At 47.4% G+C, this 72,089-nt stretch overlaps 1 non-coding gene and 1 pseudogene across 1 annotated transcript; one reads left to right on the top strand and one right to left on the bottom strand.

Moving 5' to 3' along the window:
* The first annotated feature begins 42,497 nt into the window (after positions 1-42,497).
* LOC144144727 (uncharacterized) lies at positions 42,498-62,107 on the top strand (annotated as a pseudogene).
* Positions 53,132-53,205, bottom strand: Trnat-agu (transfer RNA threonine (anticodon AGU)). The gene has a single exon. It is a non-coding gene; the product is annotated as a tRNA-Thr (tRNA).
* Positions 62,108-72,089: the final 9,982 nt, after the last annotated feature.

Genomic DNA, 72,089 nt, shown 5'->3' with positions numbered 1-72,089 from the left:
GTTCTAAAACGCAAACAAGACAAACCACGTGTTAAAAAAGTAGTGACACGAAATTTCCAATCTTAGATAACTATGTACAATGCTTCCCTTTTATCAAGAGATATCTCCCAGCAGGTTTCAACAGTGACCGTTCAGTTGAACATATTTTAAATCCGCCCGTTTTAATCTTGGCCCCCACGAGGAAAAGTAGAGCAGGCCGACATGACATCTGCTACTTGCCCCAAACTGCCGACGTCGGCGCTTCCGTGACGTAACCGATGCGCCGGCTGCGGTTGGCTCGCGCTGCTATGCCGTGTGTAACACGTCATGGTTTTGGGATTGAGGTCATGCTGCTCGAGCGCGTGGGGATGGTGAAGACCTCGGCCGGTCTGGGTGCGTGCGTGCGCTCGCTCGTGCGCGCGTCCAGACCCAAGACCGTCAGCGGTGCGATAAGAATGGTGACGTCCCGTGCACCCTTTTGTCATGGCGGCCGCTCGGCGTTCGTTGTGTTGAAACCGAAACTGACACGAAAAAATCACGCCATATCAACGAAGTGAATGATGATGAGAGGGGCGAAGCTAAAATGCTCATCGGTAAAACCGTGAAACATTCGCCCAGACATCATATAAAAACTCGACACGTCAAGCTTTCCACCGCTCCGTTGTCAAGCCCGTCGACGACGTCGATGTTTGTGGTGATTATGTAGGACTTGTTTGGGACGATGAGAATCTCCATGGGTAAGTTGGCGAATTCGGTGTGTGACATTTTAGCCACCTTGGCCGTCGCCTTCTGCAGAGCGTCTTGTGTCGCGTACCCCCGGTACGTGTCTTCAGCTCGCACACGACGAACGACAACCTCTTCTTCTTCCTCTCCTCCTTGTTGGGTAGCAACGAACGCGGTGAACGTTTTGACCTCTTCGGCCAATATTTGGTTGGCCAATCCCTAGGGGGATCCTGCCCCAATCATCATTAATGTGCCGTGTACAGCCGGGACAGGGCCCGAGCAAGAGGAGCTTCGCCCCTAATGAACGATGCCGTAACTGATTGTCTACGCTGCGATCGACCGTCTAATGTGCCATTCTATGATTAGTGGGCTAGTAGGCACCCATAGCACCGAAAAAAACGTGACACGAAAATTTCGTGTCAGCACTCCTTTAATAGAGGGAGTATGCCTTGTTTGCCGTGCGCCGCATCGGATTATTATTGCCGTGCACACTAAAAAATTTTCTCCGGTTTACGGAACAACCCGGACGTAATGTATTGCCGAGCACTTTCCATAATTTCTAAAACAGCCACTCTGTAACACGGACTCTTTGACACTACTACGGAACTTCCGTGCAAGCTGAAATGTAAAGTGTCCGTTTTCTGCTAACAGAAATTCTGTAACCTGGAATTTTACGGAAAGCAGCCGTTCTGTCCAAACAACGATTCCGTTACTCAAATGTAAGGTCTCCGTTCTCAGGTAACAATCCCGTAACAGGTTACGTTTCTGTCTTTTAATCACATGAGCAAGGTCACAATCCCGCTGGAACCGGGTTTTTCTTTTTGCTTGTTTTACTTTACTTGAAACACTTTTTATGTCGCGCCCGGTATCTATATATGGTAGATTTGTGCATTATAAACAGAAATTTGCGTGGTTTTGTTCCCCTTAATCCAGTTCTAGATCTTGTTTTGTACTTCTCAGTGGTTTGGTTCCTTTTATGTCGGTTCCGGTTACTTTTGTATATTTTTGTACATTAGTGTGATCGTATCCATGGTAAGGTCAGTTTGGGTTCAGAATATTCTTTAGCTTGGGTGATTTTGTCCTCTTTAGGTCGGTTTCAACTGTACCGTATCTAGCTAAGCAACGACCGCCTGCGGGCAGTGTATGTGTATGATTTTTTAAAAATTAAGCTGTTATTTATGTTTTGGGAGTGTTTTGCGTGTTATTATTTAGCTTAGGATGCATTTCACCTGCTTTAGGTAGGTTTCGGCTGTCAAACGTGCCTTAAGCAGGCGAAGTCCCCTACGGCTTATGGTTTGTGAATACGCCCCCCGGTCAGCACCCTCCGAGCTCGTTCCCCTCGCTAGTCATCGCCAGAATTATCCTGTCCCCCCGCCGTCGGTAGCTTCACCTCTCAAAGCGGCTCGTAATACAGTCAAACCCGGCTATAACGAACCCCGATAGAGCGAATTATGCTATCTATCGAACAAAAATAATTCAGTTACGGAAATACAAGGGAAACACATTCCTTATAACGAAGTTCAGATCCTATATATCGAACTCTAGGCGCCTAGAATGGCCGCCGAAATGCATGATCTCGGAGCGGCGATTGAGATATGGATTGGCCGCGACTACGGAGCAAGAGCCGCGACTGAGACATTGCGCCTCGCACGGAGCGACGTGACGCCCAATACTTTCCGACGCGCGGGACTCGCGACGGAACCCGCCCAGTCAGCGAGTTCGGACCAAGACAGAGTCATCGGTGAACTGTGGGAAGAGCTCGCCAACGTTCCCGATGATGTCGCGAGTGAAATCCGTCCGACGCGTATAATGAAGCGCCTTCGGCAGTCGATGTGCACTGCCAATGCTTCTTAGGTTTTTGAGGACGCGGACTCGAACTGGTGCAAACAATGTTTTGTGTAGAGAATGCAATGTTAGTTGAAGCCGCCAAAATAATAGTGAAAACAAAAATCACCGCTTTCTTTTGCAACGTGGGCAGTTAAGGAGGAAAGTAGCTTTACTACTTGCAATAAATGGATTATTTTGGTATGGTAATGGTTACTGTACTGTGTTCGTTTCTGCATACGCGGATGGCGGAGTTGGTGAGGGGGGGGAGGGGGGCGGGGGGACTCCCGCGGATTGTGAACTCGTAACAATAAGCTCGTTATAGGCGGGTTTGGCTATATCGAACTATTGGATATATCGAACAAATCTCGGTGCATATTGCAGTTCGCTATAAACGGGCTTGACTGTACATGTGCGGAAGCGGCCTCCCCTCCTTTGGCGCAGCTGTTTCCCTTCCCCTCGCGCGCTGCGTCGGCCTTTCCCAGAGCCCGCCCCCGATCCTCCTCCCGCAATGTTGTTTCCCTTCCTTGGTGCGCCATCCTTATCTCACGCTCACCGGCTGGCGCAACTGCACCCCTTTTAAGGAGAAAGCATAAAGTGCCCCATTATGCGAAGAAGCGCCGTTGTTGCTGTTGTGGCCGGGTAAAAAAATGGCTGCCGCTATATAAAATTAAACAAAAATGGCCGTGAATCTTTTCCCATAATACATAGGTACATAAATACATACATACATGCATACATGCGTGCATGCATGCATACGAACACCCTTTGTCAAAATTTTCTAGGCCAATACTAAGCCTTCTCGACCACAAAAAATTCAAAGAATAAGCTTTACCATTTTGCGTCGAAAAAATTTAAAATTTGAGAATATATTTTATGAAAGACGTTTCCTCTAGCGTTCCAGCATAAAGCTTTTAAGTGCGAATGCACTTCTTAAGCGAGCCTGAATCGTCCGCCGCCGTAGTCCGCATAGCAACAGCTGCGGGTGCGCGCGCTCCTCGTCTTCCCTAGCAACGGGGGGAGATGGGCGCGCGCTGCCTGGCCGCTGACATGGCACATACCCACGTGGGGGATCGGCCAGGAATCGGGAGTGAGAAGGGCTAATGCACCCGCTTAAAGGAGTCGAACTTTCAAAGCTGAGATCCGCTCTAGCAATCAAGTACAACGACAACACAAATAGGTGTCTGTGAATAAATGCATCTTTCTTTCTTTGTAGTTGTGTGTGTGTGTGTGTGTGTGTGTGTGTGTGTGATCTCTCTTTCGCGAACATTACCGAACCGCGCAAATTCAACTCGTGCATTCGCACTTTCACATTCTTCCCCTCGGGGAAATGCGGGGAATTTTTTCAGCCTCCATCGGGGCGTTAGCTTTAGGCCTGCGCGTTTCCGGCTTGGCCTAGAAAATTTTGACGACGACTGTACATACATACACACATACATACATACATACATACATACATACATACATACATACATACATACATACATACATACATACATACATACATACATACATACATACATACAGACACGTGCAGGTGCCCTCACAAGTAATTAGAACGAGGATAACAGAGATTACCGGTTTTGTATTAGGGAGGACTGCTTCAAACGCGCACCATGCAACCAGGCAGTTTCCCGAAGAAGATATTCCTGTAAATTTACGTAAAAACATTGTTGAGCAAAACGGTGTGGTGGTTGGAGTCGTTTTCCGTCTGGGTGGGGCCCCTTATACCGGGTACCCCTGTGACATGGCCGCTGTCCACGCTCGTGCGACAGAGTCGGGAGGTTCGCCAGTCGGGAGCTGCAGGTCAGTGTGCCCTTTCCCTGCGGAAATTCGAGGAGGAGAGGGGAGGAACGAGTTGTTTGTGTATTCCCATGTTATTGGTGCAAGGTGTTTGGTGTGAGGCAGTAGGCCAATTGTACGGTAGCATTATTTGGGTACGCAATATGGAGGTGCGCTTCGTAGATTTGTATAGGGTGTAAAGTGATCTCTTTCCTTGGTGAGATTAGAGTTTTTGATGGGAAATGTACGGTGTGAGAGGAGGCAACAGTGTAGGATGCAGTTTTAGCGTGGCAAGACGGGTTGTGGCGCCTGGTCTGTGTGAACGTGTTTCTCGGGGAAATCAGCTCCAGGGATGGGACAAAAAGTGACAACACACGCCCTTTTCAAAGAGTGCCGGAGTATCGCTGGGATGGTAGCGACGTCAGCTTCCTCATTCTGCTGTAATGACTCGTGTCCAGGAGTTCAGACGATGTGAAGCTCTGGGACTGAGTGAATACTGTTGAAGATGCGGCGTGCGGGTTAAGGTATGCGGCCTTAAAAGGAGATGACTGCAGGTGGTTTCTGAGTCGGTGATAGCTGGGCGGTATTTCGCAAGTGTAGCTCCTGAAGCTGTAGCTGTCTCGTGCTGTTGTGACATCCGAGGTGTCATAGAGTAGCGGAGGGGAGGGTTTCACACCGGAAATTGACGAGAGCAGAAGCGCACGGCTACATTACTCGGGACCACTGTAGGAGGCCAAGAAGGTCTCCCCCAGAAAGAGGGGAACTAGGTGGTAAGCAAAGACCGCAGCGCAATTAGCGCACTACGACGGCGGAATAGAGAGAGCGCGGAAAAAAAGGGCGAGATAATTGCAAACGAACTTTCTTGCATGCGTTTTTGGGGAGCAAAAGAGCGAACAGCCTTGACTAGGTCGTGTTCTACAACTGATGGGAATGTTGCGTCGTCTAGTATCTCAATGCTTTTCTTGAAAATTTCTTTGTAACTGTCCCCTACTCCATCCGTAACTGGCCCCTCTGCGCATGCGCAGTGGCATGGTTTACTACCGGGTACCGTATCGGGACCAGTTCTCGGATCTACTTGTCTTTTAGTGCAACAAAACGCGGCGCAGGGCACGCATATAACAGAAAATATCAACACGCGAACACATTCAAGTATTCTACGTAAAGAAACTAAACTTTACTCACCATCACGCGTTAAATCTTCAAGTCGCCAAACCATCACACACCGCGTAAATTCGCACCACGACTGTAGATAAAAGCAAAGTTGGCAAATGCCGACGTTCATAGTGCTCTAACTTCATTGCGGGGAGTTACGACTCCCGTATATTTTACTCTCTTTCACTCATGGAGGTGCAAATATCCAGTACATTCCCACTCTTCAAGCGCCCTTCTGACCACCTCCCCTCCCCCCTCCCGGGCTATCCCATTCTATTCCTTTATTCCACCTGGTGAAATATTTGTATCAAAAGTCCCTAAATTTCGAGGGAAAATCAAGTTGCGTAAGAAAAGGCCAAAAAATGAGTAGTATAAGTTCAGAAGATTGAGCTATTTTGCTTGGACGAATTCCCTGATTGCCTAGCTTTCCTTGCTCTGGCTATATGAGAAGCTATCAATGAATGAATGAACACACGTTTATTGAAAGAAAAAAAGAGAGGGAGAGAAGTCCTCTTGACATGACCGGAGGCCTCGGTCAAAAGAGAGAACAGGGATGGGAAGTAAGGAGTGGGGAGAACAGGCAAAGAAAGGCACCTAGAAGCAGTCCTCAATGCCGGATTAATCCCTTATAAAAATCAGCAGAGTATCACGCAGGTGCTTCCTGTGAGGTGGGGCTCCAAGTGGATCAACCCAAAGTTTGTAGTCTGCCGGACGTAGCGGGCCAAGTGTCTTTAGGCAGTGTTCTCTAGTAACACTGAGTGCTGAAAATTCCCACAGTAGGTGTCGCGCACTCAACAGAGCGCCGGTGCGACATTTCTGGCAGTTCGGAGAGCTGTACGGGTTTCCACGCTCGAAGAAATAGTGAGCCGTACTAGGCGCAAGGGCCGTGCCGGTTATTTTAGGCTTTAGCCGCTCTGTTGCCCGTCGGCTGAATCCGGGAGGCAACGGGTTGGGGTCTTCCGGAATTTCGGTTTGAAGAACGGCCTTCCGCTCGGCCTTCGCTAAAGCAGCACCGTCCTCTGTGTCGACATCGGCCTCCGCATCTGAATAAGCCGTTTCTAAACAGTCTTGCTTGGGGTGAATACGAAGTTGCTCCCGGCCAATTCTGTGTGCCTCTTCACTGCCTTCGATCCCTTCATGTCCAGGGACCCATCGGATTTGGTATTGCAGGCCACTCTGTAGGCATTCCGCAGTGAATTTCTTTATTCTGCTGACAGTGCGGTCAGTAGTTTTGCGTGAACCAAGGGCTCGAATTGCGTCCATTGAGTCTGTGTAAAATATTAAGCATTCAAAATTTCCCCGCTTTCCTGACAAAAAAAAACTTTACCATCCCTCCCTAAAGAAAGTCGAAGGAAGTACAAAAGCTTCCTGACATCAAAACTGTGCCAAAAGTGCATCAAAACCTTCGGTGAATTCGCGTCCAGCCTTCGCTGAAAACGCGTCTAATCGATCTTAAAACGGTCAGAGACCCGAATCGCAAACGAAGAATGAGCCCGTAGGACGATTCTTCGCGCACTAAGTAAACACATCAATGAACGTTCTAAATGTATGCCGATATGTGGTTCCTGATATCAAGGTGAACTATAGCACTCCGTCTACATGATCTATGCGCGTACTGCCGTATCAACAACCGTTCCTTTTCCGCAACTTTCAAGTAACCTTTTTGACACAATGCAGAAGCCCGGCTGCACGCACGCGCTGTGTGTCCAGATATCCTTTCAGAGCGATTCGGTCAACCAACCAGTCTGCGAATAAATACATTAGTTTTTGTAAGGACACCACCGGTATTACTAAGAAGTCTTTCGCTTCAAATTTTTATATTATTCTCCGTATTTTGCCCCTGTATTACTTACACCTTCCTCCGCACCGATGGCAGCACGACACGGATGGTGTGACGCCCCTGTAGAGGGTGCACCGCCACATGTAGAGTATCACTGAGGGGAAGCACTATGCCAATGCGCAGGGGCACAATGCGTAGAAAGGGCACAGCTGGCTGCCCTGGAAGGATCTTCCTGTTGTTATCACATTTAATGTTTTCGTGTCGCTGCTGTAGCCCTCCTTCAGCTTGAAAACCTGATGATAATTATGTGAAGCATAACTGGCGTGTCCTGCCTTTCCAGCCCCCTCAGTAGCTACCCTGCTGGGTTTTGTGGAACAAATTTAGATAACCACTTGTAAGTGGCATTCTATAGCAGCAAAACACTCCACCACGTTATATCTGTTTATAATGTGCGTAATTCGAGACAAGTTAAGTATCGTTTGTCCACAGGAACCTTCTATCACCGAAATACTTCTTTCTCCGTGCCTCCTACACTAGTGAAAAGTTTGCTCTTATTATTTTGTATCAAAGGGGATAAGCAATAGCTGTTTTAAAAGCAAATAGAAGTCGACTGCCTTTTTTGCAGCTTAACGGCCAGGGTTCAAAAAACGGCCCAAAACAAGTTGTAATTTAGATTTCTGATACAAATTGCACCACGCTTACCTACTCGGAGAAGACTATAATATAACCAAGTTTTATTGGGCTATACAACTCTGAACCATACTAAATGAAATTTGAAAGCACTGACAATTTCCTATTAGCCTCTGTCCAACGCTTACTGACTCCTGTCATCTTCGTACCCGTCAACAACAGGCCAAAATGGTTCCCACCACGTGCGTCTACTAGGGCAATTTTCGCTTTCCGCACACCCCGTTCAAACACTCTAATCACCCCGTTACTCACTGGAATCCACAAGGCGTTAGCGGACCTCAGACAACCAGAATACCACAGGAAAGCTAAATCTACTTCGTGCCTTCTGAGAATTACCCAGGTTGATGCTTTTTTTAAATACCTTAAGGGCTTCAACAAAACTTACAAACGTTCAAGGTCACATAACAAGTCAATGGAGATGCAGCGCGAAACCACGCCAGTAAAAAAGGGTTTTTTTTATTAGAATAATTGCCATATGGCACAAGTTAAGGTGTTTCTAGATCTACGGGTTCGCTCCCGTTTCTCGGGACATCAAGAAGGAAGTTGTGGTGGCGTCCCCAGATTTAACGCTGATGAAGCCCACACGAAGAAACCCTTAGAGGCGTAAATGGGGGGAGTGCGAACGCTTCAACTCAATTTCTCGTCTGTGCACCACGCGAAGAGTCTGCTCACTGTTTAATACGGCCTGCCGACCAGCTTCACAAATGCCGTACTGCACCGTCCAAAGGAGCTCTGCGCTATATGGGCATGGACTAAAAAAAAAAAAGGTCGAAACAAGTCTCCAAAAGAGCATGATGAAAAAAATGAGCGTGACGGAAGGTAGAAACGCCACAGTTTCAAGTTTCTTCTTGCCTCGACTGGAGGTTACACCAAAACTAAATGCGTCAAGAGTAGATTCCTCACGGCTTCTCGCGATTTTGAGTGTTCATTTCTTTTCGGCGCTGGCCCATAACGGAAAAGTTGAGAACACGGTCAGAGACATCGCACTGAGGTCCCAGGAGAAATTATGTCGGCGGAGGGATAATAGCAGGCGAGCTCTGGGAAAGCCTGGAAAAGAGTAAAGGGAACAGTGGGAACGAAACCGGAAGAAACGCAGAGTGCAGGGCCCTTACAGCTTTCAGTACAGCAAAGCAAACGCGGAGTACAACCCTAGAATGGCTTTCCCCAGCGAGTTATTCGAGATGCCAGGAAAGGAACTTTCATCTCCCGCAGATCTAACTCTTCTGTGGATTAAGAGAAATTGGATTTCTAGCAACGAAAACCATGCAGCCTCTTTACCCTTGGGTTCCTGCGACAGTTTTTCCTTCTTTACTTGCTCTTTTAAATTTACGGTCCATTGACGGGAAAAGTTGACACTCTAAAGACGACTGCTCGTAGAGCTGAAATCCCATGAAATGGGAATTTCAACCTGTTTGACAATCGTCTGCTGAAATTCCTATGAAATAGGAATTTGATTCCTGAAGTTTCAGCAAATGGCCATAAATTAAATACAGTCGAACCTTGTTGTAGTGAAGTAGTGTCGGGACAGAAAATTAGTTCGTTATATTTGATATTCGTTGTAACAGTACAGGTAAACATCAACTCTAACAAATCGAAAATCTGGCTCGCGCAAAAATACTTGTTGCAAAAATGTATTTTTTAAAGGAGCCATGAAGAGAAAACACAACTTCGTTTAATTTGAAAGAACTAGGATTCAGTATCTCACTCAGCACCATTAGAGCCACAAAAGATGTTTTTTAACGAAAAAAAAGCAAGAAGTATTTAAAAACTTTCAAATTTTGCGCCACAGTGACGTGTTATGAGCAAGAATGACGTCATACCGGCCAACAATAGAACACAATTTTCAATGCGTTAACTGCACGTTAGCATTCAAGTGATGCGGTCAAATGGAACTAGAGGCCCCATTACAGACGTCCAGTCATGTGTCGTCGCGACAGGTCAGTTAGGCGGCCGCCAATCGCACTAACAAGGTTCCGTGACGTCATAGAAAAGTTGCGGGAAATTGGCTAGGAGGTCTCGACTGCTTCACACCTTTTCTTTAATATCTCCGTTATTTGTTCGAAGATTGCGATGATATTTGTATTGTTGTTATCAGGACTAAGCAGTCTTTCTAATAAAGCCAACTTGTATTTTGCCTTCATGGCTCCTTTAACACCTCGAATCCTCTGTAAACAAGGTAACGTCTACCTTTCTCCTTGTTGCATATTAGCCTGAATGAACGGGAACATAAGTACGTGAAATTAGAACAGAACAAAGTTCACTTGACAAAACAGGCCTGCGTCCTTATTTATTTGCTGAAGGATGTGATCTCGCTCTGGTGGCTACTCACAGCACTGAGCAGGATGAAGTTTTTCCACAGTGTCTACGAACAAAAGACCTTAACACTTCCGCAGTTTCGGACGACAGGTTTTTTTTAAGTAGCTTCTGAGACTATTCGCCAATAATTTCTTCGTTATATACCATATCGCGCGCGGATCTTACGGTTTCAGTGTCGTTATAAAAAAATAAGTGTCATTGAAATAAAACGTGACCAACCAAAGTTTGTATTTAGTTCTCTATAGCCGATAATTTGCTATAGCACTGTTCGTTAAAACAAGGTTCAACTTTTATTACATCTGGGTCCAAGTCTCGATATTCATGCATTTTTGCACACCGGGTCCAGACAAGAAGTGACCACCGCTGCCGATAATCGAGCCTGTGACATCACGCTCCGCATCCCTGAGACACTGAGGTCGGTAGCAAAAACAAAAGGCTTAGCATCTTAGCCTGGGACCGTGACACCTACTTGCGGTATTAAATGAAAATCCCAATAGTAAGGCGTGTCATCACTTGTACAGTTGTGTCGTTTCCAGATATTTGTATGCTCCCTGGACGATGAAAAAAGAAAACAGAAAAAATAAAACACAAGGCATGCTTCTGAGGGAAGGAACTTTATTTAAGCCAAAACTGGTACAAGGAAGGGCGTGACAGGGAGGAAGTCACCTGGCCTTTCCCGTTAGATAGCGGCCATAAGCCCGTGGGCCCTAGGGGTATCTTCCGCCACTGGACGAACAAGACATCAATACACAAGTGGCATTCGGAGTGTTCTTATAATGAAATATAGATGACTTCTTGATATGTGCGATAGCAAATAAAAATTACTCGTTGAAATACAATATTTTGATCAAAAAATTAAAAAAAGAAAGCACGCGACGAGCCTGAGCCACGTGGCGATGTTCCAAGCTAAACAGTAACGACAGGCTGCAATAGAGGGCGCGTGAGCAGTGGAACGCGCGTAAATTGAATGGACTCTAGCAAATCTCCTCCGTGATTTTCGTGGAAGGAGCAAAAAGGCAGGGATCGGTGGGGGAGAGATGAGAGGCATTCACGTGGCAGGGGCGGCAATGGACTGCCGTCTTTCGGCAGCATTTGCTGCGAAGTGAACAGATACGCGGCCAAGTTTTAGGGGCGAAGCACCTTAGGGGCTCGGGTTCTCGGCGTCTCATGTCATCATCGTCTCATTCGTCGTATTCTCATGTAGTCACGGTACTAAAACAACAGTACACTCGTTTTTCAACGACTCGCGATAGAACTTTTCATATAGGAGGGAAAAAACGCGTACTAAAAGAACCCACCGGGACACCCGTTTTTCGTTCGCGCTTGCTTGCTTGCTTCGATTTCGCTCCGTACCAGCTTTAACTTTAAAATTTACAGTTCTCCGTTACGAATTTCACTTCTCCTCCGTCTTCGTAATTGGGATGTTGCGTATGTCTACGCACGCCGTGTGGCAAGAGAGGGACTTATAATACACTTATACACTGCGTGCTTACCCTCTCCTCATGTTTCACGCTAGTGGAGATGACCTGGTTTTTATAGAAATGGTGCTCTTAGATGCCAATTCGTGCATCGATAGAGGGTTCCCTTCGTTTTGTCCTTCGATAACATGAATACTCTCAACTGTACCATCCTTCAGTCAATTATTCGGCGCGTAGTACTCGGCTCAACCCTCCCATTTCGGGAGACACCTTCATCCTGCATGGGGCATAAATATGCTGCTCGCGACGATTTGATGATGATGATGTATTTCAGGCTACTCTGCCAGTGCAAACAAAAATTATTAATCCAGCTGCGGCCATGCGTATACTCGTGCCATTTTAACTTACTGGTCATGTTTCCTGCATCTGCATGTTACACTCGAATGCGATAAAGGAGTCTGTATTGCAGAACTAACACACGTCTCCGAGGGCACGGGGTGATATGACAGTATTTGTTCCAGAGGACCTGTTCTCAAATAATACCCGAATATGCAACAAGGTTTCTTTTTCGTAGTGATTGACCTTTTGCACACTGGGTGAATGGGAGCCAAAATGTGGCTGAAGTTATGTGCACAGGAAAAATGACTGGGAAAATGGAGGTTGTAGTTAAAAAAAAAACTCCACAGCTAAAAGAAAGGGAGCACAAGAATTGCTTGAAAGACAACTTACGTCTCTCACTGGCTTTTTCTCACCCTCACTGCTACACAGACGCACACGCACATGCACGCACACGTATAGACACGCTCACGAACACGTATTAACAGGTACAGGCGCACACACGCAGGCAGATATTCGAAAGCAGGCCCCCATACCTAAAATTAAGTGTACGCGTGACCCGGCGGAGAGAGAGAGAGAACAATCTTTAATGAAAACTGGCGATGTCAGCCCGGCTAAGATGCCTGGCTTGCTACGCCAGATGAATGCGATGACGATGATAATTATAATGATGAAGAGGAATACATATGATTTTAACTAATTACAAAGTCTGATCAAGACTTGTGTCTTTTAGGTATGCCAATAAGGCTTTCGTTACACGAGCGGCACGTTTGGAAGAATTCCAAGGACCTATAATACGTCCCTCAGTTCTAGTTTTGCGGACAGCGGCCGGCCCAGGGACACTGCGAGAGACACTCTTTGTGTAGTAAAGCGCACACAGTCACATATTAGGTGTTGGAGGTCTTCACGCACACCACACTGTGGGCACAGAGGCGAGGAAGACTGGTTGAGTTTGTAGCAGTAGTATCGCGTGTAGGCGGCGTTCAACCGCATGCGGTGCAGTACTGCTTCATCATGCTTGGATAGTCCAGGTGGCATCTTAAAATTACAATGCGGGTCGATAGAGTAGAGGAGTGCGTAATGGCGGGATGCGTCTGCCCAAAGCGATCGCTGCATGCTCCATGCCACACTGGATGCAAGGGCTGAGGCATCTTGCGAGAAAATGGCTCCGGTATTTTTGATCCGCGTTGGTCATGCGCTGTGGATGCTGCAACGTCCGCCTTCACATTTCCAGTTATCCCGCAATGGGCAGGAAGCCACTGAAGTGCTATTTGATGATGCGCTTGCAGAGCTTGAAGATGTAAAGCTTGTACATCAAGCACAAGCTGATCCTTGGGGAAAGACGCCAGACATTGCAGTGCAGCCCGAGAGTCCGTGAAGATGGCCCACGCGCGTGCCGGCTGCTCGATGATGTGAGCCAAGGCCATCCGCACAGCTGCAAGTTCGGCAGCCGTAGATGATGTTTTGTGGCTGAGCATGGCACTGAGGGTGGTGCGGGACGAAGGTATCCACACTGCGACAGTGGATTATGTGGATGACACCGATCCATCAGTGTACAGATGTGTATGACCTCCGTATGTGTTGTACATATATTCAAGAGCAAAAAACCGTAGAGCGGCAGGTGGAATATGCTCCTTGCGTGTAATTCCGGGCACCGTGGTCGCTATTTTCATGGGCGGGAACATCCAGGGCGGGTGGAGATGAAGTGATGGCGGCTGGTAATGCTGCGGCAGGAAGTCGCACACTTCAGGGACCGAACTTGGCGCTAAAGGGTGGTCACATTGCCTGGCCACAATACGCAGTCGCACGCGGAGAAGCTCCTGCGTGCCGAGAGCCATGGGTGACAGACGTCGGCATTCGGTCAATGTTCCAACAGTAGAGGTAGTTTTCGGAACACCAATGCAAGTCCTCAAGATCTGTGCTTGCATGGACTCTAGGGCCTTGATAGTTCCTTTAGAAAGGGGGCCCAAAATGGCGATGCTGTAGTGTATGAGGCCAACGCAGAGCGCTTCGTAGAGCCGAAGGAGAGAGTTAACGGAGCAACCACCGGAGTTCCTGGAGAGCATTCTGAATATACGGGCGATTGAGGTAAGCTTCTCCTTGAGATGGCGGACATGAGGTGACCGGGTGAGTGACCTGTCGAATGTCACCCCCAGAAACCTATAGCTGGGAAGGTATGGGATGTCAGTGCCGCCAACAGTGAGCCGGTAGTGCGTGAGGTCCCGCTTCGTAAAAGCCAACGCAGCACATTTGCTTGCCGAAATTTCCATTCCTCGTGCTGCCAAGAACGATGCAATGGAGTTGATTGCTCGCTGAAGTCTCGACCGTAGCACACGTCTGTTACGGCCAGAGCTCCATATGCAGATGTCGTCCGGGTACAAGGAGATTTCAACCGACTGCGGCAAGCATTTTTCCAGGCCTATAATGGAGATGTTGCGGAAAACCGAACGCTCCCAGCCTCGTGTGAAATCCTAATGGCATGAATTTTTGAAATACATTAAGGCTGCGGCCACCTGTAATTTTCCTCATCAAATACACTTCTTGCTTCACAGCCGCCTAGGCAGGGTTGCACCAAGTTTGCTCCAGTTCAGTTTTGACTCTGTTCAGAGTTCGCAGCGTCTGTGGGCTTTTCGTCCCTCTTTCCAGCCCGTCTCCCCACGTGCTCGGTAGCGTTGCCGAGAGATCTGCGAACTCTCAACGGTAGCACGCTCGTGTGCGGCCACCACAGATGATGGAAGAAAGGGACTCGCTGCCCGCGTATTTCTCCAAGCACGCTGCTGCCAGTGCTGCCAGGTATGAACCAACGAACACCATGGAAACTGTCTTCATGCATGTAGGTTATGAAATTGCCCTAGCACTCTCGTGGCTCTTAAGGGTTTTTAGACAAACAGTGCAATGTCACAATCGAAATCGGAAGGTTGGCCGTTCGTAGTGTAGAAACTTAACACTACACTATGTATCCCGGTCACGTGACCTGAGAACCTAGCAGCTACTGTTACTGCTGACACGTTTATTCACTTATTGAAAACCTTTTGACACAAGTATTTGTATAAGTTTAAATTGTATACGTATTTTTAAACATTATTTTGAAAATTGTTACGACATGCCTCCCGCCACCGCTGGGTTGCCCTCAGTGTGGCTAACTGAGCCTCCATGCCCAGATTCAACGGCAGCATTCAGCAAACAGACCAAGTGAAGGAGCTTTGACGATTCTGCCTGAGTCAGGGGCGTTTCTTCTGCCGAAACATTCGATTTCAGTTTCTAAATACCCCAACGGCAGCTTAAAAAAAAAGGAGGCGCCGGGGAGAGTCGAAATGCCAACTTCCACAACGTGAAGCCAGATTTTACCTATCGTCTATCCCAACAGATGGACCCTTCGGGCAAAATGGACAAGTAAATAAAAAAACACATAAAGGAATAAGAAAGCCTGTGAGTCACACTTTTTTTAGATAGGGACAAGTTTTTAAATATCGCTTTTCTTCTCGCATACAAATAAAAGTATGTTGCCGCGCTACTGTATCTCATGGTCCAGCATTATTTTTGGGAGGACACAGACGGCTCGTAGATCTAAAAATTTTGATTGAAAAAGTTCTGGGCGTTATCAGCAAAACCGTTTTTCGTTACGGTGCTTTAAGGGATGCCCTTTCATGTGTGATAAAGAACACATACTCGAAAAAATCGGTTCTCCGGCACTTTTAACCGTCGTTATGGTCGTGGAGGTTGCGTGCAGCTACGCTACCTTAAAATCGTACGAATAACTCATGTTTACTGACAGTTACACACACTCGCCCCCACCGGTTTATGCTGCAGAGCAAACTTTCGCGTTGACCCCTGCCACTACCCCAAACTGGGGCAGATGGGGCATGCAAATTGCTTAAATCCGGTTCAACGCAAGAGAGGGCGCTTCGCATTAGTGGAGATGGCTCGTTTTTTTTTTTTTTTTTTTAGACGCGCAACATACTCAGATCATTTTGAGGTAGAGTAAATTACTTCTTTAAAATGGAATAACTGGCAGAGTATGCAGCGGCGACATAAACGAATATTAAAGAAGTATCGCACAGTATTCTATTCACTTCCTTTACGTATATCGTTAGAGATGCATAAAACTTGAGCGAAAAGAAAGCACTTCCTGTAATGAAACAATAGTATGTAAATTGTAGTGGAAAACTAAAATAAAAAAAAATAAACTGTGCTAACTGAGCTAGATTCCCCAGTGCTCCGCGATTCTACAAAACGACCGCCAGCCCAGCTAATGCCGTGAGCCGCCTTGACTAACGACGTCCGCGAGTGAGTACAGCATTCTGTAACGCTTCTTTCACACGCGGACGCATTTTGTGTATGGCTGCATATCAGGCTCAAGAATAAAATAATAAATGGATAAATGCGAACAACAGCGGCTTCGAAATATCCCGCTTCACTCAATGGGGTTAAAGTGCAAGGGGATGAAGTACAGTCGTAATCAGTCATGAGCGGTTAACGTGACCGCGCAGAACAGTAGGACAAACCAGCCATTAACGGAAAGCCCGCCACCAGAAAATTTCTAAGCCCAATGTTAAGCAAATGTCTTGTCAAAACAAAATGAGAAAAGCGCACAAGAAAAATTGTCAGCCCTCGCCGAGAGATGGAAACGGAATTAATGCGAACAGGTTGCGTAGAGGAAGCCAGCCGTGACAGCCAAAGTCTTTATTTCGTCGCTCCGCTCGATACACAGTCATTTACACCGCTTCAACCACCTTCGCAGCTTTTCGTTGCTCACTGGCGCGTGTCCATCGCTCCACATGCTCAGTACTTATGACTCATCGAACAGGACAACACTTCTGGCTTTCGAAGACCGCATCGCTCCACCTGGCACACCCGAGCGCTCATCCGTCAAATCAACAGAATATGGTCGCTCCGATGGCGCCAACACCTGGACGAGTCTTAAAGCACTCTAAAGGGGAAACTACTAGGCGACCGAATGAATGAAATAAGCGTTTATTTCTTGAAGAGATGCCCTTATTTCCCCCTGGTCCTTGCCTGTTCGAGGTGGTAGGTCTCCTCAGTCCAGGAAACCTTTGGCGGTGGCTGCCGTCTTCGCCCGGTTCGTTATAAATACAAATTTGACTATTGATGCACCTGTCAATGTCGTTCGAGTGCATGTTTAAAGTGCGGTGTCTAAACATTAATCAGTGAACGACGACGCTGTTGAACCAAACATTTTTTTTATAGAAGCTCATGATCTTGGGTTAGCGTGCACGCCTGAGGTAGTGCACTCTTTGCGGCTTTTCTGGCTGGACACGAGATAAATCTTAATTTATCGCGCAGAGGCTCTCCCCGCGCCAGAAGGAAATGTAGAAGCAGGCAATTATACTCTTATATTTACATTTACAATTATACGTACATTTACACTCATACTCATACTTATACTTATGCATATGCTTATAAAACTTACCCTTGCACGGCTTCTTCAATGCGTCCCTACAAACCTACCCAAGGATTTTGTTCCCACAATTACTGCTTCAGATTGAAAGATAAGTCAGAAATCAAACATGTGCACAAGGAAGAGCTTTGGTTTTAACCTTTTTAACTATTTAAATATTCAATTATATTTCTGCTACATTCATTTGCAGATTCAGCCAGTGAGTTCCAACCTTGGTCTTGAGAAGGCATGCCTCCGGTTGGGAATCTTGGGCTATGAACTTCAATCACCTGCTGGGGGCGGTTTTCGATAGATTAGCAGGAGCGGAGAATCTTTCCCCCCGAGTTTCCCACACTTGGCAATGAGTGCGCATGCGCTGTGTACCACGCAGGAAGTCGTCAGCCCCACTGTTCGCCTACTAGCCTACTTAGTAATAGTCTGCTAGACGACTACTAGACTAGTAGTAGTACTAGACTACTTAGTAATATTCCATAAGATTGGATCAGAAAACTGTGCGAACAAACACAGTGCCCCCGCTCGTCGCCCACTTTCCCGTCCCGCCCGTACGTTGTTTGCTCTAATGCCGGCAGATTTCATTCTGCGCTATTACTCCTCCTTTCATCGCTCGTTATGGCCGAGAAGCAGCTCTGATTAAACGTCAACAAATTAAGCCCCTTTAATTACCCGGGCCCGTCCACCCAAATGCAACAAAGTTCGGAACTTCACTTCAGGTAGGTGTAATTAGCGCGCCGTGTTTGAAGCTCGTTTGCGGCAACATAGCCCCGGTGGGCAGCTTCTGGCGATCATTACCGGCGACTCAGTAATCAGTTCGTCGTGCAGGTACTCGGAACTTTTAATTTCTTGTGATTCGTCAAACAGTCGGTGAGTGTCGATAGTGCGGCCGTAATGGCCAAATGATCCTATAAGGATTAACAAGGTTGAGCCCGATGTTTCAAGGTTTCTCAATATATTTGCACCGCAGATTATTACAAAAGAGCGCAGTACAGAAGTATGAACTCTTTCGTGAATGCATCAGGTGTTATGCCTGCGCAGCTGAGGCAATTTTGTCCTGGTCGAGACGATGTTTGTATTCCTGTGCCTCTATAATGAGCACTGCAGTAAGAGTGTTCTAGTTAAATATAACTTGAAGCACTCTTCCAGAGTTTTTTTTTTTTTCAATATTCGAGGCATTTCTAATTCTTGGCAATAGTTGTGAACTTATGTGACGTCACGGAAGCACATCGCTGTTATTGGCAGCTTTCTTTGTGTTTCTGCAGTCACAACCTAAGTAAACTGGCGGTTATAAAAAGGGTATCTGCTACCGCTGCGAGGAAATCACAAAATGTTGTCCGCAGGTGATAACCGCCGTATTATATTCAGATTCGAACATTTTGGGTGTTTTATGTGCTTTGAGGCTATGAAGCACGCCGTATATGGCGGAAGGGTACAGGTTGATCTAGACCACCTGTGAGCCTTCAAAAAGCCCCGCACCATCGCCGCACGGCGTTCTCGTTTTTAGCGTCCATTAGAAGAACAGCCGTCGCAGCCGAAATCAAACCCGCGTTGCGCGAGACACATGTGCAGGAAAGAGAGCCGATTTTCCACGCGGGTTACCAAACCGCACTGACCACTCCGAACTTCCGTTCGCAGACTTTGAGGCACACACTGCGCGTGCGCCTAGGGAGCGCCGACAGGAGCAGAAAGCTCAGAAAATTATTTCTCAGTTAAAAATTATTTGTTCAAGCTCAGTTAAAAATTATTTGTAATATTACAGGAATTTATATCGCGTTCTATGACGTTGTGAGACACTCGGAATTGCTTTATTTTATTGCTTTCAGGAAGGCTTTACAGTCACTTCGCGTTAGGTGTCTAATTAGGTCGAGCTGTGAGGTCATGAATTTCCACCGTCCACCTCCGCGCCTACGTGCGTACGTTCATTTGTTCGTTATTCTCGTCTCATATAGCACAGTTATAGACGCCCGGAAATCATATTTTACTGCGGAAACTTTTGAAGTTCGGGATTTTGTTTGTCTTCGTTTTATCTTTCTGCAACTAGTTGAGTTTTGCTTACGAGCCCCAACGTACTCAACAGCACAAATATCTGTTCTCATGACATTCGATAAGCCGGTCCAGGACACTGCCAAAAAAACTATTTGTACAATAAAGTTCATTGTCTCTCTATTTGTCTCTCTCTTATATATATATATATATATATATATATATATATATATATATATATATATATATATATATATATAGTGGTAATCCGGCAATAGTGGCGGGGGACAATCCCACGGGATGGACATGTGCCGGTAGAGGATGAAGATGTGGCGCGAGATGAGCGAGGTTAGAACATGGCGGACTCGGCGGGACTAGGTGTGCGCAGCCGGATCGGCTGAGGAGTGGACCTCAACGGAACAGGACTCCCAGTAAAGGTGTGCTTTAGGGGGCGCAGTGTCTTCCTGGGGAACCGCGGCCGGGTGCAAGAACCCCGGTACCCCAATATATATATATATATATAGGAAATGAGGGGCTCGTTGAAAATAACACAGAAATAAGGGTTGACAGTCGAGAAAACCTCGGAAAGCAAAGGGGAGGATGTGGTAGATCATTGAAACAGATTAAGAATTTGGAAAGAAAGAAAGAAAGTGAAGAAAAAATGCCCGCCAGGTGGGATCCGAACCCACGATCTCCAGAATACCGGTCTGGTGCGATAACCACTACGCTACCGCCGGGGCGATTTTCCCATTCACTTTCTGGGGTATTTATGTTAGGTATGTTTGTTTCCTGTGCTTGGGGGTGGTAGCCAGCGCCATTGGGACTAATCGGGGTGAAGGGGACCTTCTTTTTAACCCCCGGGTCGTGACTCGAGTGTCTACGACATGTCCAGAGTGGTCGACCAGCTTTGAACCCTCTTAAGCTCCCTTTGGCAACAAGGCTGCCAGAACAGAGGCCCTCGCTATGCATGTAGCGAATCAGAATAGGAAATGAGGGGCTCGTTGAAAATAACACAGAAATAAGGGTTGGCAGTCGAGAAAACCTCGGAAAGCAAAGGGGAGGATGTGGTAGGTCATTGAAACAGATTAAGAATTTGGAAAGAAAGAAAGAAAGTGAAGAAAAAATGCCCGCCAGGTGGGATCCGAACCCACGACCTCCAGAATACCGGTCTGGTGCGATAACCACTACGCTACCGGCGGGGCGATTTTCCCATTCACTTTCTGGGGTATTTATGTTAGGTATGTTTGTTTCCTGTGCTTGGGGGTGGTAGCCAGCGCCATTCGGACTAATCGGGGTGAAGGGGACCTTCTTTTTAACCCCCGGGTCGTGACTCGAGTGTCTACGACATGTCCAGAGTGGTCGACCAGCTTTGAACCCTCTTAAGCTCCCTTTGGCAACAAGACTGCCAGAACAGAGGCCCTCGCTATGCATGTAGCGAATCAGAATAGGAAATGAGGGGCTCGTTGAAAATAACACAGAAATAAGGGTTGGCAGTCGAGAAAACCTCGGAAAGCAAAGGGGAGGATGTGGTAGATCATTGAAACAGATTAAGAATTTGGAAAGAAAGAAAGAAAGTGAAGAAAAAATGCCCGCCAGGTGGGATCCGAACCCACGACCTCCAGAATACCGGTCTGGTGCGATAACCACTACGCTACCGGCGGGGCGATTTTCCCATTCACTTTCTGGGGTATTTATGTTAGGTATGTTTGTTTCCTGTGCTTGGGGGTGGTAGCCAGCGCCATTCGGACTAATCGGGGTGAAGGGGACCTTCTTTTTAACCCCCGGGTCGTGACTCGAGTGTCTACGACATGTCCAGAGTGGTCGACCAGCTTTGAACCCTCTTAAGCTCCCTTTGGCAACAAGACTGCCAGAACAGAGGCCCTCGCTATGCATGTAGCGAATCAGAATAGGAAATGAGGGGCTCGTTGAAAATAACACAGAAATAAGGGTTGGCAGTCGAGAAAACCTCGGAAAGCAAAGGGGAGGATGTGGTAGATCATTGAAACAGATTAAGAATTTGGAAAGAAAGAAAGAAAGTGAAGAAAAAATGCCCGCCAGGTGGGATCCGAACCCACGACCTCCAGAATACCGGTCTGGTGCGATAACCACTACGCTACCGGCGGGGCGATTTTCCCATTCACTTTCTGGGGTATTTATGTTAGGTATGTTTGTTTCCTGTGCTTGGGGGTGGTAGCCAGCGCCATTCGGACTAATCGGGGTGAAGGGGACCTTCTTTTTAACCCCCGGGTCGTGACTCGAGTGTCTACGACATGTCCAGAGTGGTCGACCAGCTTTGAACCCTCTTAAGCTCCCTTTGGCAACAAGACTGCCAGAACAGAGGCCCTCGCTATGCATGTAGCGAATCAGAATAGGAAATGAGGGGCTCGTTGAAAATAACACAGAAATAAGGGTTGGCAGTCGAGAAAACCTTGGAAAGCAAAGGGGAGGATGTGGTAGATCATTGAAACAGATTAAGAATTTGGAAAGAAAGAAAGAAAGTGAAGAAAAAATGCCCGCCAGGTGGGATCCGAACCCACATCCTCCCCTTTGCTTTCCGAGGTTTACTCGACTGCCAACCCTTATTTCTATATATATATATATATATATATATATATATAGGACAACATCAAGGACAGACGTCACACAGAAGGGACGTCTCAGAGGCAGTCGGCACAGTGCGTTTATTATGAGCGGAACCCAGAACTCCAGCACCAGGAATGATGATGTGAATGACTATGAGAACTAGATGAGGGACGAAATGATGATGATAATGGTCGTGAGAATCAGACGGAGTACACGGTGAATTGGCCACATCAGGACAAGGCAGTCCATGCGGGCACTAGCGCAGCGGACAGATAAATGCTCCCATTTTCCCGCCCTGCGCGGAAGTGGCCGCCTGGGAGCAGTTCATGAAGTGCGAGGCGTGAAGGGTTTTAGCATAGATACATGCACGATCTCTGTGCTCTTGTAGAAGTGGTCCGCAGGAGGATAACAAGGCGCGACGCTATAATTGACTGGAGAGGTTTCTTCCAGGATTGTGTACGGACCAAGAAATCGATGCCGGAATTTCTCACGCAGTCCTGGCTTGCGAGTGGGCGTCCAAAGGGGTACCTTGTCATTAGGGCGGAACTTAATGCAGATGCTTGACGTGATAGCGATGCTTGACAGTCGTTTTAACAGGCTTCAGTGTGCAAACGAGCAATGCGATGGTATGGTCAAGGCGAGATAAAAACTGTTCGGAGAAGGAACTTGATGTAGACACCATGAGCAGAAAAGAAGGTGGTATCGAGGAGAAAAGACGGTTGGCGACCACAAACGAGGAAAAATGGCGAATAACCAGTAGTCTTCTGAAAAACGCGGTTGTAGGTGAATGTAACATGGGAGAATTGTGTCCCAATTTCTATGGTCGGGCTGAATGTGCATGAAACTCATGTCAGATGAAGTGTGGTAGAAGTGCTCAGTCAGTTCATTTGTCTGCGGGTGGTATACCACCCGGAGACAAATGAAATAAATAATATGAATGTTAGACGTTTCGATGATAGACGACAGCCTCCTTCTACCTCGCTCATTCGTCACCGAATCGGCTGTTCCCGGTTCGAGGCCTTGCAACTTTCTTCGCTAGACGTGAGCGTAACGACTCAATGATGACCCCCACTGCGACCGTGTAGTTCGTCATTTGAAATAAAAGGAAGGTTCTAAAGAGGATGGTATATAGGATCTATGCTGGATGCTGTAAATAATCGTCCGGGCCTCGTCGACTTCGAAGAATAACGACGGGTAAGAGTCGGTTTGTCTTTATCTTTATATGAAGAAGAAATCTCGCCTTAGTCAGGCTCTTTTGCTGTTCTTGATTGTTGCTGCTGCTGTTCTTTTGCTAACAAAATGTCAAGTGTGAACGAACTGCGTAAGCAAAAATTAGCGTAAAAAATAGTGTCACAGAATGATTTGCTTAGGTTCTCCCTGCAAGATGAGGAAACCAAAAGAGCAGCGAACAAAACTCCATTCATTTCTCGTAGAAACTATTTTTCCCCTTGGTCCCCAAAAGTTGCATTTCCACAAAAGCGGCGTTTTCAAAACGATTGCTCAGAAAGAATACTCCTCCAGTCCTGGCACATGAATGGGATCCGGGAAGGCCTGAACAGATCCCTCGAAGCCCTTCCCACCATCGACGCCCACGGCCTCCGACGCGCAAGGGCAAGATGCGAGTAAAAAGAAAAAGAACAACTTTATTTATTTATTTATTTATTTATTTATTTATTTATTTATTTATTTATTTATTTATTTATTTATTTATTTATTTATTTATTTATTTATTTATTTATTTATTTATTTATTTATTTATTTATTTATTTATTTATTTATTTATTTATTTATTTATTTATTTATTTATTTATTTATTTATTTATTTATTTATTTATTTAAACTTATATATCTGCTGCTTCTTGTCATACACAGTCACCATTGATTAAAGAGCCGAGGAATCTCCGAAACGTTGGGACTGCTTTCAATAAACCCCCTTGGTTGGTGTATTTGCCTCTTCCTCAAAACAAAAGTTGTGTTTTCCCTGGACTTCTGGCGTGTAAACCGCTGATTTCTGCCTGCTTGTATTTTAAGCCTGAGGCTCATTCCTGAGCTAACCACGGTTAACTCATTTACCTGCCTAGTTATGTCATTATAAATCAAAGGCAGCCTTACCTATTCCTTTGGTTGTTATGTCTGTCAACTGCTGCCCATTCCCACGGTTTTTTTTTCCAACAGCATGTGCAAAGACTGATAAGGTTACTGCAAAACATTAAAATCATATTTTTTTTTTCCTCTTTAAAATACTCACCGCGTTTTCTCAATTCGACGCACGCGAACTTCACAGACCATCCGCGACGTCTGAATAATAAAGATGCGTGCATCTGAAGCATATCAAAATCTATCCTTTGTGAATTTAAGTTAAGTATTTTTTCGCAAAAAAAAAAAAAAAAAAATGCAGGGACGCTTTCCCTCACGCGCAAGACTGAAATGACGAAGTTGGTGTAGGTGAGCACTGCCTGACACCTAGTTAAGTTTCAGTGTCATTTCTTTTGCATAGTTGCGGTTCTAGTAATTGTCGTCATATGCGTCGAAGAGGTCGTCATATTCTTCGCGGCGAGTGGTGGTTGCACTGTCATTTTCAGCCTTGTAGACTTCCACCAGCTCGTCGTCGTCGACTCGAGGCAGCGGTGGCGGGATCTGCAAGTTGTCTCGGGAAGGAGTGACATACTCGTAGCCACGTCTCCAATTTCCGTAATGGCTTCTAGAGAATGTGGCGGCAGCGGTGACCTCTCACAAGCAGGGTGTATTTTGATCTTTAGCATGAGCGTTGGAGATTTTTTTTTTTTTTTACGTGCGCGGTAGCGCTTCACGACAGCACTAGAGTTTATTTTTTATAATTTTCTAAAGCCACTGCGTGAGCCGGGGACTCGGCGGTCACCGCGAGGCACGCGCTCACGAGGGCTGGTCATTTTCTTGGTACGTTTTCCTGCAACGGCGAACTTACGGCCAGTAACAATTAACAGCGCAACTGTTAAAAAAAAAAAAAAACAAGTGACTGATCAATGTCACGGCTCCTTAACTGATGACCGTGCAACATGTCTTCCACATTGACGCAAAGCTGGACATTTAAAGGGGCCATGCATACGAAATACAAGTTTGTTTTATTCGAAAGACAGTGTTTTATAGTACCCTCATTGCTTGTCATGGAGCACACAATGCTTTATTCGCTGAGAGATTAAACGTTTTTACCCGAAATTTCAATTGTCCCACTAAATTGTGTGCTCTCGTGACGTCGACAGTGACGTATCCAGAGGAGGGCCTTAAAACTAAAGAGGGCCTGTGACCAGGGCTGCTACCATCTCATATACGGCCATTTAATTATCTTGTTGATAGCCCACTTTCATAGATCGCGCTGCAATAGCCCTGAGGTGCTAGTGTTCGCACTTTGCTTCCGGCCGGACTTCTATACCTGCCGTATTTTATTAGGGTTCATACAAATCGTTTCCTAAAACGTAAGCTATAACTTTACAAACATGGTCATATAAGTTGCCGTGCCGCTTTTGTCAATTGGTCAAAGGTGTTTCAGGCAAGTCCGACGCGTCCGACGGCCGTGTAAGGCAGTACAGCCGGAAAAGTGCTGCACTAACTGCTTCGGTGTTTGCGTTTTCGTTCGTAACTTTAAATGTTCACCCCACAATTCTTACTGCTGTAAAAAGAATGCGCCCTAAATTTAAGCGCAAATAGATTGTTCGGCAAGCCTATAAGCCCTGCCTAATTGGCGCTTGCGCTTACTGGCCTCAGCCAATCGCACAGCTGGGCATATGACATCATAAGTTCTGTTGCGGGAAATAAGCTTGCGGGTCGCATGGCCATTCCCTTTTTTCCTAATTATAATATTTATTTCAGTGAAGTTTCCGTTAAAATTGGTGTCAGTATGATTCTAGCGAGGCAATCTTTCGAATGAACCAAACTGGTGTTTTGTCTGCATGGTCCCTTTAAGGTAGTGAGAATACAATATCAATTTATGCGCTTGGGAATCACTGAGCTGAGGCTGTTATTGGCACTAAATAATGAAGATCTACTCAATAGAAAAATAACGCTTGTTCCCGTATATCGGCAAGTCATGGTAAAGTTTCATATGCATTGGTAACAGCGAAAATAGATTGCTCGATGACTTCGACAGTAAGTGTAGGCGCTGCATTGATTATAGCGCAGGAACGTGAAAAACGTCTTTTTTCTGCAAGGTAAAAATGTATGAAAAGGGTCAAAAGAAGTCAGGACTTTGAAAATATAGCCTGCGCTTTTTACTCCGCCGCTTATAGCGCCGATAACGGCTAGTCTCGACCGTTCATTCCGATGAATAAATTCCACCCAGACGCGTATTGTGGCGGCCCAGCCCACAAGGAGGACCCATTTGTCTGCCTAAAGCCGGGGTGAACAGAAAGCAATAACATATCCAACGTGCGCCGCCCTCGGCGCCGTTGGTAATGGCGTTCAGCGTCAAGTCACAAAGGAACGTTGGAAGCTCATTGTTCCCCCGACCGCCATAAAATAGAAAAAAAGGCGACCTTTTTGAACGCATTCCTGAACGTATACCTCGGAGGAGCGAAGCAGGAAATGACATCTTTTAACGACAAATGCAGATGACCGCCGAACCACGCAGGGAAAGAAAAAAGCGTGAATCGTGAATAACTTAGCCCCATCATCAGCTTTGATTAGTCATCAGTCCGTGATTGCAGTTCCTTGTCTTTCACCCTCTAGAACGGGGTTTTGTTTCGTTAATCGGTATGCAAATTGAAGAAGTGGACCAAAACTATTTTTCTTTCAACTATCGTTGTGCCCCTTTTAACTGCAATTCATGAAGCATCCAAATACTGAAGCCTTCAATTACTGAAACCTCAACTACTGAAACCTCAGCGTTTTTTAAAGCGAAAGCTTTTTTGGTAGTACCGATGGCGTTCTGTCCAATTTTTGAGGCATTTTCGCATAGGCAGGTTGGTCGACCAAAAAGCTCTCATAACAGCTCTCGACACATGGCGCGAGCGTGAAAATGATCTTCCATTGTGTCAAAATGGTTGCTTGGAAATCGCGGGAAAGAAGCGGTTCTACATAAGGCTATACACACACAGATCATTGAGAAGGAGTACAATAGCACACCGTTATCTCATAAACCACGTATCTGTATTCATTTAGACAATTCGTAGATGCGTTTACATAGTGCGCGGAAAATCGTGTCATGGCGCCGTTCTTCATTTGCGATATGGGTCTTTGAAGGTTTGACGATCGAGTGGAGGCGGTTTCAGCGAAGGTTGAACGCACTTTCAGCTTACATTCTTCTCTCAACCTTCTCGAGGAAGGAATGGTAATTTTTTTTACTTTAAAACGTGAAATTACTGTTCAGTGCCACTCGCATCGAAGCGGGACATTTAATAAAGACAGCACTCTTAATTCGTAATCGATGACAAGCACCAACTATCCTTTAAAAAAGCAGTCATCCTGCGAAGACACCAACTGGCACATTCGATGGTACATAACAAAACAACAACTTTGGACAACGCCGTTAATATGATGGTACCTGTCGCAAAGACTCAGAAGCCTATAGCGCTACTGAGCACATTATCTCATTCTTTATTCCCGGTCCAGCGGCCATTTCTATAGTGGCGGCTAAAAAAATCGCGCCAATCCACCCCGTGAATGTGGTTGGAAAGCAAAGCTTGCAAACGGCACCCATAACGATTACTGTTGTGACGTCACTTAAATTCACTCACATCACTCTACAAATAGTAAAACCAGAGAGAAGTGAAATGCACTTAACCACACCATTTATTACTTCAAAGAGATATTCTTGGTAAGGTTAAATCAATGCGTGATGCATGAATGGTGTTTGGTTGAATTGTATTGGTGTAGCACAAGAGTGGAAACTTTCTTTATAAAATCAAAGTAACCTCCAACCCGGTGTTAGACGATCTGACTTCTCCGTCTCTGCGCCGTGGACGGAGGGGACGAAATTTGCGGTGGAGAAAGAGGAGGAAGAAATATTTCTGTTCAGATTTCTCAACGGCCCAGAGTGCAGCCCTGGGGAGTGATTCCTTCTTCTGTTGGGCCCATATGCAGTCCGCGCGGCCTGTGTTCTGTCCACGCTCTGAAGCTGGGTAGGTAGAGAAGGCCTGGACAGCAGCATCTCCCATTCCTCTTGTTGGGTAGTTGACGGAAAGAGAGGAGGGTGCTCAGGGCTAAAGTCGCACACCCCCATTATGGGCGGAGTAGAATTCCTACTTCTGAGCAAAATTTACATTCAGCGGAGTAGCGATTCGGATGCATTAAGTGAAGACGCGTAGGCTGTGGGAAGGAGCCAAGATTGTATGATCCGTAGGGTAGTTTGTTGTTCTCTGGAAAGGTCAGGGTAAGGCGAAGGTACGGTCTGTCTCAGAAGGCGATAATGCTGGGTTATCTCCCTGAACGTGACAAGCGGGTGACTGTCCTCCTGCCGCTCCACAGGACGGGAGGTAAAAGCGCAGGCTTGTTGGGTGGGCGTATTTGTTGCCCTCCATTGAAGCGTGAGGGGGTGTCCAGAAGAGCTGAATGGAACCGTTTGCAGAGTGGTTTTTTAGCACGCGCAGTGCAGGTCAGGACACCCAACCCGACTGGTAATTCCAGGAGGCTTGCTGGGAATCGGTGACTACCCTCCGAACCCCTGGTTGAGTGAGAGCCAAGGTGATAGCTGCCTCTTCTGCTGCCGTCATTTCTTAGGTCCTAAGCGAGGTACAGGCAAGGAGGTTGGTTCTGGAGGTAGCCACGATGATAGCGTATTGCTGCCCTCGATGTTTGGAGACGTCTGTGTAGATAACTGCATGATCCCCACCGAGGGTGGTGTTTAGTGCTTGAGCCCCTGCTTTTCAGTGACCCTCGTCATGTGAGGGGTTCATATTTCTAAGCAAAGGGAGCATCTTTAGTTTTAGTCACCAAGAGTCTGGGTGTACGTCAAGCGGAGGTACATTCTGGGCTGCCCAGCCAATCTGGTGAAGCATGCGCTTACCCACCGCAGTTCTGAGTCGGACCTTCTGGTTAGAAAGATGGCCTTCTATCAGCTCTTCCACCGTGTTGTGGAGCCCCGTGCTAAGCAGCCTCTGTGTAGACGCACTCATGAGAAGACCAATGGCCTGCTTAACCACCTTTCTAATCATTATATAAAGCATCTCTATCTCTTCCTTGTCGAGAAGAAGACAGGGGGTTGACGTAAGTGACTCTCGAAAAGACGAAAGCTTCAATCATTCGAACGGTATCGGATTCCATTAGGCATCGCTTCTTGGTGGCAACTCGCCTGATCATGTGTATGATTTGATTAATGCTGCTTTAGGCGCTGCAAGGAGACGTCACTCTTGGTGTAAGCCTCGAGATGTAGGTCCAGGATCTTGCTGCGGGGGCTTGGAGTGATGGCCTTGTCATCAAGGAGTATTTGAATGTATTCCTTGATTTGGCGTGAGGGCGGACAACAAGGAGCTGTGACGTTTTACGTGAACACTGGAGGCCACAGGCTTTACCATATTGGCGTACTAGAAGTGAGATGCCATGCATTGGTGTGAACTTCCTTTAAATTCTGTAACTCTTAGCACATGAGCAAGGTGCGCACAGGGCCGCTAGACGGGCGTGAGTGGTCGCGTGACGCTTTCGCGTGGCATTCAGCGAGAACGCAGGGGGCAAACTCGTAGATGTGCTTGGTGAGTACACCACCTGCCTTCCCCGTCTTCGTGTGGGGTCGTAGCTAAATCGGTAAGATGACGGGCTCTCACTTTGTTAGTCTATTAGTTCCAGGTTCGATTCCCGGCGGTGCCAGTAAGTTCTGTTATTTGTTCGCTGGAGTTTTCTGGTGACACCAACGGTCGCGAAACAACCCTTGGGGGGTAGAGGTAAAAAGCTTTGCTTCAAAACAGCACAAGTTTAATAACTCACGGATTGCTCTAAATTAACGCATGGACTTCCATTGCGGTGCGCATCACGGCCCAGATGGTCCCACTTCGTCACGCAAAGCACAATTTGAACTGCGAATCACTAATAAGGTTAGGTCGTGAAAGCTAAAAAAACATAGTTTTGAGGAATTGCGAGTGAATTGAATTGTGGGTGAACGACTCTAGTCCAACCTTTGCAATGGAATCTTTGCCTACAACTATTTCATTTCCCTCTCCCTCTTTCTCTCTCTCTCTCTACTTCTCCCTCTCTCTCACACACACGCACGCACGCACACGCGCACATGCACACACGCGGACATACACACACACGCACGCACGCGTACGAACGCACAAGCACAGACGTATACGCACACGCACACACGTGCGCACGCGTACACATATGCACACACTCATGCACGCATACACGCTCACTGAAAAACTCATGCACACATGCACACATACACGCGCGCACACACACGCACACCGACACGCACACACGTACGCAAGCTCGCACACGCATGTACACACACGCACACACACGCACACAAACGCACACACACGCATACACGCGCACGTACGCACCCACGCACGCGCAGCCACGCACGCACACACACTCGCACGCATACTCACGTGCGCACGCAATATATACAGGAGGAGATAGAGATGTCAGTGCGGGCGTGCGCGTGCGTGCTCATCAGCGTGAATAGCTGTGATTGTTTTGACTGCTGAATTCGCTCGTGTTGACGAGAACGATGGCGCAATTAGTACGGTTAAGAGGTAGCGACTTGGCCTATATTTTCCGTCGACGAAGTGACAAGATGATCTACACAGTGATCCCCGTCTAGAGGCCTCAACGGGTGTGATTTAAAATTGCAATGTTCATCAAAGGCTGTGATTTAAAATTGCAATGTTCACAAAAAATGTCTGCAGTACGTTTGGTAAAATTTTTAGTTTTGGAACCAATAAATCTCTCCTTGTAACCTAAAAAGGAACTTAAGATACACGGCGACACATAAATGTGAGCCATGTTTCTTTTTATGTCTGCATTAAGTGTTTGCTTCATATTAGTTGCGTAAAAGGTATGAACTACGTGTATTTTTCCTCCGTTTAACGTTCAGCTGCACAACAGTGTAAGATTTTTGCGTATATGCGTAGGCGACCTTTATACAATACTCATGTGTTGCTTTGTAATATATGCTCCTTTATGTACCTGACATTGGCCCATAGCATCAATAAATAGAGGGAACATGCGCACATATGTTGCAAAACATAACTACTATATCCTACAAGCCTCATTTCTTATTTTACGCCAAAAGAAAACATAACAGACTCGTGAGATTTTAATAAATTGTAGAACAAATCGCCCAAAACCAATTTTTTGCGCAAAAGGGTCTGCTTTAAAAAAAAAAAAGACAAGGAGGCTTTCAGACTTTCCACCTGAGTCCTTGATCCTGGTAGATATACACTGGATGTACTGATGAACAAACATCTTGTATAAGGCGCTTACAAACCGGGCTGGAAAAAATGCTTTTGCAGAATTTCCGCTTAGGTTTTGTCTTTTGTTGTTGTTTCGTTTATTTAATAGCCTCAAGGCTTAGTAGACTTTTCTCGATTGGCTTTGCAGGGTAAAAGCGTTGCCACACATCACTTGTTCTTTTCTGATTCGCTTGCCAGCGTTTTCTTTCTTTTTTTTTTCGTTAATATTACCGACTGAAGATATTTTGAAGCCTGAATACCAAACCTTACCAGCTCGGGATGAAACTACCGTAAAATGTCGAAAGAACGCCGTCACAAGCTACACACATATGAAGTAAAAAAATTGGGATGGGCGAACTTTCGGGTCGCGTGCGAAAAACTACAAAATGTAGCCTCACCGCCAACCAAAACTGCTGAGATATCAAGTAAAAAAACGCTGCGGCTTAGCTCATCTAACCATGGATATGCAAAGCAAAAGCTTCAGTTAGTCTGGTTGAGTCTTGGTTTCGCTTGGTTAACCTTTGATTTAGCTGTATTGCCGACAATGTCTCAAAGCCGTTCTGTTCCGTGCAACGCCCACAAAAGGAGGCCAGGCGAACGCGGCGTTTCTCTTCGCTGGCCGCGAGGCGATTCACGTTGCCCGACACGGCCCAGCGCCGCATGCACGGGAGGCTGCGGGGGTGGTCGGCTGCCTCGGCCGCAGCGGCTTCGGCGACCACAGCTCGTTCGGCGCAGAACCACTGAAAGAGTGGCCGTGTGCGCAGCGCAGACAGCGGGCCCGGCGAATCACGTGATGCGCATCGAGGGGTGTGTCTCCGGGGTGTGTGTCCGGTCAAAAGGTCATATGCGCATCCACCACGAAATCCCTGGATGAAAGTAGTGAAGCTGTGCTTCGAAAGCCGGACAGTTTGTGCTTCTTTTTTGCAAAGTCGAGACGCCGATTTTTGCGCGAAGGAAGCTCACCCAGCTTTTGAAGGCGTCGAACACTTGAGCGACTTTAGGGGGAGGGCGATCTCTGGGATCTTTCAGTAAATTGAATATTTCACTCCTAAAGGGTTGGGCGATTTTTCGGGGGGGGGGGGGGGGGGGGGGGGGGGGAGGGGGGGATTCTCTCGGAACATTACGGTATATGAAAGAAGGAATGACAACCATCTGTCGAGAACAGCAGCACACCGCGCTCGCAAGAAATTTTGTGCTTTAACTTTATGCACTTTGTTTTTGTTGAATGGTGAACTAAAAGCTAGCTCTTCACGCTGAGAGCATGTTGTGTTCTTTTTTACGTGTTGCGCAGTCTTTGAGCGGAGATCCCGAATACTTGAAATTTCTAGAGTTGAACGCGTTTTCGAAATGCTTGCGAAGGTACGGCCCTTAGGGTTTGGGCCGACGTTCTGCCACGACGCGCTCTGCTTGCGCGTCTTTGATGTCCAATGACACAGAAATTATATCTTTATCCAGAAAAACATGCCTGAAAGGGTTGCTTTGTCACAAATTTGAACTGAATTAGAAATATCGTGCTTCGTAAGCACATTTAGAAGTTAGCAATTCCGCACAAATGTTGGCTCGAAGAACTGCAAAAATGTAGTTGCACAAATTATAAACATACCGGACAGAGTATAAAGTGAAACAAGCGAAAAAAAATTCCGGGACATCATTTACAATACCCCATTAATATATTTTTCAGTGAGGTTGACGCCTGGGCTAGTTGATTCCACATGTTAAAGTTACAGCGCAATACAAACGCACACAAGGACAAGTAAGGGACATACACAGCGCTGGCTTCAACTGATACTTTATTGACACGGGAAACATTTATACATGCAAGATGTAGTGACATTACAGCATAAACGCGGATAAAGATAAACAAGATATAAAACGCACTACACTTTATGCGCCCCCCGTTGCCGTTCAGTGTCAACACGTGCTTCGTTTAACTAAGCTATTTCCTTCTCAGTTAGTGAGATTGAAGTAACACTTATGCAGTCGTTCCCTAACCGCACAATCTCTTCTGCTTCAATTATCCCCCTTGTGGTCTGATGGCCACTTCGGCTCAGCACCGCACACTCTTCAAACTTCGGTACGCACTTGTGATTCCGACAATGCGCTGCCAAGTGACCTGTCAGACCCCCTTTCACATTGCTATCATGTTTCCGCAAGCGGTCATTTAGGCGTCGGCCGCTCTCGCCTACCTAGCTCTGTCTACATGAAAGGGGAATGCGGTACATGATACCTTCAACACACTTTACATAACGATTCTGATGCTCATCCTCGAGGTTGCATGGTGGCTTCACTACTCATTTGGCACAGGTCTAACAATTTAGGGGGCGCGGAAAGTGCCACGCGAACGTCTATTCGCTTCCCTATTCGTTTTAAACGCAGAGCATTTCTTTAACTCGCACTGTCACCCGTCGTCCCTAGGCGCTGTCCGCACCCCTCCCCCTACACTATAAAAAAAAATAATAGTTATCGGCGCCTGGTTTCGATCCCATGACCCTGCGGGCGGAACGCAAGGTACATGGTGCTCTTCCCACTGCGCCACAAAGCCGGCACAGAATCAAAGGCTACGAACGCGCCTTATATCCTTGACTCATTCAAACTACGTCAAGAAGCTGCTGATACAACGCATTCACTACCACCAACTCCCCAAACAATAAACGTTAACGCAATACACCCACCCCCTATGCGACGCATTTACTCGAGTCCCCCTCGCGGGGAGATGGGCCCATTTTTTTTGGCCATGGGAGACCACGTAAATGTAAGGCACCACTTTCGTTTTTTTTCTTTTTTGTTTGTCGACTGCTTATCTCACGCAGGGTCATATGGCAGTCATTTCGATTTAGCCCTCTTATATATGCCCTCAGACAAGGAAATTAATAAATGTTCAGGATACCCAGATGCTGCCAGCCGTACAGCCTGATCGTTGAAGCGGTCGTGAACAATGTGATGACATGACTTTTGGAGGGCATTTGTTAGGCACAGATTCACAGTCCTCTTTTCACAAGCTTCGAGTGAGCAGAGTGATACGGCAGTAATTGCTCGTTAGCCCGCAGCCCATATTTCCAGCAGACATGGTCGTTCCTGAGATACAACCTCAAATCCAGGCACCTGAGGCTGTCCCTCTGTGGGAGCTCATGCGTCAGCGTCAGAGGAGCGAGGCACTCATCAAACACAGTCAGCACACTCTGCACATGCAACCCAACCGACCTTCTTTCCTTCTCGAGAACCACCAAGAGGTCGGCTACATACCGGAAAATTCTAAAAACACCGGCCACATTTTGCAAAAGCAGATCGCGATCGCACCGGGCTAATAAAATGTCATTTAAAATTGGTGCGATGCATGAGCTGATGCAAACACTTTGCTTTTGTAGATACACATCCCTGTTCCAAGTGGCATACGTCGACTTCAGGTACGTGTGCAAACGCTCGAGAAGGCCAGAAACGCTGATTCCTTTTTTTTTTCTGGAATGGAACGGTGCCAAAACTGTGAATGCGTTTCTCTACTGCGGTCATTAACTTTGCGTGTGGCAGCGAGTAAAATAAATCTATGATATCTACCGATAGCAAGGTGAACGCTGTGTGGGTGTGGGCCATAAAATATTCTATAACCTCATTGGAGTTCTTGACGAGAAACTGGTCATCAATGGTCAGACTTTTAACCTTCTCCTGAATGAACAAGGCCATAGTCTTTTGCCACGTACCTCTCTCTGATATGATAGCTCGTAACGAGCAATCAACCTTGTGTGTCTTCCCGGGAAAAAAAAACATCTCTAAGCATGACTTCTTGGTATCCTTAACTCGTAGGCTGAGCTCTTTCAGGTCTAGTGTGTCGCAAAGATTTCTCGCTTCTGTCTTCACTGTTGACAAACGCACATCATTGCACTTTTTGAAGGGTGACAAGATTGCCTCAGATCCCTTGCGCAGCAACGTTTCTCTCGGAAGAACAAGGACTATCCCTTCCTTATCAGCAGGAATCAAAGAAAGTTCACTGGTCACAAGGCAAGTCGGCACACGTTTCAATCGTAACCTGGAACTAGCAGGCTTGAACCGTCTTATAACGTCAACCAGCTCATACACACACCTCTCGGTCTCACCTTCGGGTGCAAGCCGGGACACCTGCCTCACAAGGGTTAGAAGTTCCGGCGCCGTCCGCTTTGGCGAAACGGCAAACTTCGGTCCCAGGGCCAGGTCCTTCCGCACGTGGAAACGAGGGGCGGCCCGTCACAGGTGTGCGAGGAGAGTGAATCGCAAGGCGGAACAGCGGCGGCTGCGTAGAGCCATGCGTTACAGCGCAGCCCTTAATCGCCCGCTCCTGTGGTTTTGCATAGTGCCTCAGCGTCAGCCTCGTTATAACCGAGGGAACGAAGACGCCACTGAAGATAGCGCGAGCAGGAAAGTGGAGGACGAAAGTGTAACGAGAGTGTGAGGGGAGGGCGAAATTCTGAGACCGCGCGAGACGTGCTCCCCGGAGGAACGCGCTGCGAGTTAGCAACAGAGTATATAGCACGCGCCGTTGTGCATTTCCTGATGGCGCGATCACTTCCTGAAACACAGCACCTATGCACCGTCGCCGGAGAACCTACAGTTCGCGCTGCACACAAATTTCGCATTAACGAGTATCGTAATCGTCAGCCATTTTTTTTTTTGTTTCCTAAAGAAAACAATTGATTTTATTGTAGGGTTTTAACGCGCAGACGCAACTCAGGCGATAATGTGCGCCGTAGTGAATACCTCCGGATTAATTTGACCTCCTGGGGATCTTTAACGTGTGCCTAAATCTCGTACACACGAGCGCTTTTGCTTTTCACCTCCATCAGGAATGTGGCCTAGAGCACTGCACGGGCCCGGGCCGGCCCGAAAGCCCGGGCCCGACCCGGTCCGCGGGCCAGGCCGGGCCGCCCGAAGTCGATTATCGGCGGGCCCGGGCCAGGCCCGGGCTCAGTGCTGCGGGCCCGGGCCGGGCTCGGGCTTGAATTCATAGGCCCGGTCGTTAATAGTTTCGACGTGAAGTGTAGAAAAGAGCATAAAATTGAATATCCTGAGTATACTTTCACGCGCTTCTTGATGTTAGTTGTACACATTGTTTTAAAAACGTGTCTTGCTATTGCTGATAGTCATTATACTGTAACTTTAATGACGTTTCATGTACTGCATCAAGATTTTATATTTTGGTGTATAACATATCAAAGATACGGTTACAAGGAATGCCCTGGCGGGGAAGGAATTAATTAAGCCACCCTGGAGCTGTGCACCTATGTCTGTGTACGTGTGGTTTAGATGTCGAACCAATCTAAATGCGGCTGCCGTGGCTGGAAATCAAACTAACGTGCTAGAGAAGCGCCACCGCTTAACAACCACTCCGGGTAAAATATTTCAACGGACGCACATACTCGTGGATTCAAATGGAGAGCAAGAAATTTCATTAATACCAAGTTGTGACCGAAACAACCACACAAAGTTGCCAAGAGTCTGGTCATCAAAGGTGATGGTGCCTCTCGAGTAAGAATACGAGCTATTATTGTGCCCATGTGGCGTGAAGTGCAGACGGTGTCAGCTAAACTACGTGTACTTTTAAACCCTTATTTTTTCCGTTGCAATTCAGGGCGTGCTTGTACAGACTAGATGCTCCGTCTGATTTCCCGCTGCGAAGACACTCGACCAAATATAATAAACAAATTTTCTTCATTGTCTAAGACCAGGCCTGGTCACACACATGCGGGCCCTCCCTAGGCTCAAAAAAAAAAAAAAAAAGACCGTGCCCGGGCTGGACGTGGGCTTGAGACGACGAGCCCGGGCCGGGCCTGGAATTGAGACGACGGGACCGGACCGGGCCTGGGCTTGAGACGACGGGCCCGGGCCGGGCCCGGGCTTGGTGTTACGGGCCCGGGTCGGGCTCGGGCCTTAAAATCAGGCCCGTGCAGTGCTCTAAATTTGTGGCCACCGCGGCCAGGAATAAAACCCGCGAATTCGTGCTCAGCAGCGCCTCAAGAAAACAACTGCGGGGTATAAAACTGCAGTGTTATGAGGCAAGAATAAAATAAAATTAAATTACAAAAAAAACGAAACTGAGTTAATAAAAATAAACTTGCGGTCTTAAGGAGTAATGCTTTCACATTTATACAAATACGCCGCCTTAAGTGACCAGGCGAACCTTTTATTTCGCTTCAGTTAGTGTTGTAGAAAACATTTTGCAGTGGATTGTACAGTTAATGGAACACTTTCGATAGACGCTTTTTGTTTATTCAAAGTGTAACTGGAACTATTCGAAAGTGAAAGCTGTAACTATTGCCAGCACGGAGCGGTACTCCGTGATTTGCCTGTCGCTGCGGATACGCCTTCTGGTTGTGTTTTGCTTTTGTGGCTTTCTTGTTAAAGTATCTATCACATGCGGTCTTTGCTGCAACCTAGGGAAATCCAGCAAAAAGCAGCTACACCGCTGTAGTGACGTCATTCCAGCGGTCAAAGAACGCCAAGACCGGAAAGGAGGGAAAAATATTATAAGCAAGTATCTAAGTTATCTGATGGGCACAGAGCAGTAATTTTTGGCTGAGGTACACCCTTTGTGAAATTTTTCTGGGCCAACCCTAAGCTTTCTAGACCACAAAGAATTCTAAGAGCAAGCTTTACCTTTGATATTTTATGACAGTTAGAAAAAAAGGTGTTTTTTCTAGCTTTCCGGCATAAAAAATGTCAGCCTCGCGCGGGAAGTAATCGTGTACATTGAAATTTTTTAGGCCTGGACGTTTCCGGCTCAGCCTAGAAAAGTTTGACAGTATATTGCGACCCCGAATATAAGGACTGGATGTGTCAGTTCACTACGTTCTGCAAGCATTCAAGATTTAGAAAAAACTCGGAAAAAGTGCGGCGTGGTTCCTTTTATTTGGACCCGCCGCGGTGGCCCAGTGGCTAAGGCGTTGCGCTGCTGAGCACGAGGTCGCGGGTTCGATTCCCGGCCGCAGCGGCCGCTTTTCTGATGGAGGCGAAAAGCAAAAACGCCCGTGTGTACGAGATTTCGGCGCACGTTAAAGATCCCCAGGTGGTCAAAATTAATCCGGAGCCCTCCACTACGGCGCGCCTCATCGCCTGCGTTGCATCGGCGCGTTAAACCCCCACAATCAATCAAATCCTTTTATTTGGCCAAGGCAAAACACTTTTACAAAGAAACCTACATTATGACTGTTTTTATACCGACTTGACAAGGAAACGAAGACCGAGAACAAGAAAATTAACAGAGAAAAAAAACAAGGCTGCTTTTCTTTTCGAACCCATTTGAACCGGTTCGAACCAGAACGGAATAGTGCTCCGAAACCGAACCCGGAACCGAACCCCCCAAAAATTCCGGTTCGACACCCTACATGGACGCACACACGTTTGGTAAGCATTTGTTTTAGCCCGCTGCGAAAGAAGTTGCCCGCAGCGTGACATCGCGTTTCTGTGCACGGCGCATTTCTGCCACGAGGCCTCTGGGCCCGCTTAAACGTGCTCCGCGCCGCTGGCGTCACGGTTCTCCCAGTGCGCAGGCGTACTCCGCCGGCTTCGCCTATCACTACAACGAAGCCAGCGGGTATGGGACTCCAGTGCTTGCGCACTAAAGGAGAGGCAGGATTTAAAAGACATCTCTCAGCAACATAAGGAATGACAGATGGCCTGGCAACGGGCACGTGACCGCCGTCGAAACACTGCAAGGAGTGAATAACACGCTGTTTAATCGGGCCGGTTTCGTCACATCTACGGGGTCTTCTTAAGCCTCAAGTGCCACCTAAGCAAGTCATTGTCCAGTTATAAGAAAATAGCTCAGTACTAGCCTGCGGCATGCAGCTACATCCTCGTCATAATGACGATGCAGCAGGTGTATGAAGGGCCACGTACCCGTCCGTGTTCACTGCCGTCGTAGGCGGCGGTGGGAGCATGCAACTTTGTCAGGTTCCTCCAGTGCAACCGGCAATTGTCAGACCTCGCATCCTCACTCGGAAGGCTGCCTCTGCCATCCCCCGCCCCACCGGCTCAGTCTATCACGCAGCTTCTGATCATGCACCGCTTTCCAGAGCATCAGCTTCATTCATGCCTTAGCATTCCCGACGCTGTCGTGGCCCAGAGGTCCATTCGCCACACCGCGGATCACGTAGTCGCCGACCAGCGACCGCAGCGACCGTCTATAGGGCAGGCCCCGGTGGTGAGGGAACACCACGGCCGTGTACGCCACCCTGTCGTGGACCAGTCTGAGCGCGCGCAGGTCGTTCTCCAGCCCGTGGGCAACAAACACCGTGGATGCGTTGAAGAGTCGCAGGAGTGCCACCTGTACGTGATGCAGTGTGGTGTTCACGTCGCGTAGGGGCGCTGCGGTAATGCCGTTTAAAGTTGTGTTGTAGCCAAGCACTGGGCTTTCTGGCCTTACGTACGAGTCGTACACAGTTGTGCCATCGCAGTCCACCACGCTCACCCTTGCCATCTCGAAGCCGCGGATATTGAAGCACATTTCGCAGTCCAATTCACTGCAGTGCACTTCGCGGGCGCCGCCATGCCGCCGAAGTGAGCAAACGAAGGCCAACGCCGCGGTCTCCCACTTGTCTCGAGCCCCGGATGGGCACATGCGGTAGGAGGAACTCTTGCAACCGCGCTGGTCGGCCGACGCCCCACAGCAGCTGAACCCGATTGCGCTGCACAGTCCGGTGTGAATGAAGCAGGCGCTTTTAGCATAGTACTCGCCGCTGTGCGTGATCACGAAGGACGCACGGCAGCGTCTGCACGTCTTGCGGCTTGAGTACGCCTTTTCGCCCCACTCCATAAGTAAGATGCGGCCGGGCTTTTCAGGGCATAGCCGGGGGTAGCCACAGCGATCCAGTTCCTGAGGGCTGAGCCCGTAGCGGAGTAGCTGGTCGTAGAGGTCGTCGGTGCGAAGCGGGAGGGGCGAGGTGTCTGGAAGTTGGCTCGCACTGCGCCGTGTAGCCGAGCAGATGGCGTCTGTCGAAGGCTTCTGCAAGTCATCCTCGGCGCTGGAAGCGTACTCCAGAAAAAGACCATCACCCGCAGCCACATAGTACTTTCTGTTGAGACGGACGTCACGAGCAGGGGTCCTCTCTCCTTGCCGGGTGGCGGTCTCGCGTGAGGACGGGAGCTGGCCCTTCATGTGTCGGTCCTCCTGCCGGTCTTTCGGTGCTGTTTCTTCTTCCTTTATGATGATGACGACGATGATGATGATGCCCTCAAACTTTCTTTCACGTACCCACAAGGGGGGATTGGCCAGGGCTAAATGCCTTATTTTAATTTCTGAGGCTCTCAAAATACTAATTGCCGGTTTCCAATGCTTTCTGCTTGGCATCGTCTTCCTTCTTGCGAGGAGCGAAGAAGAGTAAGGTGATCAGATGGCAAAAGAAAGCAGAAAGAATGACCACTGACACACTGCCAGTCAAGAACCCGAGTTCCTCAGCATGCTGCAGTTCCTCTGAGCAACCAGCAACGTTGCTTTTCGTAACCGGCACAAAACTGCCAATTGATAGTGATGATGATGCTCTAGCGGTTATATTCCTTTGCAACACGGGGGTGAAAATCATCTAGCCTAGCCTTTGTGCAAGCCCCTAGCGCGTCTACTAGCTCGCTTTCAACACTTGCTACATCCTTTGACAAACGCCTTAAAGAAGTAATCTTTCGACTTCCGTTCGTTTGAGAAACCGTCTTTGGTTAGAATTGTAACAGCCTGGGTTCGAGCCTAAGCAATCTTGAATCTTTTTTAGCTCAAGTTATACTTAAGTAAAATTGTTTCAAATTGACTGTAAACAATTTTTTCGTAAATAACGGTGGTTCGATCTCTTTTAGGGTGTTTTGAGGTGCAGTGCGCATACTACTATCACAATATATTTTTAAGCTTTGTACAGTGCAGGAAGGGGTGGTGCTGTGCTGCTGGGAAAATGAAATATCCTTGAGTCATGCTTGGTTCGGAAATCCCTTTTAAACGCGACGAAAAAGGAGATGGAAATAAGATGGCGGCGACGAGTGAAAGAAAAGAGCGACAGTAGAGAAAAAAGAAGAAAAAAAAAACGCGCGAAGCCGTAACCAACGACAGAATGACGCGGAATCCCGTGGATGAGGATGAAGCGTCCTCACTTAGAAGGAAGGCCGCCTGCACGCTGGAGAAATGACGGATTGGCATATGACCTTCCTTCTACGGACGGGCAGGTGGCCTTCCTTCTACAACTTCTATAACTAAGCGCGCTTCATCATGGGCTCGCCGACAGCGCTGGAGGTTCTTTTTTTTTTTAAGTGCGAATGCACTTTATAAGCGACCCCGAACCTTCCGCCGTCCGCATAGCAACAGCTGCGGGTGCGCGCGCTTTTCGTCTTCCTTAGCAACGGGGGGAGATGGGCGCGCGCTGCCTGGCCGCTGACATGGCACATACCCACGTGGGAGATTGGCCAGGAATAAGTGCGAATGCACTTCTTAAGCGAGCCTGAATCGTCGCGTTCGCATAGCGTCTCCTCTCCCCCCTCGCCTACTCTCCTAAAGCCCCTTTACTACTCTCCAGCTCGCAACACCCTCTCTCGGCGCGCCAGCCAGGCCACTACACTATATAAAAAAAAAACAGCATCCGGCGCCAGGTATCGATCTGCGGACTTTGCGGCCGCAGCGCGACCTCTACCGACTAAGCCACGGACGCGACTTTTTTTTTTTTTTTTTTTACGGGTAAACAAAAAACTTTATTTACAGAGATAAATACAGGATCACATCAGATGATTGCAGGGTATTCGTCGTACACAATAGCAGCTCTAGGCATGCAGAAAAATATGCGCTTACTGCCTTTACGCTAGCATGGCATAATCATGTTCTGCCGGCTAGTGTAAGCTAGTGGCATCGCAATGCTGGCACGGCCGCAGAGTTTGGGCGGTAATTACACTAGCACGAACGTTGTCCAATGGATGACAGTGCCTTCTGCGCACCGCTTGAAGGGAATGGGATCGGAGCGGAGGGAGGGGCAGAAGGCTCTGGGCAAGCAGAGGTGAGCAGGAGTGTTACCCGATTCTAGGCATCAAATTGAGTCCCATCTCCTCCGCTCCTTTACCTTAAATTCTGAAAGGACACGCGAACCCTGCGCCAGTGCATCACGCAGCTCGGTGTCCGAGTCAGGCCCGTCAAGGGCGGCCACTGCCCACTGCGCCTTCTGAACAAAATGCCTCCACGCCGGCCGAGGGTGTTCAGCGCATTCAACAGCATCCACCCTTGCCCTCCAAAGCGAGTGGAGTCCCATGACGTGGATGCAATCTCGAAGGTGTGGGAGTTCCGTGTCTGCATCCAAGAACCTCAGGTTGGTCCACGTGAGCTGCCATTGTGTGCCAAAGGAGCACTGCAGTTCGTCCCAGAAATACGATGCCGTATTGCACTCTAAGAATACATGCTCGCCCGTCTCCCGCCTTCCGCACAGCGGACAGTTGGCCCCTCCAGGGAGGAAGAAACCCCGCTCTTCCTGCCTTGCCTTAGTTGTGAGTATCCCTGCGTGCAGACGGAAAAAGAAGTCCTTCGAGCTTGTTGGAACGGGGAGTTTCCGCACACGCCGTAAGACGTCACTTTTAAGGCGGCCTAAAGGTGGGGAGCGGTACAAGGGGGGTGGGAGGGTCTGTTCTACCAAATCCCAGTAGAGCTTCCTCGGCTTCACTGCGCACAAATACTCCCAGGAGAAGAGTTCCTGCAAGAGGGCCAGTGCCCCCGCCACTTCCCTGTAAAGGCCTGTTGCACGGGTGCCGTGTGCAAGGTCTGCCGTTGTTACGAGCCAAGGGGCCAGGTGTAGGGCGCCTACACTTTGGAGAACCGCCTGGAGGAAGCCATCGCTGCGATCTCGGAAGTACACAAATCTCTGTACAATCAGTTTGAGTTCCATGTTAACGAGTCCAAGACCCCCGGCTTCGGCGCTCCAGAAAATGTTAGTGCGGCGCATGGGTTCATACGTGGATCTCCAGACGAAAACCGCAAACAACCTGTGTAGCTTGGACACTGAGCCTGCATCAATAGTCGAGACGCGGGCCGCGTACAAGATGGCCGGATATGCCACGGCGTTGCAAACATGTGCCCTAGAAAAGAGGGCAATATGTCGCGCTCTCCAGGGCTCCAAATTCCTTCCAGCCGCTGCCAGTTTTGTCTGCCACCGGGGGGCGATGGCTGCGCCGGTATCTAGGTTTACCCCAAGGTAGCGGGTGATGGCCCCCCTCCATCGAACTCCGTAGAGTTGTTGGGGTTTGGTGAGCCATTCGCCGAGCCATGCTCCCTCCGACTTCAAAAGGTTGAGCTGAGCCCCGGAGAATCGACAGAATTCATCGGCCAGTGCAACAACCTCCCCCGCCTGCTCTCTCGATGTGCACACAAAGGCGACATCATCCGCATAGGCCAGGACCTTTAGTTCTTCGTCTCCAAGGACGAAGCCTCGGATCGACTTGGACGCTATTGCCATCCTACAGAGAGGTTCTATGTACAGTGCGAATAGAATAGGGGACATGGGGCAGCCCTGCCTGACCGACCGTCCGATGTTGATTGGCGGCCCCACTTCCCCATTCGTGATGATGCTTGTAGTTATTTCTGTGTAGCAGGTCTTTATCCAATCTACCATTGCATCTCCGATCCCACATTGACTAAGGAGCATGAACAGAAAGGTGTGGTCTACCTGGTCGAAGGCCTTTTTAAGGTCGAGTTGAAGGACAGCTAAGGGGTAAGTGCCTGACTCTGCCACCTCGCAGACCGTCCGCATGCGATGCAAATTGGTGTTAATGGAGCGGCCCCTAAATCCGCATGTCTGATGTGGGCCCACCACACCACAGGGGGCCATCTCGAGTCGTCGGGCCAGGATACGTGCTAGGATTTTATAGTCTGTCGACAGTAAACTGATGGGCCTGAAATCTTCCACATTCGGTACCGTATCTTGGACGGATTTTTTGGGTATGAGGCACAAATTACTGTTCCGCATTGAAGGTGGCAGCACTTTTGTGTTTTGGATGTTGTCGAAGACAGATACCAGAACAGGGCTTATCTCTTCACGGAATACCTGGTAGAATTCAGAAACAATCCCGTCAGGCCCCGGTGACTTATTTTTTGACAGTTTTTTTATCGCGTGTTTTATCTCTTCGACCGTTATCGGGCTGTTTATTATGACTCTAACGTCATCTGGCACCGTTGGCAGCTCACCAAGGACGTCCGGTGGGGGATCGTCAAGCTTCGAGCGCAAGGAAAACAGCTTACCGTAGTACTCACAGAAGGCAGTCGCCACCTCCCCGCTCCCACTAGCAATGCTACCAGAGTGGTTCACCTCGGAAATTGTTTTGGCGGCGGTCCTTGCTCTCTCGAAAGCACCGAAAAGCTTCGATGGCTGTGCCTCGGACACTACTCGCTGCTCCCTGCTCCGCACAAGAGCTCCCCAATATCGTTTCTCGAGCTCAGACCGGATTTCTTCCTTGACGCTGCGAATATCCCCAGCGAACTCTCCCGGCCTCTCCTCATCCGCCTCTACAAGAGAGCGCAGACATTCTACTAGCCGACTTAATTTCGCCTTTTTGTCTCGCGCCTCCTGTTGCCCGACCGCAATGGCTGCTCCTTTGACGCCCTTTTTAAAACGCTCCCACACCACCGCGTCGACGGCTGAAGCGTTAAGCGCTTCTATCTCCCCTCTTATGCGGTCGACGAAGGCAGCGTTGTCAAGGACCATAGCGTTCATCAGCCAACGACTGCCGACCTTTCTTTTGATTTCAGGCCTGATTTTGAGGGAGCATGCTACGAGGCCATGATCCGAGAAAGCGACAGGGGTGACGGTGTAATCGGTCACCAGTGATAGCGCGTCACCCGTCAAGTAGACCCGATCTAAACGAGCTTGTGACGTGCCACGCCACCTGGTGAAGCGAGCCACGGACGCGACGTTGATATCAGTGTTAGTAACGCGCCTTATATCTTTAACGCATTCAAACTACGTCGTCAGCGGCGTGCGTTGGCGACTCAGCGGCGTTATAGCGGCTTGATAACTGCGTGGTGTACACGTGATACTACAAACCCGCTAGTTCTGCATTCTCTCACGTGACTGCGCCTCCTCTCCCTTCACTCCGGTCGGCGCTTCGCAGCTGCGGTGCGCTGCGGTGCGGTGCGCTCCTCCTCTCGAACATATACGTTAATTAACCAAGATTTCCGCAGAGGAACAAACGAGGCGTGTTAAGCCGAACGTGATCACGAGGGGGTGTTAATGTAACTAACGGGCAAAATGCCACCAAACTTCAACAAACTCCCCCTCATAGCATCACCCCGTGCTTCGCACTTCCTCATACTCCCCTTCGGGGAAATGCGGGGGAATTTTTCTTTGCTTGAGCCACTGCCCGAGCCACTCCGTGGTCGCCGCGAGGAACGCCCTCATGGGCACTCGGGATTTTCTCGCTCCTGGGTGTTTCTGCCATTTTAGGGGCGAAGGCCCTTAGGGGCTCGGGCTGTCGGTGTCTCATGTCGTGAGGCGGCACACATGGCGGCCCGAGAGCTTACACACCGGGCCGGCATGAGCCCTTTTCCCAACACGGCGCCAGGTCCACCAGAGACAAGCTGATCACTTTTAACGATATTACAGAGCACTACCGTCTCTCCCATCGTATCTACCCACCATCCCATACATCCCTCCCACAACATAAAGTGCGAACATGGAGACTCCTTCAAACGGGAGCCTTCCCAACGAGATCCCTTCTCCACCACATTCGCCCGTCAGAATTCCCCTCTCCCGAATGTCCCCTTTGTGGTGCGTATGCATCACTCACCCATTGCATGTGGGAATGCCCTCAAGACCCTTTCCCCCCAATCATCAGCAGCGAGCAGTGGGAGGAGGCGCTGGGCAGCTCCGACCTGGCCACCCAGGAGCTTTTGTTTGAACGAGCTGCTTTAGTCGCCACCAGCCTGGTGGCCACCCCGTCTCCTTAACCCATCTGTTCATGATAAAGTTTTCTCTCTCTCTCTGTTCATAATAAAGTTTTTTTTTCTCTCTCTCTCTCTCTCTCTCTCTCTCTCTCTCTCTCTCTCTCTCTCTCTCTCTCTCTCTCTCTCTCTCTCTCTCTCTCTCGCTCGCTCTCGCTCTCGCTCTGTCTCTCGCTCTCGCTCTCGCTCTGTCTCTCGCTCTCGCTCTCGCTCTCTCTCTCGCTCTCTCTCTCGCTCTCTCATGTCGTAGTATAATGTAGTCACGGTAACAAAACATCAGGGCACTCGTTTCCCAACGCCTCACGCTAGAACGCTTCGGGCTTCAAAGACACGAGACTTACAGCAAAGCTGTATAACTCTACACCCCAACGGTTTAATCTTCGTGGCAAAAACGCCAACGCGCCAGGAATACACATATAAACTGCATGCATGGCCCTTCCCCAGATATCCCGTTACGGTTTCGCCTCCTTGGAAAAAACGCCAAGGCGCCAGTGATACACTTATACGCTGCACACTCCTCTTCTCCTCGGGTTTCACGTCAGTGAAGATGCCCGGAAAAGTTTTTTTCTGATGCCACTGCGTGTGCCAGGGACGCTCAGCGGTCGCCGCGAGGCACGCATTCATGAGCGCTCGCCATTTTCTTGATATTCTTTCTTGCAATGGCGAACTTACGGCTTGTAAAACAGCTCCGCTGTTAAAAAAGACGCCTGGTTACGTACCGGGAAATCACACAGCACTACCGCCTTAGTCAGACACACTTCCCCGCCCCTGCTTCCACCTTAAAGCGCAGGCAGTCTGTTCAGTGGCGTCGGCTGCAGACTAACACCTTCCCGCATCCCGCATTGTGCCACCTCCACTTCCCCACGCGATACTGCGACACGTGCACGTGGTGCGGCGCGCCTTTTGCTTCCCTCCACCACATAGTGGGCGCGTAACCCTCGAACCCCCCCCTCCATCCTACTCTGTCCCTGCCCCTTACCACGGTAGAGCAATGGGAGGCTACTCTGCTCAGCCCCGACTAACAAGTTCAAGAGTGTGTGATTCAGCTGGCCGAACTCGCCGCTAGGGCCCACGGGCTCCTGGCCGTCGACTAGGGGACTGTAGTGTGTCGGTGCTCCCAGCCGGTGCCTCTTTCTTAACAGCTCTGGATAAATAAAGTTTTTACCACCACCACCACCACGGCGTCACCATCGGTTGTATGACGCGATAAAGACACCGAAACGCTATGCCTGATAACGGCAGAGCGTACTGAGGCCGCCAATTCACTCATTAGTAGAGACAGGAAGTTTATGCACGAAAATTCATGATTTTGGACGCCTATAATAGGCACTGAAAAGTGCCATTAGACATTTATAGGCACCAAATGCTGTGGTATAGGCACAGATAGGCTCAATTCATTTTTACTTTGTCTGCTCTATTAGAGACGAATCGCTCACTTTAGTAGTGCTGCCAAGCGCACAGAGCCTGCTTTCTTCATTGTGTGATAGTTTGGTTGTTATTAGGCTACTGTTGTTAACATCGGGTGATATGGAGTTAAACCCTGGACCCCGTTCAGACTGAGATACTTGTTCCGAAGCCACATTGAACAGCCAGCTTCTCAAGGAAACCCTAAAGGAACAAACCAAGACCAATAAAACGCTCACAGCTCTCTAAGCAAATTTGAAACAACCGTAGGCAACGTGCAGGAAAGATTAACTGCCATAGAAAAAGAAGCACCCCTAGAACAATGCGAGGATAAACTCACCGAGCATGAAGTAATGAGCATAAAAACAAATAAACTGGTACGAGGCATATCGGTTAAGGTTGAATATTTGGAAAACAGGAGCCGCCGGAATAACATCATAATTTATGGCTTGGAAGAGGGCGATAACAAACAAAATTCAGATTTAGAATAGCGGATTGTTAAGGACATTTTTAAAGTATCCTCAAGGTCAATATTATATCTCTAGAACGCATGCACCGAATTGGCAGGAAAAGACAAAACCGACAATAACCATTGATTCTTAAGCAGTACAATTTCTCTGAAGCAATGTTAGTTCTTCGTGTTTGCGGCTAACTGAAGGGAACAGCAATATGGGTCTCTGAAGACTTTTCCGGGCGGGTTAGGGACCCGCGCAAAAAACTATGGCAATCAGCAAAGGAATATCGGGACAATGGGGGCAAGGTTACTCTTGTGTTCGATAAAGTGAAGATAGATGACGACTTATAGGTATGGGATGAAGCGAAAAATGCAAGAGTTCCCCTGAGAAATGGCTCTTCACGATGGTCCCTGGAAAAACAACGCGTGACACGCGCAAGCCACTACACCATTATCCTTGGTATGTTTGAATGCCCGTAGCATTGTTAACAAAACTGACAAGCTAGAAGTATCGTTATTTTCGTACACTGCTGATATTGTCGTGATAACTGAAACGTGGCTGCACCCAGACATACTTGATTCTGAATTGTTCCCACGTCATATTGCCTACTACGGTCACATCGTGATGGTCGCGGGGGCGGGATCGCCATTGCAATAAAACGCGGCTTGGAATATCGTAGCGAAAAGGGTATCACGAATCATGAAAGGGTTTGATGCACAATATTTGCTCACGATGCTCCCGTACTGATTGGTGGCATCTACAGAAAGCCAAATGCGTCTGATGATTACCTTTTACAAGTACATGACTATCTGGTTGATAAGGTTACCGTCCGTACCAAATTAATACTTAGTGGAGATTTCAATCTAGCTATTGAGTGGACAAACTTTACAAGTACTAGAAATACCGCCACCAGCGAGCTATTGTACAATGTAATGTTCAATTTTTCATTTTCGAAGCTGGTCCAGGAACCAACCCGTATTCAAGGAAATACTTGCTCCACCCAAGACCTAGCTTTTGTTTCTGATAACCTATCCAGTAAAGTCACTGTAGAAGATGGAATGTCTGACCACGAAATTTTAATCATAATTTTTAACCTTGAATGTTTAAATCCGAAACCCGTTGGCACAAATTCACGGATAGCCGTGAAAGACTATACCAGAGCTGATGATGTTTGTGTTATTGACTACCTCCAAGCAGCACTGGAGACTTTTTCTGTAAAGGAATGTGAGTGTGTTAGTAGTATGTGGATGCAACTGAAAAAAATAATTGCGTGCGTACTGTGAATTAAATATTATCCCAAAGAAACTAAAACGGACAAGAAGAAAAATGCCATGGATTAATCGCCGTATTATTCATCTTAAAAGACGGGTACAGAGACCCGCCGCGGTGGCTCAGTGCATAATTGCGTTACGCTGTTGAGCCCGAGGTCACGGGTTCGATTCCCGGCCGCGGCGGCCGCTTTTGTGATGGAGGCGAAAACCAAAAAGGTCCGTGTGTACGAAATTTCGGCGCACGTTAAAGATCCCCGGGTGGTCAAAATTAACCCGAAGCCCTCCAATACCGCGCGCCTCATCCCCTGCATTGCGTCGGCGTGTTAAACCCTACAATCAATCAATCAATCAATCAATCAATCAATCAATCAATCAATCAATCAATCAATCAATCAATCAATCAATCAATCAATCAATCAATCAATCAATCAATCAATCAATCAATCAATCAATCAATCAATCAATCAATCAATCAATAATTCAATCAATCAATCAATCAATCAATCAATCAATCAATCAATCAATCAATCAATCAATCAATCAATCAATCGGGTGCAGAGAATGCGCAAGAACAAGAGGAACTCAGTAAGTTTAAAGGAACTTGCATCTCAACTTAAGGCAAAAATAAGAAGTGCAAGACATGCTTTTTTTCACATACATTATCTCACTTCATAATGCACCAGTCACAAAAATTTTGGTGTTACTTGGCACGGCCTGAAAACCCAACAACCGAAGTAGAAATCGAGGGTCCTATTGTAAATGACGTGCAGACTCTTTCCAATGGTTTTAATGGATATTTTCAGTAGGTATTTACGCGCGCATTTTTTTCTACACTTTCTTTCTGTCTTTGAAAACTCTTCATCCGTTTCAAGGACTTACCGCATTCTCCCCTTTTCTTTCCGAGGCATTCTTGACTGCCAACCCTTATTTCTGCCTTAATTCAACGAGCCCCTTATTTCCCATTCTGATTTGCTACATGCATAGCGAGGACCTCTGCTCTAGCAGTCTTGGTGGCATAGGGAGCTTAAGAGGGTTCAACGCTGGTCGACCACTCTCTATATGTCGTAGACGCTCGAGTGACGGCCCGGGGGTTAAAAACAAGGTCCCCTTCACCCCGAGTAGTCCGAGGAGCGCTGGCGACCAACCCCAAGCGCAGGAAACAAATTACCTTAACATAAATACCCCAGAAAGTGGAGGGAAAAATAATAGCCCCGCCGGTGCCGTAGTGGGCTTCGAACCAGAGGCGTATTTTGAAGGTCGTGGATTCGGATCCCACCCGGCGGGCATTTTTTCTCCACTTTCTTTCTGTCTTTCAAAATTCTTCATCTGTTTCAATGACCTACCACATTCTCCCTTTTCCTTTCCGAGGACTTCTTGACTGGCAACCCTTGTTCTGTCTATATATATATATATATATATATATATATATATATATATATATATATATATATATATATATATATATATATATATATATATATATATATATATAAGCACTAAAAGAAAACTTCTCGAGGAGCCAGAAAAAATACTTGAGAAAATGGTAGACGCACGATTAAAAACAAAAACAGTGGTTTACTGACGTTTCGACTGCGGGACCAGTCTTCATCTTGAGTAACATACAACGTTGGAGCACGCACGCTTATATAGGTGCAGAGGGTGTGCTGCAGTGTACCCTTTTTTTAACAACATTGGCGGGTTTGGGGCGAGGGAACAGGGAAGGGAGGGCATTATACATGTGGCACTATACATGATGACAAACTCTTTTCTAAAAAGCGCAGCAATATTCAACTGCATATAATATTAAAAAAAAGGGTAGGGAGTTGTTTAAATACACTGTTCATACGAATTACACGAATAGATGGATGGTGCAGGGAACGTCTCGACACTCGAAATGCAAAGTACACGAACAACAAATAAATACAGAACAGAAGCCGCCGGTGACGCATCCATTCCTGAAAACACCAATTACCGGCGGCTTGGGGAATGTCAGGGCACTTTACAAGTTCACAGAAGTCACAGAAGAGCGCACGTACCAGCAACGCAACCAATTATTTAGCCAGGTAGGAAGTAACTAGGTGTGTCCTGCGTGAAAGCAACTATTGAATCGGTAGCCAGTAAGGGTCAACAAATTTCTGTGTATACAATAAAAGCACGTCACAGCATGATGGAGGCATGCAAAGAAGTGAGTAATGATGGACAGTCCAAGAAGCGGAGGGGTGGGGGAACCGTGCAACATCGAAGAAGATGGTGAGTGACCTCGCGGACAGCGCGTTCGCGATAACAAATTTAACCCCCCAAAGGGGGCTGCCAACCGCGGGAGGGGAGGCGTACTGGGAATGCAGCTACTATTCCACGAAAAAAAAAGGGGAGACAGACAAGGGTGGGGAGGGGGGGGCGGAAACGTGTGGTGGCTGACAGTCTTCGGTAGGGCGAATGAAACAAGAGAAAAAAAAACAAAAACGGTGAAAGGAAAAACAGTGAAAATGGCTTAGGTACCCACCAAAGACGATAATTTCCCACAACTCTCATTAATGCCTGAAGATGCAGATTTGAACTTGTAAATGAGATACGATTCGCGGATTAGTCGATCATGGTGAGAGCGAAACCCAGATTCTAATATCGTGGCTCTGACGTGGTCAAAAGAGTGCCCAGAAAAGTTAACGTGTTTTGACAACGGGAGAGATGGCAGAGTTTTGGAATGTGACTTGTGATTATTAAACCTAGATCTGAACGACTTTTGTGTTTGCCCGATGTATTGTAGGTGGCACACCGTACACTCGAGCAAATATACCACATTGGAACTATCACAGTTCAGGTTTCCTTTGATTTTTAGACGAAAGTCAGAGGCTGAACTGACCGCGGTATCCGTTGTGGACATGTGCGTGCATATTTGACATCGAGGCTTCCCGCAAGGACTGCATCCGCCGGTCGTTTGAGTCCTTATTTTGGATGAGGTCAGGACATCCCTAATGTTTTTGTTTCTCCTGTACCCAACCCGTGGGGGTTCGGGAAAAATATGTTTTAGGCGCTCACTTTGGGTAAGAATGTTATAGTGCTTTTTTAGTATAGACGAGACTTTGGGAACAGATGCGGAATGTGTTAAGACCAAGTTCGTTTGCGGTTTGTCGTGGGAGGTTTTGGTGCCTCTGAGAATGTCTGAGCGATTCAGGTTTCGTGCTCTGTCTATAGCGTTGTCAATTATTTCAACGGGATATTTTTGTTTGAGAAGTGCACTGCGTAGCTCCTTACAATTATCATTGAAGTCCTCTTCCTTTGAGCAAATTCGACGAAAACGATGAGCTTGGCTATACGGAATTCCGGTTTTGCAATGTTTGACGTGACTGCTTTGAAAATGTAGGTACTGTTGTTTGTCGGTCGGTTTTCGGTACAGTTTAGTTATCAGTTTGCCCTCTGAGACGGTGACGTTTACGTCAAGAAAATTAACAGTAGACGGGGAGTATTGGTAAGAAAAAGAAATGGAGGGATGCGCAGAGTTGAACGCGTCTATGAAGGTTATCAGATTCTGATGAAGGTTATCAGAAGGTTATCAGATATATATATATATATATATATATATATATATATATATATATATATATATATATATATATATATATATATATATATATATATATATATATATATATATCAAGAAAGCCTCGGAAAGCAAAGGGAAGTATGCGGTAGGTCATAGAAACAGATGACGAATTTTTTGAGTCAGAAAGAAAGTGGTCAAAAAGATAAAAAATTCCCACGGATGGGATCCGAACCCACGACCTCCAGAATACTGGTCTGATGCGATGACCACTATGCTACCGGCGGGGCTGTTTTCCCACCACTTTCTTGGGTATTTATGTTAAAGTATTTTTTTGCCTGTAGTTGGGGGTGGTAGCCAGCGCCACTCGGACTACTCGGGGTGAAGGGGACCTCCTTTTTAACCCCCGGGCCGTGACTCGAGTGTCTACATGTCGAGAGCGGTCGATCAGTGTTGAACCCTCTTAAAGGAGCCATGAAGAGAAAATACAACGTCGTTTAATTTGAAAGAACTAGGATTCAGTATCTCCCTCAGCTCCATTACAGCCACAAAAGATGTTTTTAACGAAAAAAAAAAGCAAGAACTAGTTAAAAACTTTGAAATTTTGCTCCACAGTGATGTGCTATGAGCAAGAATGACGTCATACGGGCCAACAATAAAACATAATTTTCAGTGCGTTAAGTGCACGTTAGCGTTCAAGTGATGCGGTCAAATGGAACTAGAGGCCCAATTACAGACGTTTAGTCATGTGTCGTCGCGACAGGTCAGTTAGGCGGCGGCCAATCGCGCAAACAAGGATCCGTGACGTCATCGAAAAGTTGCGGGAAATTGGCTAGGGGGTCGCGACTGCTTCACTCGTTTTCTTTAATATCTCCGTTATTTGTGCGAAGATTGCGATGATATTGGTAACATTGTTATCGGGACTAAGCCGTCTTTGTAATAAACCTAACTTGTATTTTGTCTTCATGGCTCCTTGAAGCTACCTTTGGCACACGAAGACTGCCAGAACAGAGGCCCTCGCTATGGATGTAGCGAATCAGAAATGGGAAATGAGGGGCTCGGTGAATTGTATATATATATATATATATATATATATATATATATATATATATATATATATATATATATATATATATATATATATATATATTTATAGATATAGATATGCATGCAAGGAGACGTGATCAGTGCCGCAAAAGCACAAATCGCCGATGCAATCACTGGCCTTGCAACATGGTAGTGACCTTCGAACTTTTCTGGCGCGGCGAAAACGATTGATTGAATTAGCGTGAACGCCGACGGTCCGCGTGAATAACTTATCGAGCGGCCCAGACCGCTTCTCGCAAGCCGCCAGAAAAAACAGTGGGCAGAAAGGAAGCTCGTCCAGCAAACGACGCCACGTATCGCATGACGCGAAACTCGGCGCCTGAACAGAAACAGCCTGTAATTATGCAGAGAAGTTGAACCAGGCATCGAATTAAGCGGTTGAACGTGCTCGCGCTATAACTGACATTCAGGCAAAACAAAATAAAGAAGTAAATGAACCTGAGCTAACACGCAGTCGCGAATAGCACGTACGATGCCACTGGGTTATGCAGAAGCGAGCACGAAGGATGAACGGGGAAGAGCAACCCGAACAGGACGAGTTCTGCATGCGCTCCCATCGTTGACTTTGTTGAGTTCGCACTGCTCTGTTTTCTTTTTGTGTTCTGACTATGCTAGGACAGAAAGAAAGAGTGCTCTACCTTGCAGAGCTCGAAGAAAGAACACAGGACGAAACCCCTTCTTCCGACTGTTTCGTATTTTGTATACATGCGCTTCTGGTTAGTTTGAGTTGAGAGGTTTAAGTTTCGGTTGTGTTCACCCGCGTTCAATGCGCGACTATCTTCACTTTCGTTGTCAGCAAAAGCTGGCTCATGGGACCGCAGAAGAGAGGGAGTGGTACAAATGGAAGTGCAGTGTTGCTTCCGTGTACACATGAATGTATTAGAGAAAACCAAAATCTCCAGTGGTCTGAAAAGCCATATGAGATCACCTTTGCAAAAAAAAGTAGATTGTAGGTAACTAGACGCGTCGCCTAACTCGGAAAGTTTGCTTCCTGGCGTAATGTAAGTTAGCGAAAAGCGAGGAGCCCCGAAACAAGCGGCCGCCGCGCAGTAACCCAGAAACTGTCTAAGCCAGCCATTGGCTGCTGGCTGCAGTCTTGACGCAGGAAACCAACGTATTCCGTGATCGCACGTGCAGTCACGTAGCTTTTTTTTCTTCCTCTCTAGATATTTATCATACTGAGACTGATTATGGTGAAGATGCACACTCCGTAAACAAATGAATGTTTCCATTCAAGGAGTAACCGAACAAATAAATAAATAAATAAATAAATAAATAAATAAATAAATAAATAAATAAATAAATAAATAAATAAATAAATAAATAAATAAATAATTTCTTAATTATTGAGTTTAATTGATTTAAATGGTTATCTCAAAACAAGCTGGAATTAAACGTAAAAAAGGCCACGTACGCTGTATTTAGGCCAGGTAAAAAGAACATGCAAAATGCACTCTTCATTGATTTTAATGCTGTGTCAGTTGAGCAAGTTAAGGAATAAAAATTCTTGGGCCCCCGATTTGAAGAAAATCTCACGTGAACCAAACATATTACTCAGTTATCCAGCGAATTATTCGTGTCCCCAAACCTCCTCTCTTCTTACTCCAGCCTGTATCCACTATAAGAAATCCTCTCGCTACCCACTTGTCCGACACACAAAACTGCATTTTCTACCCATCAGTAGGTTACCTTTACTGGCAGTGCCATCCACCCGACCTACCGCCACACCTGCGTTGCCGCATCACTTCCTGGGAGGACCTGCTGAACCCGAACCATCTCGTGGATGGGAAGTCGACGCAAGAACTCCTGGCGGCCGACTGCCTTCAGATTAGTGAGGGTTTCTGGGAATTCCACAGACCGGCTCTCTCCTAATGAAGAGACTGTGGCACGACGGCCCGCACTTGGGCTGTTTAGATAATGAAGTTTTCTCTGATTACATAATAAAGTTCTCTCTCTCCCTCTCTCTCTCTCTCTCTCTCTCTCTCTCTCTCTCTCTCTCTCTCTCTCTCTCTCTCTCTCTCTCTCTGAGTGTGTCGGTGAAATCTTTATAATTGCACACTTGATTCCACTTCCGCTAAAGCAACAGTTATTTAACACACTTTCCTACTCAAAAGTCTGTTGTGGAACTCGGGTGTGGGGCACAACAAAACTCCGCCAAATTAACTCATCTACGAAAACAAATGTTTCGTGCTTATTGCAGTTGCCCCGGTCGCCGAGCAGATCTGCGAAAGGCGCTGTTCTTTGAGCACTTGCTATGCTTCGAACTGATAGGATATATTATTTTAAACTGTTGTGCACCCTGCATAAAGGTAAAATACAAAATACAATAACCAACAATATTGCAAACTATTCCCCCAAACATAACACCCGACACCCACCGCAACCAAGGAAAAAATATGGGAAACAGACTTTTCCATTTCAGTCGACAGAAATATTAAACAAAATTACGGGCGGTCGTAAGTTTCAACGTTTCTGAAAAATCATATAAAAACAATTCAAACAAATATTTCTCAGTGACAATGTGGGGTTTTTCGAATAGGTTATAGTTTTTCTGTGTATAATAAAATGGTGATGATCAAGATGTATGCATTTTTTGAAACTTCCGTTCTTTGCCTTCCAGTTATTACGTGAGTGCATCTTTTTCGTCTATCAGTGTTTAAGCGTGTGTATATGTATATGTATTTGTATATGCATATGTATATGTATATGTACATGTACATGTACATGTACATGTACATGTATATGTATATGTATATGTATATGTATATGTATATGTATATGTATATGCATATGCATATGTATATATATAGACAAATCTTCATTTTTATTCCTGCTTTATCGAGGACTCAGATATCTCTGTAAACTTCTGTATCCTTTGTTCTTTTTTTCTGACCTTCTTCTAGCTTGTACTCTTTTTTTCTGGCTGCTTATTCATTTTTACTTATTTCCTTGCTGTGATAGCGATTCCTCTGATTGTATACACCTACAGGTGTAAGGAAACTTGCTCCACCTTACTTACCCCACCTGGGGAATTCCCTAAATCTGGCCGATTAACAGGCAGGTGTACTGTGATATACATTTTATGAAATATTAGTTGCCGTTGCATTGCTGCTGTCACAGTGTGTAAGGGGGATAAGGACCTACGTCAGGCCGTCTGTGCCTTTAGTCCAGGCCTCCTCTCGCTTAGACAAAAAATAAAGGTTCTTCAAATGCAAATTCGAATTCAAAGAAATTTCCTTCGATTTCACCTTAACTGAGCTTTCGGTGGTGTGTTTCGATTTTATTTTGCTTCTTAAAGTGACCATAAAGACAACAGGCAAGTCTGCCTTATACGAAAAATGTGTGCGTTCACACCTGGCTAGACTCTTGGTACATGGGAAGTGATTCTGCCATCACCTGGCAAAAAAAGGAAACTGGAAACTACAAATTAATTAAAATAGAGAACAGGTATATTGGAATACAATAAGTGTACGATCTCTACCAAAGCTTCCCATTGCTTTTTAACAATAGAGATTTTGAATTATGGTTTCGCGTAATAGGGTTACCTGTAAAAAATACCAAGAAAAAATACGGAGTGCACGTGAGCGTGCGCCTCGTGGGGAGCGCGTGGCGTTGGCCACCTCGACCTTGAAGAACACTCTTCCCAGCGTTCGTGGCGGGATCGCTCGCGTGCTCTTCTAGGCGCCAGTTCACGTGTGTTCGCGCCTGAAGCGGAGAGCCCAGACGGCGCGTTCGCGAAGCCGATTTATTAGGGTTCTAGCGGGTGTTAACGCGGTTAACTTAATGAGATGTCATTTGCCTGCGGACAAAAGTATGCAGGCCAGCGAGTCATGGAGAACCTTCCGTGGAAAGTTCCAAAATCCATCTGAGGTGCAACAGCCGGGTCTTTGATGAAGGGAGGGGTGCTGTTCGTCCAGCCTTGCAACACTAGTGCAAGCTGCGCCACTTTTTTAGGGGCGAAGCTCCTAAAGCCGTGGGTCTGTCCATCCCTTGTGTCTCATGGTACGTGACCGCCTAGTTCGATGACTCACTCGAGGTGGCGCTACGTGACCGCCTAGTTTGATGACTCACTCGCAGGTGGCGCTGGTGTGAGTGACGTCATGATGACATCACTCGCACGTGACGGACACTACAAAAGGCAATCGCTGTTGACGCGCTTCCTCTTTCGCAACGAGTCACCGGGTGGGGGAGGTGGTTGTTGACAAGGCTGCGGAGCGGAGGGCGCGCAGGGCGGCGGCAGCGCGCGCTCGCCGACAGGATCCCGCCGTGCGCGAAAGAGAGGCCGAAGCATCTCGTCTAGAAAGTCGCGCTTAAACCGCGCGTCGGCAGCTTCGGGCTGAGCTCGCTTGATGCGTTTTGCAGCCGCCTCGCGAGCTCTCACTGCATCGGGGTTTGCCTGCCGATACGAGTGCGTGCTTGCAGCCTCACGAACCCTACAACAACAACAACAAACGAACAAGAACAAAATAAAAGAACAAAATAAAAGTTGATTTGTACAATGTACGCACACAGTCTTACGTCTTTCTTAATGATGTAATGGGCGAACTTTCACGGGAGAGTTACGGTTACCGATGATATCCCCCTCTCGAGCTTCGCCCCACTTATCATCATTCATTCCGTGGATATGGCGTGCTTTTTTGTAGCCTGAGCTACACTGGCCGAGGTAGTTTCGCGTTACTCCTGGAGAGCCGTGCTGCGCAAGTGCGGCACGTGGCGGCCCGGTTCACTTGATCATGCGAGGGGTGGTCGGGTGTGGAACCGATGGCTCTTGCGTCGCAGCAACACCAGCGTGCGCCTTTGGAACCACACCCCACGCGTCCACCGTCTTCGCCGACCTCGGTTCCGCACGTGGCGGCCCGGTTCACTTGATGATCATGCGAGGGGTGGCCGGGTGTGGAACCGATGGCTCGTGCGTCGTAGCAACACCGGCGTGCGCCTGTGGAACCAGCTTAGCCCTGGCGTCATTGGTGACGCTGCACTGGAACCGCTTGATAAATATAAAAGTGCCACATAATGCGTATACCATGTGTGTGTCATTGAAGAAGCAGTAATCATGATAATCAAGCTAATCCTAGACAACTAGGAAAGCTAAGAATAACCAGCTGAACCTTAACCCACGCTACGTATATCCTGGCATAGCCGAGCTAAGCCACTGCTAATTTTTTTCCGGAGCACTGACAGCGAAATATCCCGACAATGCTTCTGAGGCATACCACGGTTAAAATTTTTATTGAAAACTAAACGCTGACCCTATGGTTTCCCGTCCGGCGCAGATGGGAAGTGGGAAAGGGAGTCGACTGTGATCCTTGAGCCGACTGAAGGGATGAGCGATAGCGCAGAGGCTTACATTTGCTTGCGGTGCTTCTCGGACAAACCAGTCCTGGACACTCGACGGTGGGGTTGAGTATCCCGTAAGTAAAGACCCCAACCGCGGCCTTGACAAACAAACACGCTGTTACCCAACCCTCTCAGAGATCACGTTACGAACTAACACCGAGTAGATGAAAACAAAAAACATAAGCCACCGTACGAAACGAAAGGCTTCCGTTGGTCACCATCTAATGTAACAGCAGCTATCAGGGAGAGCGGCCTTGGGGTAGCGCACTCTCCCTAGAATGCACAAGTCGCCCTTTTGTGCTGCCTACTAGGGTTACGTTTGCCGTTCGGAGAGAAAGCGCTAACCAGGACTTTTTCCTTTCGAGGCAGTGTTACACGAACCCGGCCGTCCGACATTTCAAGCGAAGCTTTAGTCGCCCCTCTCAAAGTAGAAGTTGCATCTGTATGCCGAAAGAAGTATTTTGTTTCCGGAAAAGACGGCTCAGGGGAAGAGCGTCCCCTTCGCAGCATTGCATGACAGTTTCGCCCAGACCGCCCAAACATGTCCACACGTGTTTTCCCGGGCTTTATCAACCACCCTGTCATAGAGTACTTTGTAGCAGCGATACATTGCAACAAATATCAGCGCCATGGACACATTGCCAAGTTTTGTCGCGGAACCTTGCGTTGAAAAGTGAACTATGGCCCTTATAGCCACAAGGTTTGTTCATAGGTCACAACATCTTACCTGTTTGCACTGTGTACTGCTTAACGACATTTTCTCCGCACGATATACCCATGTGCACTAATGCCAGACAGCAAAATACACCTGAGAATGCCTTTTTCAGTAGAATTGTCCCTCTTGTTTCCCTATAACCCGGGTGCTTCTGCCTATCTATGCGACTGCATCTGTAAGGCACAGCCATACTGTGGCTGAAGAAGATGATAATAATAAAAGAAGCCGCTCGCATGGGCACGGGGACATCGGCCTAGCTCACTTCTCCCACTTGTGACAGTACATCCCTGTTAAGCGCAGCGAATTGTCGATCGGCTTTGCATATCCTGCTGTCTACGTTGCTCTCCGCAACACTCTGGTGCTGTAAAACCCGGGAGACCAACTTGACAAGTAGAGCCGACTTGACTTGGCGAAAACTTTGAGGTATGCTAGGCTCGAAATTTCCTTCAGTTCAGCTGATTCGAAGGGCCTTGTCCTCGGACGCTGCGCACCGCTTGTGCTCATGCTGGGGTCACTCGGTCGCATCACGTCGCAGCCTCATCCGCCGTGAAGAGGCCACTGTGAATTTGTGAGAAGCTATCACGATTGGCGTAGCTGCAATTCAATCACTGCTGCCGGATCCATATAGACGAAACATCCAGTTTCTCTCGCACCAATGTGTCGTCAATCGTAAGTACAAAGAAATAAAGGCCCTCGACAAGTGTACTCACGAGAGCACTAACTTGGATGAATTGGACGCCGAATTCTTCGTCAGCTATGAATTTGACGAAAAGGTTATCAAGATCCCCCTGTGGGTCCACTTGACCAGACCCTCCGCGGTTCCTTCCTTAGTTGGTGCTGAGAATCCCGGAGCGCCAACCCCGGACTTAGCCGCCACCTGCCATGTCATGACTGCGCCGATCTCAGGCGAGAGGAAAATGACTGTGGAGGCTGACAAGGTTGTGAATGTGCCTGCTGCGCCTGAGCTGTGCATGTGTGACCTACACGTCCCCACAAATGACGAGGATTCTGATCGCGAAGGAAACTAGCAGGGCTCGCGACAGATCCCCTCGAGGAACGACTGGATGTACCCAGCAGCCCCCTAGTGATGACTGCAAGCGTTCACCGTCACGAGCGTTCACCGTTGCTAGTTGCAAGGTAGTGGCCGCGCTGCTTCCGGTACTGGCCTCACCGCTGGCGTTTGCGCTTCTTCGAATGTCTATCTCCGATCAGCGCACCAGCACATTGATTAGCTTCACGCGAATCGTCAAACAAACCTGGTAACTGCGGACTCGTGTACGGCAACTGGGCAGCTTTAATGGCAACCCTTGATGGTCCCCCAAAAAGCTCCTCCCCCCATCAGTCCCGTCACCCCGATCGTCATTCCGGGGGTACGACGCTGGTGCAGCTCACTATCCCGCTCCATGCAGCTCTTGACAGAGTTGTCCCCTTCGACCAGCTACGAGCCCCGGTAACCTCTGCAGGCTTCGCGCGGGCCTGCAAGGGCACTTGATTTAACTTGTTAATCAAAAACTGTGGCCCCACAAAGGCAAATTTCCCTATGACCCTAGCTGCTGCGGTGGACAAGGAAGAAACCAGGGCAGCGATCGAAGCACCAGACATCGCCCTCATGCTCACCACGACCAGGTGCTTCCAGAAAAACAGACACCCTGTGCCATACGCTGCAAGGCCTTCAGATTCATGACGACTTACCCTCTAGTCAGTGAACCCGCGGTTTTGATGGCTTATAAGCCATGCATCGTGCCTGATGCGCTCTTAATATACCAGTACAGTTGCTCCATCAACCAGGCCAAGGTGTACAATGAGGAGTCTGGAGCCGTCAGGGAAGCTTGCCGCAGCAAACTTGAACAACCGGGAAAATCGAGTCTGAGCGAGACGACGGTGGTGCTAGTGCTTTACGTGACTAGGCAGCAGCACACCGTCCACAAATTTCGGGACTACCTCGGTCGGCGACTGATGAGCGAGTGCGTGGTAGGCCACTTCGCAGTCATTTTGAGATTTCTGCTGCCCGCGGAATTCCACAATTTCTAGGTGAAGAACCGTAACCTCCAGTAGAACCAAAGCTACAAGGCGCTTTAGGGGTCATCTTCATGTCTGGGAACATCGCCACCTCGTGCGCACCCTGGAATTGTGGTGCGTTCAAGGCCAGATGAACTGATTGAAGCAAATGTCTGCAGACCTGGTCTCGGTGGAAACTTTTCGTGACTTTGGGTGCTTTTGAGCGACTTCCTGTGTTCTGCAACATCTCCTGAAATGTGGGCCAGTGGATGGGTGTCCACTCTGAGAGAGTTGGTGGTCGGAACACCAAAATTTAACTGCATGCTGCTGGACGCGCAAAAGGTCATCATCTCCGATATTCGTACGTATCCTCGCTCGAGGTAATCATATCTGGCATTCTGAAGAAGGTTGTGTGCTGCTTGTGTACCCGCTCATCCTCAATTCTCTGGGCAGACTCGGCGTGGGCGACGATATACTCGCGCTGGTGCCAGGTTCCCACGTGCTTCTTCTTGTCTTTGGCTGTTGCACTGTCGTCGCCGTGCCCTTCCTGAACTCCATAGTGCTGCCTCGGGCCACCTGCCTTCCCTTTAGTACAAGGACGCACTTACTGTGATAACTTACGGCCAATGTTTTCTTGTAAACCTTGGCGGGCTTCAGCCTCGTACATGGTAAAGTTGGGGCATTTCGATGGTGACTCGCCCTAAACCATGGTGAGCTGTCTGTTATCCCTGCTCCACCAATCCCATGATATTTTAGAATTTCACCGGGGACTTTTATTTGTGGTGACTGTTGTCGATAGATATGTATTGACGCTTTTATGTGCAAAAGATTACCATATTAATAAGTAATTGCTATGCATCCAGAAACTCTTAATGTGATTTGTATTGAGTCAATGTAATGCAATGGAAAAAATTACTGGTCATAAAATTATTTGAAATTACTTTTATGACTCGCAATTCTCATAGCGCAACATTGTTAAATGGTCTTGTTCACATCCGCAGCACAAAATAGACGTTTTACACAGTGCACGAGAATAACACTCCCTCGTTCTATGTATGCATATATGTATGTATGTATGTATGTATGTATGTATGTATGTATGTATGTATGTATGTATGTAAGTATGTGTACATATGTGTATGTATGTGTGTATATGTCTGTATGTATGTATGCATGTATGTATGTATGTATGTATGTATGTATGTATGTATGTATGTATGTATGTATGTATGTATGTATGTATGTATGTATGTATGTATGTATGTATGTATGTATGCATGCATGCATGCATGTATGTATGTATGTATGTATGTATGTATGTATGTATGTATGTATGTATGTACGTATGTCTGTATGTATGTATGTATGTATGTATGTATGTATGTGTGTGTGTATGTACGTATGCATGTATGCATGAACGTACGTATGCATGTATGTATGTATGTGTATGTATGTATGTACGTACGTATGCATGTATGTATGTATGTATGTATGTATGTATGTATGTATGTATGTATGCATGCGTATATGCATGTATGTATGTATGTGTATGTATGTATAATCTCGTTAAGTAAAGGCCTCTGTAGGTCAATGCTCGCTCAACCCGTCAACATCAGCCCCACCAGTAGCCCAATTTTACACAATCCTGTAACCACGATTGCATTGTCAGATCGCACGGGCACTAATGAACGCCTCCAAATGTTTCCGTTCACTGCTCCCTTTGAGATTTCATCACGCCGCGATCTGGGACACAATTCCAACTATCTTTCTTCGGTACGGCGAGAGAGCCCGCGCAGCGCAATTATATTCCGACTTCGGTGTCGTCCCCACTCAAAAACTCCTCTGGGGTCGTGCGACGGACGTGCGCAGAGTCGTTTCCAGCTAGTGATGACGCCCGTATTCGGATCGAGTGGCTGGCCGTCAGGGAAACCGGACGACTAATCACATTTCTGCCGCGGACGTCCTTCGAACAAAGCCGTCTGTCGCCTCTCGGAGGCGCACGACCGCTTTACGCGCGGATCGAGTACAAAAGGCACGGTGGGGAAGCACCGTGCCGAAGAGGGAGCCCCGCTAATTTCAGGACGTCCTACTTCAAGCGAGAGATGAATTATATGAATAAGGATGAGAGGCAAAGTAAAATCGGTATTAATAAATCGTATATGGACGTTGAGGCACGCACAGATACGCATCCCCACTCACGGGCATATTTGTCAATCGATTCTCTAAAAAGTTTAGAAGCAGCCCTCTGCACGCTATGTTTTATTGAGCCGTAATATTCCACCGAGAATTGCTTATCTGCACAACCTCTGGGTCATCTGAGAGAGTGTTTATTCCACACCGAACCTCTGACCGTTTTCTACTGAGTCAGTTCGTGAACAGTATAATAACCGCCGTGATTTTGGCTTTTGCTAATGCTAGCAGCCTCTGTTTGAACAGTAACTCACCGGTACCTACAAGTAGCTTACTAATGACGTCAAATGCATAATTTACCGTTGCAACTTAAATAAGTTCTTACTGTCTCATTTCCCTCTGCGTGAGCCCCGAATTAACGGTTGAAGATGTGGGACATCTCCTCCTCCTCCCCCCCTCCCCGGTTTCTTGTTAAGGAAAGCTGTGTATTCGCCGTCGCTAGCAAAAGGCCCCCATTATGTCCAATATTATTTAAACCGTCCCATTAGAGAAGTTTTATGGAAACTTGACCGATTTGGCGGTGATGACGGCAGGAGAAGGAACGTTTGCGAAGAGTGCAAAATTGCTTTATTTTAGGAACTATTTAGAGTTACAGCTGACTTTTATTAAGTTAATATCTAACTTGTGTAAAATGCAAAATCACCGCACCCAGCCTTTTTTCTAGCTCCGTTTTCTCTTTAGTCTTGCACGTAACACCATTGAGAACACCTGGTTAGTGCCAGGCCTTATTATACTTGTTAGTCTCTTCACGCAATGTAGACCTCCAGGATGCTAGTAACCCCGGGCCTGACTATAGGCTACCGAAAAATACGAAGGAAGTCGACAGTGATCTCGTAAAGATGTTCGTCATAGATAAGGTAAAACCCTGGTTACAAAGTAAGCTCGTGAAATTTATCGCTTTGCTTGTGGAGGAATACCCTGCCCGTGCATTCCTTAGTGCTTCTAGCACGGCTGTGGTGGGTACTCAGTCAAACGCTTTCTTGTAGACTATAAATGCCCTGTAAAGGAGTTTTACTGCACTGTGCGAATTTTTCTATCACTTGATTGACTACATTGATATGATCCATGGTTGAGTAGCCTTTCCTAAACCATGCCTGCTCTCGGGGTTGTTGGAAATCCAGGCTGTCCCCTATGCTGTTAACTATAACTACTGTAACCAGCTCGCAAGCAACTGATAGTGGGCTAATGGGTCTGTAATTCTGTAGGTCCTTGGTATCTCCCTTGTTTTGAATCAGAATAATTCTGACGCTTTTCCTGGCAATGGGCCCTTTTTGAGCCTTTAACCCTTTGATGCCCGAAGCTTTATTTTCTTCGCTTAATGTTGCGAAAACCTTTTTATGATATATGAGGACTTCAGACATCACAAATATGAAGTCCACATGACGATGTTTGGATTTTTATGGCGCAAGGCCAACTAAGGGCAAAGAGCGCCACAAATATGAAGTCAGAAATAAATTTGGTTCATTAGCATGGACACAATGACCTACTGGGCACTGGGAAACACTGGGCAGTGGCTGCCCATACATCAATTGAACAAGAAAGCTACCTTAATCGGCATAGTTTATGGTTCAAGTGAAGACAATAGCGTAAAGTTTCAATCGCTGTCGTTTGTAACAACAACGAAATTGCCCAATTTTTTCGCTCACCTATCGCCAGCCCATTGAGCCCTCGGGCTCGATGCTAGTATGCACGCATAAACAAAACTTTTTTTAGCACACGGAGGTACGAGCTGCCCTTTCTTTTCTAATTTTTGAAGTTCCGCTAATCCTTGTTTGTTAACAGATGGTGTTAAATGTCGCAAAAACTACGAAGTGCGAGAGAAAAACAAAACATTGTTTGAGTTGTTGCTTCTGAGCAACGTTGGGCACCAAAGGGTTAAGCATTCCGTAAATACCTCAGCAAGCTTTTTTCAGTATAATATATCCTGCTTCCTTTGAAATATCCACGGGTATGCCGTCGTCACCTGCAGGTTTTTCTATTTTCATGCCTTTGTAAGCCTTTCCAACTTCCTCTTTAGTTACTAGTGGGACATCGCAAGTTTAGTTTGTACTCTCAGTAGTTTCCCCTGGTCTAACGTCGCTTGCATACAGCCTGGTGTGGAGTCGTTCTCCTACCTCTATTATCACGCCCAGGTGATGCGTAAGGCTACCCTGCTCGTCTATGAGTGCGTACATCCCGTCTTTGCCCATGGCTAGATTTCACTGAGTTGTTTTCAAGCTTCGCCATATTTGCCGCGTTTCCTCACAATCAATGCCATGTTATACGCAAATGTCGTTTATTTTAATTCTGTTATTCAGTTTCGACAGCTCGGCTAATTCAGTCTGATCCACCATACTTGACACTTTCATTCTCTTACGTTTGGCAATTAGTTCATTCGTTCTTTTTTTAGTTTCCAGTTTTTTCCCTACATGCTGCTTCCACCATAGCTGCTTCTGATTCACATGCCGTTGTTAGGTTGTCATTCACCCTGTCTACTCTAACTTCTTTCTGCTCGTTTAGAAGCACGAATTCTAGAAGAGTTATTTTAGACTCCTGCGATCTGGCTCTGACTGACTCCGTACACGGTTTCTTAGTTTTCGCGAGTTGCGTTTTTTCTCTTTGAAATTCATCCTTAACTTGCGTCTAACCCTCCTGTAACCCTCCCGTCTAACCCTCTAACCCTCCTTAACTTGCGTCGAACTCTCCTCCGAATCTTATTTAGCTCCGTTACGCCTTTCCCGATGCCCGGGTTGTCAGCTATAATGAAGTAAATTTTGTTTTTTGTTGTACCATCTCGACTTTTCGATGTCCGTTTCTGATTCTTTCGTTTGTAGAAGAATGTGGTCATCAAACTCAGGTTCTTTCTCTCTGAAAATCCCACCAGTGTATCTTCCCGACTGTTGTAATCGTCTTTTCCAATGTTTCCCATTGAACTTTCTCCCATTAGCTTCCAGCCGACCTTTGCGTTAAAGTCTCCCATCACAATCGTGAACTGCGTTGTTGCCTTCTTCGTTGTTGATTCGACATCCTCGTAGAAGCTATCTACGGCTTCGTCATCATAGTTGGTTGTTGGCGCATAGGCCTGTATTACCTGTAACCTGTTCCGCTTGTTTAGCTTGATCACAACAGCCGTGGCTCTCTCGCTAATTCTGAAAAACTCCTCCACGTTTCTTGCTATTTCTCTGTGTATTAAAAATCCCACCCCATGTTCTTTCTTCTCTTGGGGCCCTCTGTCCCACAGAATATGTCCGTTAGTGTGCTCCATGAAGCCTTCTGTCCTGCTAACTTCGCTTAACCCTATAATATCCCAGTTAATGTCCGAGAGCTCCTCTAGTATAGTACAGCTAAGGCTAGGTGCGTGCGCTGAACGTTGCCAGGGTCAGGTTCCTAGGGTGGCCTGTACGGACCCAGAGATTATTAGGACCCTCCGCTGAATCGCTGTTCTCACCGCCACCGTGGACAGGTGCTCTACAGCTGCAGGGCACTGAGGGTCGAGAGTTGAGTTGGTAAGCCATGGGAGGTGGGGGCCAAGTATACCCCAGTGTGGCCAGGTCCTTCTCTGGTCAGGGAGTGCTCTTTATTTCCCTAAGATCCCCCTAAGAGCCTTCCTGGGATGGTTGAATCTTTGTAACGCGCGTGCTGCCTACATTAAAAAAGAAACAAAGCTGCATTTACTGCGAAATTTTATCAGGCAAACGGAAAAGGTAACGCTAAACTTCAGCTGAGTGACGCCGACATAGCAAATTCACTTATGTGAACGCCCGTCTATGTAAACGCCCAATTACAACAGACTGTTATGCTTGATCGTTTGTTTAAAAACACCCTCAGAGTGATTCCACCTTTTGCGGCTTGCGCTATTACAAAAACCAGCGAGTATTTTAATACTATGGCGGTTATCCATGCCTGCTTTATGTGGCTGGCCTCCACGACTAACGAAATAGTGACTTTGCGGAAGGGCACACATTCAATCGAGAGAAACGGCCAAGACAGGTGAGACGTTCCGTGCGGCTGTGTCGTTGCTAAATGCGTTTAATGCTACCAGGCCTTTAACCGCGCTCCGGTGGGCCCACTTGGTTAAGAGGTTTGGAGAGGAGGGAAAAAGGGGGCAAGGGCGTTATAGTAACGTGCGGACTTCAGGTGCACTAGAACCACGCTTAGCTGTTGCCACTGAAATTCAGCTAGTTTATTAAAAACATTTTGATTGCGTCATAAATGCACATACACGTGTACAAAACTGTTTTTTGTAAGCATAACCTGTGATTTGCTCACCATATGGGGTGAGAGGTGTCATAATATATAATGACACCACTTTCACCACAAAATCCGCTAAGAAATGTGCGCATAGAAAGTAAGTTATCCCGGAGAAAGAGGAATTTGCCTAAAAGCGCATTTTGCTGAAGCGTCCTTGTTTACAAGGATAGATTTTTCTTAAAATCTAGTACTGGATGAGCGGGCTTTGACATAGAGCACAAAAAAAAAGTATACCCCCTGTAACGAGAAACACGGCTCCGCAGAACACGCTTCGTTTCAATAAAGCGTCGGTGACAAATCGCGCGTAAAGGCGTCGCCAGAATTTTTCAAAGTGTTGTGTACGGCAGATAACAGATATTGATAGCTGGCCACGCACACAGCATTCTCAGACAACGACGGCACCGACAACGAACAAGCGAAAGCACACGTTTTATACGTGGCAGATGTGTTGTTAGCACTGATTTTACAGGGCGATAGTGTGCTTACGAGCTCCCTCGCCAGCTCAGGAAAAATCGCCCTAGTCAAGTTTCATCATTCTGGAGAAAGCACTCCGTGCTAGAGTGACCGTCTCCGTCGGTGCGTCTGATGCAAGAGCCGGAATGTCAGGAATAACAGAGTGTGTAGCTGCGCAGCGGAACCCATGACGAATCATTTCAACGTGAAGCGAAAACAAACAAAAAAAAAGTCGCATTAGAAAGAACCGATAAAAAATTCGCCCGATAATCCTCACGGGAAAATAAAAATGCGGTGCTACACGAAATCAAATTCAGGGGCGCTGCTTCGCGTCGCCTTTGTGTTGAATCCGCCGAAATTCAGTTTCTCGATGTAATCAATAAGAAAAAGAACGAATGGCGAGAAAATAAAGGGTGTAGTGGTAAAAAAAGTATGCCTAACAAACAAAGAATGGGTGAAATAGTTTGGGGTAGAAGTACGATATCTCTTGGTGAAAACACTGCCAACAGGGATGGAACATGTTTCAGAAGACCGCAAGAGCGGGTGGGAGCTCGCTCGCGTCGCAAATGGGTCGAGATGTGTTTCCCGCTTTTTCAGTGTGGTTTTTTTTCGACACCACACCTTTCGAAGAGTCAGTAGCGGCAGCGAAATTAAACTCCGTGGGGACGCGCGCTGCGAACACGCACTCGAGTGGAAGAAACTGCTGATAGATTTCCCGCCCGCTTTTTGATCGTGTGCGTATACTCTTTTCCGCGGAAACACGCCAAAGAGAAAAAAAGATGTAGTGAGCAGAAGAGTGTGCCGCACCTCGCAAGGGTCTCTCTGGTACGCCTTAGTTTTGTGTATGTTCTTTTTTTGTGTGTCTGCGTGCTTTGTACTGTCTTTGTAGTTACCACGGCCATGCCTTGTGTTTTTCTAGTTTTCTATCTATTCGTCTGTCTTTTATTGCACACCGCTGTCCTTCCTTTCCCTTTCAATTCCCGTATCCCCATCCCAATGAGTGGAGTAGCCAACCGAAAAGTACCCTGGTCAACCTCTCTACCTTACATGTACGGCTCCTTCCTGTCTTCTATCTGTGCCTTTGCTTTGTAAAGCGATGTAATCAGAAGGCCATCCAATTGCAGTGTTAATTCTTTGACCCAGTTTGAATATATTTGTATCTGCTTGTATCTGCATAAAACACCGATATTGGCAAAGTTAAAGCATTCAATCGTTGTAACAGTGTGAACGTACATTAGCGTAGAAAGAGCGCTGGACAAGAAAAAAACTACGAAAAGTTGCGAAATGCGGTGTAACAGCCAACTTTGGCAGTTATCGATCGTAGGAAACGTTATAAACAAAAAAATAAAAATCTGGAGGAAATAACGTAAGAGCGGGAGGTTTACCCAATTCAGCACCCTCACCCTATTGACTAAAAAAGCAAAAAATCTCCAACGAAGCATGCAACTAATGCACCACCCTCAGGTGATCGCTCAACAAAAACGAGGGATATAAATAACTAAAATAAACTGAAAATGAGCTCACGAAATCCTAAAGTCCTGTTTAATCCAACGCCTACACCCGATTTAATAAAAAAGCAAAAAAAGAGAGACGCTTTCTCAGACAAAGGGCAAAAAAAGTCGCCCGCCCGCATCTTCCCACGGGGGGAACTCGAGTAAATGCGTCGCATAGGGGTGGTTGTATTGCGTGAAAGTTGCGTAATTGGGTAGTTTGTGGTTACCGTTTGGATGTGGGGAGGGTTTGGAATGCTTAAGTCGCACTACTTGTTGACGGTACTGTTGCTTCCATCGCTTATACTTCATCTGGAGCCAAACGAAAGGCAACCAAAGACGCACTTGACTGAAGTTCGAACGCGCGCTCCGCGCGCTGTCGAGGGAGAGGAGTATGGGGGAGAGACGCGCATGCGCGCACTTCCGTACACAAGCGCGCGACCTTTCCACGCCCCCCACCACGCTGTTGTCACGCAGCTGTCACGCCGCTAGCACGCCGCTATCACGTGTACACCTGCCGCTGTTGCTGCTGAGCGCGACGGAGCGCACGGAGTAACTACTGCGCATGCGCGCGCAGACGCGTTCCCCCCGCACCGCCGCAGCTGTTGTTGAGAGCGACGAGGCGCACGGGGCAGCTACGGCGCATGCGCGCGCAGACGCGCTCCTGCCGCACCGCCGCAGCTGTTGTTGAGAGCGAGGAGGGTACGGGGGAGAGGCGCGCACCTGCGCCTCGACGTGACGTCGTGAGCTGCGGACGCCTATGGACGGAGGAGTTGGCGAGCCTAAGAAATGCTCCGCATTTAAAACACCGAAAAAGACACTATCTAAGTTGACGGGTTTCTTCAAAGCCACGAACAAAAAATAAGGTTGGTGAAAAAAGAGAAACGGCGTAAGAGCGCTTACGCATTATTCTTCGTTCTCTAAATTTCGGTAACTTATAATAAAAGGCCGCCCTTTTCATATATTTCCAATTATTAATGAATCCACTTTGCGCTGTGTTGTTAAGCGGCTTGCGCCAAGCCAAGAAATTTACGCACTAGGAAGAACAATTTTTCAAGAGTTGCCAGTGGGAATAGAAACCACGTCTGATGCGTTGGAAACTGGTGTACCACCGATCATGCCACTCACGGATGGAGCCACTCACGATGGAGCTTGCGCTGAACGTTAGCGTACCAATTACACTGGCATCAAACGAGCGGTACTGGATGCAGTACTGGGTATCATTAAATGTGCGGAGGCAGCGGCGTCTCTAAGGATGTACACATCTTCATAAATGCGATTAGCATTCTTCGCCTATTTTCCCAACTTTGCACTACGTGTGTTCCTGTCTCGCTTCGTAGACGCCCACCCATTCGTGTGCGAAGCCTCGGCGAAAGAGGACAGGAGGACAGGGTAGCGAGGGGTAAGGGGTAGGAGGATAGGGTGAAGGGAAGTCCTCAGAAAGTGGACGAGTTTTGGGATGGACTGCGGGAGGTCACGTACTGGAGGAAAAGGAGGGTGTGAGGAGAAGGTGGGGGAATGGTATTTCGTTCAACACAAATATCCTAAAACCGGAATCGCACGGCTAGTGCAGACCCGCCCAATCAGTCGCCTGTTTATTATCCCAGTTGTCCGCTAAAGTTAGAGTAGTGGCTACCCGTACAGATAAAGAA

The sequence above is a fragment of the Haemaphysalis longicornis genome, unplaced genomic scaffold, assembly GCF_048455015.1.
Source record: "Haemaphysalis longicornis isolate Haplotype H1 unplaced genomic scaffold, Haemaphysalis longicornis Haplotype H1 scaffold_7, whole genome shotgun sequence".
In the NCBI taxonomy this organism is placed as follows: Eukaryota; Metazoa; Arthropoda; class Arachnida; order Ixodida; family Ixodidae; genus Haemaphysalis; species Haemaphysalis longicornis.
Note: the sequence above shows the minus strand (reverse complement) of the source record. Positions and strands in the feature narration are given on the sequence as shown.